The sequence below is a fragment of the Melopsittacus undulatus genome, chromosome 1, assembly GCF_012275295.1.
Source record: "Melopsittacus undulatus isolate bMelUnd1 chromosome 1, bMelUnd1.mat.Z, whole genome shotgun sequence".
NCBI classification, from domain to species: Eukaryota; Metazoa; Chordata; class Aves; order Psittaciformes; family Psittaculidae; genus Melopsittacus; species Melopsittacus undulatus.
This window is the reverse complement of record NC_047527.1, coordinates 141,428,790-141,500,878: the sequence shown is the minus strand read 5'-3', so window position 1 is coordinate 141,500,878 and position 72,089 is coordinate 141,428,790. Positions and strand designations below refer to the sequence as shown.

The window sequence follows — 72,089 nt, the reverse complement described above, 5'->3', positions numbered from 1 at the left end:
GCAAAGGTTGACCAGGCCGGGGGCCTTTGGCCAATCTTGGAAGCCTCTCAGGTAGCTCCAGGTTGAGGGAGAACAGGAGTCGGGGATCTCTTGGTAGGTGTGCGCAGCCTGTGGCCCGGGAGCAGGTCTTGCTCACATGCTCAGGGAACAGCCGATCGCCACCTTGGGGTCAGGAAGGAATTTTCCCCCCGGACACATTGGCACTGGTCCTGGGGGGTTTTTTGCCTTCCTCTGAGCATCGAGCAGGACCAATTGTCAGGGCTCCTCTGGTCCATTCTGGCTGCTCCTGCTCCATGCAGGAATGAGAAGAGAGGCAGAGGAATAGGAAGAAGGCAAAGGGAATGTGTAAAGGGGAATATGGATGTGAAAAGTGTCAGCAGAATGAAGATAGGGGCATGGAAATATGAAAAGTTGCAGACAAATGAGAAGATTGGCAAAGAAATGTGAAGAGGGGCACAGGAAAGTGAAGGGGCAGAGGAAAAAGACAAGGGGCAGACAACTGGGAAGAGAGGCAGAGAAATAAGAAGAGGGTCAGAAGACTGAGAAGAGGAACAGAAGAATGAGACTAGGGTCAGAAGACTGAGAAGAGTGCAGAACACTGAGAAGAGGGGCAGAGGAATGTGAGGAGGGGCAGAGAAGTGAGAAGTGGAGCAGAAGAATGAGAAGAGGGGCAGAAGAACGTGAAGAGGGTCCCAGGAATAAGCAAAGAGACAGATTAATGGAGAAGAAGGGATGGAATAATGTGAGGAGGGGCAGAGGAATTTGAAGATGGGCAGAGCATTACAGAGAGAAGCAAAAGATTGTGAAGGTGGTAGAGGAATGAGAAGTGAGGCAGAGGAATGAGAAAACTGGCAAAGAAATGTGAAGAGTGGCACAGGAATGTGAAGGGTGCAGAGGAAGGAGAAGAGGGACAGAGGAAGGAGAAGAGGGGCAGAGGATTAAGATGGGCAAAGGAATGTGAAGTGTGGCAGAGAATAGTGCAGAGCGTAAGAGGTATGTGAAGAGGGTCAGAGAATTGTGAAGAGGGGCAGAGGATTGTGAAAAGGGAAAGAGGATTATGAGGATGGGCAAAGGATGGTGGAGTGGGAGAAAACTGTGAAGAGTGGCAGAGGAATGAGAAGAGGGGCAGAAGAATAAGAAGGGCAGAAGACTGAGAAGAGGGGCAGAAGACTGAGAAGAGGGGCAGAAGAATAAGAAGGGCAGAAGAATGTGAAGAGGGGCAGAAGAATGAGAAGAGGGGCATAAGAATGTGAAGAGGGGCAGAAGACTGAGAAGAGGGGCAGAAGAATTTGAGGAGGGGTAGAAGAATGAAAAGGGGCAGAAGGATGAGAAGAGGGGCAGAAGGATGAAAAGCAGCACCAGGCTGTGGAGATGCTGAGACAGGCTTTTTCAGGTGGATAGCAGTGACCGGAGCAAAGGAATGCCTTCTTGAGGAGCACTGGATAGCTCACCATCTTCATCCCCTTTGGAGCCAGGACCAGCAGCTGTAAGAAACAGGATGCAGAAATGTTGGCAGGGGTCCTGATTCTGGGAGCACCACTGGTGCCCTCCCAGCTGTAGGAAGGGTTTTTCCGCAAAGGTTGACCAGGCCGGGGGCCTTTGGCCAATCTTGGAAGCCTCTCAGGTAGCTCCAGGTTGAGGAAGAACAGGACTCAGGGATCTCCTGGTAGGTGTGCGCAGCCTGTGGCCCGGGAGCAGGTCTTGCTCACATGCTCAGGGAACAGCCGATCGCCACCTTGGGGTCAGGAAGGAATTTTCCCCCCGGACACATTGGCACTGGTCCTGGGGGGTTTTTTGCCTTCCTCTGAGCATCGAGCAGGACCAATTGTCAGGGCTCCTCTGGTCCGTTCTGGCTGCTCCTGCTCCATGCAGGAATGAGAAGAGAGGCAGAGGAATAGGAAGAAGGCAAAAGGAATGTGTAAAGGGGAATACGGATGTGAAAAGTGTCAGCGGAATGAGGATAGGGGCATGGAAATATGAAAAGTTGCAGACAAATGAGAAGATTGGCAAAGAAATGTGAAGAGGGGCACAGGAAAGTGAAGGGGCAGAGGAAAGGGACAAGGGACAGACAACTGGGAAGAGAGGCAGAGAAATAAGAACAGGGTCAGAAGACTGAGAAGAGTGGAGAAGACTGAGAAGAGGGGCAGAGGAATGTGAAGAGGGGCAGAAGAACTTGAAGAGGGTCCCAGGAATAGGCAAAGAGACAGATGAATGGAGAAGAAGGGATGGAATAATGTGAGGAGGGGCAGAGGAATTTGAAGATGGGCAGAGCATTACAGAGAGAAGCAAAAGATTGTGAAGGTGGTAGAGGAATGATTAGTGAGGCAGAGGAATGAGAAAACTGGCAAAGAAATGTGAAGAGTGGCACAGGAATGTGAAGGGTGCAGAGGATAGGAAAGAGGTGCAGAGGAAGAAGAGGGGCAGAGGATTAAGATGGGCAAAGGAATGTGAAGTGTGGCAGAGAAGAGTGCAGAGTGTAAGAGGTATGTGAAGAGGGCCAGAGAATTGTGAAGAGGGGCAGAGGATTGTGAAAAGGGTAAGAGGATTATGAGGATGGGCAAAGGATGGTGGAGTGGGAGAAAACTGTGAAGAGTGGCAGAGGAATGAGAAGAGGGGCAGAAGACTGAGAAGAGGGGCAGAAGAATAAGAAGGGCAGAATAATGTGAAGAGGGGCAGAAGTATGAGAAGAGGGGCATAAGAATGTGAAGAGGGGCAGAAGACTGAGAACAGGGGCTGAAGAATTTGAAGAGGGGCAGAAGAATTTGAAGAGGGGCAGAAGATTTTGAAGAGGGGCAGAAGAATGAGACAAGGGTCAGAAGAATGAGAAGAGTGCAGAACACTGAGAAGAGGGGCAGAGGAATGTGAAGAGGGGAAGAAAAATGAGAAGTGGAGCAGAAGAATGAGAAGAGGGGCAGAAGAACGTGAAGAGGGTCCCAGGAATAAGCAGAGAGACAGATGAATGCAGAAGAAGAGATGGAATAATGTGAGGAGGGGCAGAGGAATTTGAAGATGGGCAGAGCATTACAGAGAGAAGCAAAAGATTGTGAAGGTGGTAGAGGAATGATTAGTGAGGCAGAGGAATGAGAAAACTGGCAAAGAAATGTGAAGAGTGGCACAGGAATGTGAAGGGTGCAGAGGATAGGAAAGAGGTGAAGAGGAAGGAGAAGAGGGGCAGAGGATTAAGATGGGCAAAGGAATGTGAAGTGTGGCAGAGAATAGTGCAGAGCGTAAGAGGTATGTGAAGAGGGTCAGAGAATTGTGAAGAGGGGCAGAGGATTGTGAAAAGGGAAAGAGGATTATGAGGATGGGCAAAGGATGGTGGAGTGGGAGAAAATTGTGAAGAGTGGCAGAGGAATGAGGAGAGGGGCAGAAGAATGAGAAGAGGGGCAGCATCCTAAGAAGAGGGGCATAAGAATGTGAAGAGGGGCAGAAGACTGAGAACAGTGGCAGAATTTGAAGAGGGGCAGAAGACTCAGGAGAGGGGCAGAAGACTGAGAAGAGGGGCTGAAGAATGTAAAGAGGGGCGGAAGAATGAGAAGAGGGGCAGCATCCTGAGAATAGGGGCATAAGAGTGTGAAGAGGGGCAGAAGAATGAGAAGAGGGGCAGAAGAATTTGAAGAGGGGCAGAAGACTGAGAAGAGGGGCTGAAGAATGTGAAGAGGGGCAGAAGAATGAAAAGCAGCACCAAACTGTGGAGATGCTGAGACAGGCTTTTTCAGGTGGATAGCAGTGGCCGGAGCAAAGGAATGCCTTCTTGAGGAGCACTGGAGAGCTCACCATCTTCATCCCCTTTGGAGCCAGGACCAGCAGCTGTAAGAAACAGGATGCAGAAATGTTGGCAGGGGTCCTGATTCTGGGAGCACCACTGGTGCCCTCCCAGCTGTAGGAAGGGTTTTTCCGCAAAGGTTGACCAGGCCTGGGGCCTTTGGCCAATCTTGGAAGCCTCTCAGGTAGCTCCAGGTTGAGGGAGAACAGGACTCGGGGATCTCCTGGTAGGTGTGCGCAGCCTGTGGCCCGGGAGCAGGTCTTGCTCACATGCTCAGGGAACAGCCGATCGCCACCTTGGGGTCAGGAAGGAATTTTCCCCCCGGACACATTGGCACTGGTCCTGGGGGGTTTTTTGCCTTCCTCTGAGCATCGAGCAGGACCAATTGTCAGGGCTCCTCTGGTCCATTCTGGCTGCTCCTGCTCCATGCAGAGAGGCAGAAGAATAGGAAGAGGGCAAAAGGAATGTGTAAAGGGGAATATGGATGTGAAAAGTTGCAGAGGAATGAGGGTAGGGGCATGGAAATATGAAAAGTTGCAGACAAATGAGAAGATTGGCAAAGAAATGTGAAGAGGGGCACAGGAAAGTGAAGGGGACAGAGGAAAAAGACAAGGGGCAGACAACTGGGAAGAGAAGCAGAGAAATAAGAAGAGGGTCAGAAGACTGAGGAGAGGGGCAGAAGAATGTGAAGAGGGGCAGAGAAATGAGAAGTGGAGCAGAAGAATGAGAAGTGGAGCAGAAGAATGAGAAGAGGAGCAGAAGAATGAGAAGAGGGGCAGAAGAACGTGAAGAGGGTCCCAGGAATAGGCAAAGAGACAGATGAATGGAGAAGAAGGGATGGAATAATGTGAGGAGGGGCAGAGGAATTTGAAGATGGGCAGAGCATTACAGAGAGAAGCAAAAGATTGTGAAGGTGGTAGAGGAATGAGAAGTGAGGCAGAGGAATGAGAAAACTGGCAAAGAAATGTGAAGAGTGGCATGGGTATGTGAAGGGTGCAGAGGATAGGAAAGAGGTGCAGAGGAAGGAGAAGAGGGGCAGAGGATTAAGATGGGCAAAGGAATGTGAAGTGTGGCAGAGAATTGTGCAGAGCGTAAGAGGTATGTGAAGAGGGTCAGAGAATTGTGAAGAGGGGCAGAGGATTGTGAAAAGGGTAAGAGGATTATGAGGATGGGCAAAGGATGGTGGAGTGGGAGAATATTGTGAAGAGTGGCAGAGGAATGAGGAGAGGGGCAGAGGAATGAGGAGAGGGGCAGAAGACTGAGGAGAGGGGCAGAAGAATGAGAAGAGGGGCAGAAGAATGAAAAGCAGCACCAAACTGTGGAGATGCTGAGACAGGCTTTTTCAGGTGGATAGCAGTGGCCGGAGCAAAGGAATGCCTTCTTGAGGAGCACTGGAGAGCTCACCATCTTCATCCCCTTTGGAGCCAGGACCAGCAGCTGTAAGAAACAGGATGCAGAAATGTTGGCAGGGGTCCTGATTCTGGGAGCACCACTGGTGCCCTCCCAGCTGTAGGAAGGGTTTTTCCGCAAAGGTTGACCAGGCCGGGGGCCTTTGGCCAATCTTGGAAGCCTCTCAGGTAGCTCCAGGTTGAGGGAGAACAGGACTCGGGGATCTCCTGGTAGGTGTGCGCAGCCTGTGGCCCGGGAGCAGGTCTTGCTCACATGCTCAGGGAACAGCCGATCGCCACCTTGGGGTCAGGAAGGAATTTTCTCCCCGGACACATTGGCACTGGTCCTGGGGGGTTTTTTGCCTTCCTCTGAGCATCGAGCAGGACCAATTGTCAGGGCTCCTCTGGTCCATTCTGGCTGCTCCTGCTCCATGCAGGAATGAGAAGAGAGGCAGAGGAATAGGAAGAGGGCAAAAGGAATGTGTAAAGGGGAATACGGATGTGAAAAGTGTCAGCGGAATGAGGATAGGGGCATGGAAATATGAAAAGTTGCAGACAAATGAGAAGATTGGCAAAGAAATGTGAAGAGGGGCACAGGAAAGTGAAGGGGGCAGAGGAAAGTGAAGATGATCAGAAGAATGTGAAGAGGGGAAGACATATAAGAAGAGGAGCAGAAGAATGAGAAGAGGAGAAGAACTTGAAGAGGGGAAGAGGAGTAAGAGGAGGAGCAGAAGAATGAGAAGAGGGGCAGAAGATTGAGAAGAGGGTCAGAAGAATGTGAAGAGTGTTGGAGGAAGAAGCAGGGGCCAGACAAACGGAGAAGGGATGGAATAATGTGAGGAGGGGCAGAGGGATTTGAAGAGTGGCAGAGCATTGGGAATAGTAGCAAAAGATTGTGAAGGGGGTAGAGGAATGAGAAGAGTGGTAGAGGAAAGAGAGTAATGACAGAGGAATCTAATTCCTTACATTTGAATTGTCAGGCAAAGCGTGACAGCTGCAGGAAGTTCTCTTTTGCAGTAACTTCGACTGTTGTCTTCTCTCAAGTTGTGTTCCTGAAGACACAGGTTGTTCAGTACTACACTAGTGTCTTCCTGTTGCTCTACAGAGAATATTTAGTCAATTAAATGCATCAAAACCAAGTCTTGTTGTTTGTTGTTTATTTGTTGGTTTGGTTTTTTATTTTTGGTATGAGAACTCTTGCATGTTTCAGTTTTGGGGCATTATCGCAGTTTACATCAAGCTGTTACAGACACGTAGAAATTCCCTGTTCTTTGAAATCCACCTGGCTATGACTTAGCTGCTGGGATAAAATACCTGTGTGTATGTATATACGTTTTTAACAGCTTTCTGATAATTAGCTCTTGCACACCTATAGCTGGGTACTACAGAGCTCCATGTTTCTTTTTGGAGCTGGAGGCATTATGGATCCCTATTGGCATGTATCACACACAGTTACGGTCTGCGAGGCTACAATGAGACCTTGTAAGTACTAGGTGTATATACCTGGTATACTTACTTACTTGCAGCATCTGTAGCTATGGTGTTTGTTATGTGAATCAGTGTTTCTATTCTAGGAGAAATGCCCAGCTTCTCTGGGCACCCTGTGCCAGCGCCTCAGCACCCTCACAGGGAAGAACTTCTGCCTGAGATCTGATCTGAACTGATCTCATCTCAATCTCATCTCTCCTCTCTGTCTGTTTAAAGCTGTTCCCCCTTGTCTGATCACTACATGCCCTTGTAAAGAATCTCTCTCCAGCTTTCTTGTAAACATCCCATCAGGTACTGGAAGGCAAACTCATTGTCTAAATCATTGATTTATCATTTACATCATCTTCAAATCACTGGGAATTCACAGTTGAATTAAAATTCAATTATTGCTTAATCACCACTGGATTCTGATTTGATTTTCATTCAGTCCCTGATTAATTACCATTGGTAATTAAGAAAGCCCTTTCAGTTATCCCCACAAGGATGACTTCTCTGAACCGTTCCCCTGTGAAGCTCAACGAATCACAGCTCTAAGTCCATTCCCCTTCAGGTGTGCAGCAGCAGATCCAGCAAGTGCCCCCGTTCCCCGCGGAGGGCCATGGCAGACGGAGGGAGCACGGCACATCCAGGCTGGGTACAAAGAGAGCTAAGAGAAGGTTCCCGAGAGCAGGACAGCTCCTGGCACAGGGACTATCCCAGCTCCAGGTCCAGCCTGCACCGCACGCCCTGCACCTCTCTCTCTCGGCGGTGGGGTCACAGGAGGGCACAGAGACCCCGCAGCCGGCCCAGGCTGGCCTGGCAGGAGGTGGGGGCTCCCCAGGAGAGCAGCTCTGCGCTGGAGCCAGCCCAGGTGTGCCTGGGGCAGCCACTGCAAAGCAGGGATTGGGGTCCCCCAGGCCTAGGCAGGGTCGGGGCCAGGGACTGACACCAGCTGGATGCTGGCACTGCTGGATCCCGCTTCCTCCTCACGCTGCCAGCAGCTGCAGGGTTACCAGAACCAGGTAACCAGTTGTCTCCTGCCCTCACTCTTTGGTCATTCAGAGTCCTCTCCCCTAACCTGCTGCTTTGAGCTTCGGGCAGTAAAGGCTTACAAGTCTTTCCACGGTCTAATTGTCTCCTGGGACGAGTCCTTAGTCACGTTCACAGCTACCTCTTTGTATCTAACTGTGTCTCTAAAACATTTCTCATGAGATTATCCCTGTGTAGGAACGTGACCCGTGAAGTACCGTGCTTGTACCAGGCACGTGGTGCCCGAGTGTGTTTTACTGTGTACGACACTTTGCCATGCATTCCTTTGCTCTGCTTGCCCAGAGGAACAATCCCGCTGTGCCCGTGTGCAGGCAGCTGGCTAAGGCAGCAAGGCTGGGAGGCGGTGCACAGGAGAGGTGCGTCAGTGGAGAAGTCTGATTTGAGGAGAGGTGATGCAAGTCCCAGGTGGACGAGGAGAGCAGTGTTGGGTGGGGGGTGAGGAGCGAGGTGCTCAGTGCAGCGCTGGACCTTAAGGGCTGATTTTCCTGCCTGCCCAGTGACTCGTAAAACCCATTGAAAACTCCCCGAGGAAGCTGAAGCTGACGCGCAGGTCTCCTTCACCGCCGCGCTGGGAACACCGCGGGGAATAGCTCCACCTAGCGTGCTTCTGCCGAACCTCAAGCAGACCCTGGTCCTATTGCTGCTTAACACGCGTTGGTGTTGAGCATTGTACGTATTCATAAACCACCCGGGAACCGCTTTACATAATTCCACTCCCGCTTTCACATGCGCACAACAACGTGGTAGTGGGCTCTTGGGGGTCGTTTACTTCTTCCAACAGTCTTCATCACTCCTGGCACTCCTTGAAGCACACGCAGTAGATAGTGCTTATACCAGATTAATTGGTTTGGGAACACCTTAGACACAAGCATCCTGTCCTACTTATCAGTTAGCAGCTGCAGCCCATCCTGGACGTCTGCTAGTTTCAGGTACTCTTTATCTGCACCTACACAGACCAGTCCTGTGACCTAAAAATCCATCAGGAGAGGTGAGGTAGAGGAATGCCTTCTATGGCACATTAATTCAAAACCCATGTTTTAATTTCTAGGTAGTATCAATCAGGCACAAGTATAGTATGAAATAGAAACCAACCATTAGAGAAAAGAAGTCCTTTGGACAACTCTGCATTTTTCAGTGGGCAACCAAAGCTGCTATAGATAACCAGCCAATTTCCAGATATGTGGAGACATTAAATCAGTTTGGGATTTGGGACAGTTCCACTTGGCTTCAGAAAGTCTACAGAAAATTGCACTTGGCAACAGCTCTTTTCTATGCCTGCTCCTAGGGAGTATTTCTGCAACTTCATCAATTTTCTTTTGTATTTAAGTCTATTTACAATAAAGAGCAATACTAAAAAAAGCTAAAATTCACACATTAGCACACAATGATAGCTAGATTCTGGTCGAATATTTGGCCTAATTTTCATTTCTACACTTTGAATGAAGATCAGTTTTATACATCACTGAAACCAACCAGCCTTCCATAAGGCGTTTAGGACCTTGCAGCTCCACCAGCGCAGTGATCGATAACGTGACACACTGCTGTTATGCCACAGCAAGTGACATATGGCCGTGTAGCTGCACACTGTAATTAACCACTGATTTACAATAGAAAGAGAAGAGACTGTTACATTCAATTAACTTCCCTTCCTCTCAGCTGACAGGCAGCCGAGTGCTCAACACTTCATATACTTCTTGCAAATTTCCTTTTCCACAAGCATTATAATTGCTGTAATTAGCACAGATCAGCTATGACAGCAGCACTCTCAGTTACCCAATGCAGTAGCTTATAAGAAGTTAAGATTGATCAGTTTTATTGAGTAGCTCAACCAGCATTTCTCTTTTATCATCATTCTCACATAGATCCATGTAGGGTTATTTTGGGGTTTTGTTTTTCTTTTTTTTCAGATAATTCAGACACATTCTATACCACTCTACAAAAAAGAATGTTTTCCTAAGAAATATGGCTTGGGATGAGTGCAGTTGGTGACAGTCACAAGCACACCTACAAAGAAGTACAGAAGTATGCGAAAAGTGGTAGAGGTGCTCCATGTTTGCTGTTGAATGAAAATTGGTATCAGAACCAATATAACATTGGTTATAGAATATAATAGAATGTAACAGAAGATATTCTGTCATGCTCTTTCTTTTCTTGCAGACTTATGTTTGTCCATAGGAAAGGGGCTGCCAAGCACCCGTTCAGGGATCCTTTTTGACTTTCTTCTGTTTCCCATGTGACAACCTGCTGTCAGAGGTGCTCAGTGTTTTGGCTGGCTTGACATTTTGATGTGCTTGTCAGCACAGTGTTAGCAGAGGTTAGAAGAGGTGACTGGCAAGGCTATGGAAGTTTACAGTAGCTGGTAACTTGTCCCCTAAGCACATCTTGAGAGATCTGAGCAAATGTGGTCAGTCCTGATCACTATGGGACACCTTCCTTCTGCAGAAGGATCCACAGAGTGACTTCAGGATTGTAATCCTGTTGTGTTTCATGTCAATCATGATTCTAAAGGGGCCTACAGGAAATCTGGAGAGGAACTTTTTACAAGGGCATTTAGCTATAGGACAAATGAGAATGGCTTTTAACTGACAGGGGAGACTGAGGTTAGATACTAGGAAAAAAATCTTCCCTGTGAGGGTGCTGAGGCGCTGGCACAGGGTGCCCAGAGAAGCTGTGGCTGCCCCATCCCTGGCAGTGTTCAAGGCCGGGTGGGACACAGGGACTTGGAACAACCTGGTCTAGTGGAAGGTGTCCCTGCCCATGGCAGGGGCTGGAACTGGATGAGCTTTAAGGTCCCTTCCAACCCAAACCATTCTGTGATTCTATCTGCCCAGGGAACGAAAGCTGCAAAGAATAAGAGCAATGCACGTGCTTTGTATGGCACAGTACAACAAACCACATGGTGACTTCTATTATATTTGCTTGAAGTCTCAAGAAAATGCAATCTGCTGTGATAAATAAATGCTTAAACGAGATCAGCCACTGACCTGGTGGGGCACTGGATCATGCTTCATGTAAGGAGTCCATTCTGTTCAGACTCTGCACTGTGGCACATAAATGAACCTATGGGGGTTACCCTGATGCCTGTGGTGGGATTGATGAACAGCTCATGCTGTGCACTACCCACATTGTCCGACCTTTCACTGTCAATTGAGAGAAGCAGTCGTGACTGACTACAGGAACATAACCTCACTGTACAATTTGCTTTAGCCTTTGGACATGCATCACTGTGTCCTTGTACTGACTGGCCATGGGGTGGCAATGTCAATCTTCTTAAAGCATTTTCTTGCATTGCTAGTCTCAGCCCTTGCTCCTGCTCCTCCTTCTTTGTGCTTTTCCCATTGTTCTTATTTGTTCTGTTTCTATAGTTAAAAGAACCTGTACGTGTATTTTAATTTTCATTGCAGAAGTCAAATCAGTCCACAACAAAGACTTTCTGATCCCACCAGGCTGTATGCTTTCTTCTGCTTCCCCTTCATTCTATTCCTTACAGTTGCTCAAGTACACTCTTTAAGAGAATTACACATCCAATGCCAGCTTCCCATAAAAAGATTCCTCCCCTTCTTGAGGTGTAAATGTGAGAGACTTTGTCCTTCCACTGAAGTTCCTTTGAGCATGTTTTTTTTGCTGCCTCTCATCCCAACAGTCTCCACCATCCAGACATCTCCATTTCACAATACTTACCCTTTTGAAATAAAAAGTCATTTCATTCAAAGTCCATTTTTTATTCTTCATATAAACCAAAAAAGGTTATTTTCTATGAATCTCTGTTACTTCACTGTAACAGAGTTTTACAATGGTACCTCTTCACAGTGGCACAATGAAGTCTGGTGTAGAAGCACCAGAGCCCCAGTTGAGAAAGATGATTCAAAAAGAGCCATAGTTGAAAAAGATGGTTTAAGTACCAGAATGGCACACTCAAGAAGTTCTCACCTAGGGCTGTTTTCAGCTTCAGGAATCCACTGCTCACCACTATCAGCATAAAGGTGCTCAAAGCCTGAAGCAGGACATTCTTGGTTCAGGAACATTTTGTTGAACAAGGGTGTCAGTTAAAACTTCTGGAAGCAATAAGGACCTGCAGTTACTGATACAGAATTGATCCGCCAAGTCCCTCCTAATGGCAGTTCTGTTAACATTCCTCTGTGGAAATTATAGACATCTCCCAAAGGATTATCACAGACCTGTAACACTTCCCACTAGAATGCTTTTAATATTCGTGCCCCAAGAGACAAATTAGGGGCCACATCCTTTAAGAAAGCAACCAACTTCTTCACATGCACTCGTTGTCTCTCCTTTTCTTCAGCCCTCTGCCAGAAACAGCCCAGAAGTTCCTGACGTGTTGGCTTCAGGTACCAGTCATACATTTTCTGACACTGGAACCTGACAAGCAAATCATCAGTGCTTAAACCTATGTAGCAGAGCGCAGCCACCTGCCCACAGATGCTCTGGTAGCCCCACATTGGGTTGTTTCAGCACTGATTTCCTGTAGTTGTTGCTGTGACAGCAGCAGCACTCAGGATCCTCTCCACAAAGACCACAGAGGCACAAGTTTCAGGCAGAGGGAGGGAAGGGGCAGAAGACCACAGCACAAGCCCTGTCTGACAGGAAGGTGCCTCCTGCCCTTGCAGGCAGGTGGGAGCCATGGGAGAAGGTTTCCTTCAAAAGCTCTCCCCGCTTCAGTAAGCTCTCAGCTTTATGCCTCTCATTTTGTGCAGCTTCTTCATCCATCCACAACTGCCTACAGAGACAGGGAGAGGAAGCATAGTGGGCATTTTGAACTGCTTTTAAAGCTTCGGGTTTAGCCTCTCATTCACCTCTTTTCCCACAGCTCAGTACAAAGTCTGCTTTATACAACGTGTTCCTTCTTTCAAGCATGAAACAAAACTATCCCTCAGTACTTGTGCTGTACAGTGCCTGCTCTTATTAGAGTAGGAAGGAATAATTGCAGGGATTATGAATGTGGTACTGAATGTCAAGGCGTATTAAAGCTGTTCAATATCTCAAGATTGAATAAAGATTCTTCCAAGGCACTGTTTTTCTGCCTGAAATTAAATTGTGGCATCAAATACCTTGTAAGTGGATCTACCCAGTAACTAATTTTGTTGGCACATTTAAGAAGTTATTCATCTTACCATTACCCGAATGCGTCAAAACTCTTTGTGCTCATAAGCATCCCAGAGTTTTTTTATCCAATCCTGCTGCTAAGGAACAAAAACACTGTCATTCATCGAGCATGGAGCACACGTATCATGCTGCAGTATGTATCACTCCTGCCAGGCTTTCTGAAAAAGATGGATCATACAGTGTGGGCTCTTGGAGAAATTCAGTGCTGAGTAATTTCAAGGTATTTGTCCATAAGCACATTTTATTTTGGGTAATGATGCCAAAGCAGTGACCTAATCTGTTCAGAAGCTGAATCGCAGTGTTTCAGGAGATGGGCAGCTGCAGTGCTGCTAGGGCTCAATGCAGCATCCTGTTGAAGACATTGGAAATTGCCTCTCCAGCCAGCCAGTTGGGAGGTGCATCCATCCTCCTGCTGCTCTGTTCCACACAGGTCTGCCCATGCAAGGGCTCAGTATTGAAAAAGCTCTCAGGTTTGCAATTGCACTGGCCTCTGCCCTCACTCCTATCACCACACATAGAACTGACTGCTGCACAAGTGCCTTGGTACAAGGCTGGCAGCATTCTAACACATCCCATGGAGTGGTCTGCGTTGGAAGGGACCTTAAAATCATCCAGTTCCAACTCCTCTGCCATGGGCACGGACACCTTCCACTAGGCCCTTTAGATACTGGAGGCTGCTCTAAGGTCTTGCCAGCACCTTCTCTTCTCCAGACCGAACAACTCTCAGCCTGGCTCCATAGGAGAGCTGCTCCAGCACTTGGATCATCTCTGTGGCCTCCTCTGGACTCACTCCAACAGGTTAATGTTCCCCTTGTGCTGGGGGCCTCACAGCTGGGATGCAGTTCTGTGAGAGGGGGTGGGGGTATCTCACAAGGATGTAGAGAGGAAGAATCACCTCCCTTGACCTGCTGGACACAGAAGCCTGTCTTGGGCAAAGACTGAAGTGATGAAAACATCTAATTGGCTCTTCCCTGAGCTCAGGGAGATTAAAGCACCTGAAACACGTTTGGGTTCATGCTAAATTCAAGGGCAATACTTTTGCAGCATGGCTCCCTAATTTGGTAGCAGGAAAAAGTTCTCATGGATAACCAAAGAAGCTTAGTTATGAATTTGATGCCATATGTGAGACAGGCAAGAAGCTCCTTCCCAGGCTGAATAGTTAAGAACCAAGCCGCATCTTTGTCAGAGGATTCATCTAGAACTGAACAGGTATCACTCAGTTGCAAGGAAGCTTTAACAGCCTTGCTGATATTCTACATTTAAATACAAAAATCTGATAAATCTATTACATACTTCTAAGTGGGATCCTGAAGCAAGAATAGCAGAAACAGTAATGCTAGAGAGATGTTTGTGTTCCAGTTCTTTCTTTCCTCCCTGCTTCAAGTATTTAGAAATGCAACTACTTCATGACTACTCAGATAATCCAAAGAGATGCAGCTTGAATCTCAACTCCCAGCACCTGTCCACATTATTTCAAGCCAGCTTTACATGCCGCACAAATCTATTCTTCCTTGACATCTGCTTGCTTGCAAGGCCTTTGGTAAAAGGCAGACAGCTGCTGGCATAGGGAGCTGCGATGAAGCGACTGATGATACACTAAAGCTTATTTTGGCTTTGTGCAGCAAAAGAGGGGGTGCATGGACTCAGCAGGAAGCAGTAACAAGGCAGCAGTGCTTAGCTAGTTGTTCAGGATGAGACGGAAGCAAGGGATGGGATAAACACTTTTTGTGTGTCAGAAAGGATCTCCCTGGCTCAGGATGTTCTGAATCAGTTTCACAGTGCCTGTATCTTCCTCCAATCAATACAGGGAAAGCCAGAACCAGTAGTCTAGCTAAATACAGTTGGATTGCTTTTCTTTAAATGCTGAAACCTGGGATATAAATCCCAGTGAACTAACAAGTGAAGCTGGGGAATATCAGTGCTGCTACTTTGGGGAAATCTTTCTGTTTTGTGATTTGTTAGAGCAGATTTCTCACACACTGACAGTCTAAGGGGCATGAGAGCCTGATGAAAGCTGACATGTGGTATGACAGTTGGCTTGCACTTGATTCCAAAATGTTATCAGATATGACCTTATCCCAATTCAATTATTCAACCCAAGTTATTAGCAAAGTCTGAACTGTGGATTATTAACAATAATGAAACCATAATGCATTTTAGGAACAAAAATTAGAAGAAAAATATTAATATGGTGACTGTTAAAAACATATCCAGTTCATTTCAGACTGTATCACAGGTCACTGTTATCAGTGCTGGTCCAAGCCTTTGCCAGCTTCAACAGTCTCCTCCCCAGCAGTTCTACAACCTCCATACTGTGACTAGCTGAAAAAGAAACCATGTATGTGTGGGTATATGTATAAATGTCCATACATATATATATATTACGTGGTTTTATACGTATATTTTAAATGAGTCACTGTTCGGTTCCTACTTTGGTAGGAATCCATGATGCTATTCAAGTTTCATGCACAAGCAAAGTATCTTTTCAGAGAAAGCACAGGATGTGTGTTCATTATTTTGGTTCACTATTTGAACTGAAGAAATATTGGGAAAACCACTACATCCACACCAAGGGACTTCTTGTGCCAATATCTGATGCTCCTTCATTTACTGTTATGTGCTGCAGAGGTAAAAGGTGTAATTTCCTCTCCCACTAGAAAAAGCTACCACCACAGTCCTGACCAAGAAACTCTACTGCCAGTATCAGTCAGCATTAATGATGAGAACAACAACGAGGTAGCTTGTCAGGAGCACAGTGTGACTCAGCCTGGCTTCCCCAAGTCTTTCTGCACCATTACACTTCAGTATTGTCCCAGCACATTTAGAGTAACAGATGATTAAACACAGCCTCATTTCAGGAATCAAGTTAATGAAGCAAGCACCATGCAATGTAAAGGCTTGCTTTGTAAAGGTTTCTGCAGTCACGGTGACATTCTTCCCACTATCCTGAATTAGCAGATGTATTTATTACCTGGCAGCTGTGGGTGGGGAGAAAACCCCCACACTGAAGTCAGCTTCCTTACAGAGGTGGATTAACATAACACATGAAAAATAACTATTACAAGCTCAGTGCAGGCAGCTAGCTATAAAGTCTGTAGAAACAAAGGTAACTTTTGTACCTGGTCGCTAACCACTTGTACGGCCTTCAAACACCCTTCTCTCTCTGTGAACTGTGCAGCAGGCTCTCAGGTGCTCTCATCCTCCGCTAAGGGCTGCTGGGGTACCATTACCGTCTTCCATACTCATTACCATATTTTGAGAAGAGGTATTCAAATTCACATTGTCTTTTACCAGCCAGTAACAAATCCGACCTGAAGCAATGTAAGAGCAGGTTCTGAGCACAGCCTTTCACCCATTGTACTTGAAACAGCAAATCTTACACACTGACAGGACAATCACAGCATCAAGTCTAATTTATACCTTTTGGAAAAGAAAGCAGCCTCTGAGTACAGACAACTGCCTAAATGGCCAGGCTCAAAGGGGCACCAAGGCCAGCTGCAGATCTGGCCTTACTGGTGCACACCACAGGTGCCAGGACAGTTTAACGTTTTCATTCACAATGGTGGGTGATGGGGCAGAGCTCACCCTTGGCATGTTTGCAGGTAACACAAAACCAGAAGAAGACAATACTGTGCTGCCATTCACAGGGACATCAACGAGCAGAAGACATGAGCCAATACATGAATCTCAGGCACCAGCACACACAGGGACCAGAGAGCTGGAAAGCAGCTTCACAGAAAAAGCCCTGGGGAAATAACAGGAATGTGAGCCAGCCACATGCATTCATGCAGTAATACATGCACCCTTGCGGCAAAGACATCCAACAGCTCCCAGATCACCAGCAGGTCACAGTAACACAGTGAAGACTGCTGGATGGAAGATCTAGTAACAGAGACACATTGCAGATTATACCTGTGTTTCAAACCACTATTATGTAAATATATATATATTCCTCTAATGTACGTAATTATTCCAATATACATTGATATACTATCTTAAAATAACAGACATGTTAGAATAACATATATATTGGAATAATGTTATCTATAATTAATATATATTAAGACCACCAAAACTTCCAAGTTGCCCAAGCAGTGCTACATTGCTGACAGGACAGTCATCTACTCCTGCCATCAACCAGTTTAAAATTCATCTACTTGAACCCACCTTTCATGTGTCAGCTACTGTTTCTCAGCAAGGTGACTCACCTGACAAGGCTCTATAAATTGGGTATTCAGCATATTTTAAGTAATGTGGTCTGTGACTTCTTGATGCGTATAATGAAAATGGAACAAATACATCGCTATCTATTGTGTATTTCATCAACAAAGCCTGCAAAGGGGCAGCAATATTTTCTGCTGAACAAAGTATTTACACAGGCATACAACTGCAAAAAAAGGTTTATTTTATTGCCCACATTATTAAACACTAAACAAGACAACCTTGTAGTTTATACATTAGGAATGTAAGTTTTCCAGGTATAATGAAGAAAACACTTCACTGTAAAAAGGTGAAATACTGCATTAGGAAAATACAGAACAGTGTCACACATGAAAGGAAGAATTGGAAAGAGTGTGGTACACTAAATTCAAGCTCTCAGGTGAAGACAGACACCTGCAGACTGATGCAGCTATTCCACAGACTTTGGTGAATATTAGAAATGTACACATCTAATCTTAGAATTGTACAAATACAAAAGGCAATATATTACACACCTATATACAGCACTGTAACCCTCAAACACTGACAAAAGGTATCAGACATTAAGTAAGTTAGAAATCTCTAGAATCCTCATAGAAATCAGAAGAGACTTCCTTAGAGAGAAGTGTAGCTAAAATAGCGCTGTATTTCTGTACCTGTCAAATCTGTCAGGTATTCAAGGCAATTCAAGGACATTTCACTCCCTTTGGAAAAGTCACTGAAGCTCTACAGCAAGTGGTTAGAAACCATCCGCTTTTTGCACAAATGGTACAGATTCTCACAACAAAAATAATTATTCTCAGCTTCAACAGTTTTGAAAGCTCGAAGCCGTAACTGGAAACAGTGCCCTTTGATTTAAAACAGTAAGGTCAGTTGTAAGTAAGTGTCAGCATTAAAACAACTTCTCTTATTATAATTTGAGAGGATTCAATCCTGCATACATATTCTACAGGGAAAGCGTTGTTTGGAGTGTTCTCCACTGCCGGCTAGACAGATTACAATATGGGATGTCATTATAGGTCTTCCTTACACTCTTAGGAGACCTCTACTACATTAATACACATTTTTCATTCATCAGTCTGAAGTAATCCAATAATGCTCAAAACCCAAGAGCCTGACAGTTTTAGAAACACCACAAAAGAATTAATATACCTGGCTCCTGCCCTGCTTCCCCCTACCTGCAATAGACAGATATTTTGAAAACAAATAATCCTGCCCTTCCTCTTCCCTATACTGCTTTCCTGCTTTTTTTTCTGTCTATTTTTAAGGAAGGAAAGAAAGAAACACAACTGAAAGTTTACTGCTCACACCAGGAAAGAAATTATTCAGACTTGATCAGTATCAAACATGTAACGTCAGTTCACAAAAACATGCTCATTCTATAAGTTGCTCCAAAGACCAATACATAAATACTTATATGAAGCCACATACGTATAGAAACAGCAGCCTTTAGTACCGAGAACTTTTCATCATTTTGTCCAAAAAAGAGTGTGAAACTTTATGTAATTTGAGTTGCACCAGTATGAGCCAATTGGCCCCTGGGTTCAAGCCAGAGCAGTTAGAATAATTAGCTGGAGAAAATAAAAGGATAAACTATAGACTAACTTTACTTTAACACTATTTGACTGGTAGACAATGGTACTGTAAACATGATGACATTTTAGATCCTTCAAAATTCTATTTATAGCTAAAGTGACTAAATCTTCCCAGTATAATAAAGATCTTTTAAACCAACACCCAGCTTGAAAGAGTGTGTACTGTGGAGATACCAACCAACCACAAACTAAATGAAACAAAAGAAAAGCAGTAGAATTACTTCAAAATTCTAGTCCCTTGACACTCAGAACTAATACCATTACAGCAAACATCTATCAATTGCAATTTTGTGTATCTAGTCTAGTTTATGTTTCAATTTAAATTACTGCAAAGTATTTCCTAAGTATTCTCCAATGCTACACTGCAAGAGCAGATCAGGAGGCAGCTGTAAGTTCTGCAGGTTATTTCCTCACACCATCTAGAACAACTCCAAGGAAAGAGCTCCACATTCAGTATGTGTAGTACTAGGCAGGGTTTGCTATCAGCTGCCTAAACCCTCCTACTGCTTGTGGTTACACATGCTCCAAGCGGCCACAGGCATTAGTCAATCTGAAATAATTGTGCTGTTGCAGAAAAACCTGTTAAAAAGGCAAAATTTTCTGCCACACAAAGTATTTACAAAAACATACAACTTCAAACAACCAGTTTATTTCACTGGCTAAAGTATTAAACACTAAACAGGACAAACCTGCAATTTATACTTTAGGAATGTAAGTTTTCATGTACAATTAAGAAAACACTCCTCTGTAAAAAGCTGAACTACTGCATTACTAGAATAGAACAGTCACACAACAAACTGAAGAATGAGAAAATGTGGCATATGCATTTAAAGTCAGGCTCTCAGGTGAAGATGAACACCTACAGACCACTCCAGCTATTCCACAGGCTGCAGTGAACATTAAGAAAGGTCCACACCTATTCTGCAGCCTTAAAAGCAGAATTACACAACTTACTTGTCCCTATCAACTATCTCTCCTCATCTCTTTTCTTTAACCAACCAACTTATTAATTGCTATAAACCTGAATAACGTTAGCTGCTTAGAAGTTCCTTGTGCTTCAATTTAAGTCAAAAAAGGGACACCTAAACCTATCTTCAGGCAAATGGGAAAGTCTACCAGAATTTTAGTTTGCTTTGTTACAAGATTCCAGACCATAAGGGATCACTAGCTGCAGAAATCTGGATGGTTGGGAATGACTGTGACTTATATCTTACTACTTCATTCATAATAAATTGTCTGTCAGCTAATCACTGCTATTGGAATAGCTTTGTCAGCTACTGCTTCTCCAAATTTCTGCATAAGAAGTTTTAATACCCATTGTTAATTAAAAGCTTAACATTATAAAAGTTGGCATCAAACAATGTCATCAAACTAGCTGAGGGTTAAAGGTTTGGTAGCCTAGAACAGGCTGCTGTTTTAGAATTTCGAACTAGAAAAATAATAGATATAAAAGACTAGGAATTACAGTGCTAGTTATATTTACATTATAATTTCCCTTTGTGCTTGCAAGTTACTGAAAGTACACATCCTTTGGTAGTATTCTCTTAGTCTCAAGTAAGAAGTCCATGTTAAACACATTCACACTCCTGATTTGCTTGAGTCAGTGCAAAGAGCTCACACCTTCCTGCATAACATTGTTACATAAGCACATCTCCTCCCCATAAATAATAACAATACTGATGACAGTGACTTTTCAGTGAGTAGCTTTGTGCCTTATACTAAGAATCTGAAACAAAAACAGTCTGTCACAGGATTCCTAAGTCTAAAGAGTGACTACTATAGCAACTGGTAAGAACTCCCATCTGCAAGTATTGCTGCTGTATGACTTCTGGCCCAGTTTCAAAGACATACAGAAAAACCAAAATGCTTTCATAATTCAGACTTGTAAATAAGCATGAACATTGTGTAAATAAGCATGAGCATTGCAACGTGTACTAACTATCATTACAAAAAACACTAGAACATCAAACACTGAACTGATGCTTCTAGTTTTACATGTAAGCACAACTTTCTCATGGCTAACACACAAGAATGTTTGTTCTTACAATGCTGGTCCAAAATGCCATGTCCATACTGCAAGACTCAGCTTAAACAGAACAGGTCCTTGCAGTTTTGCCTATGCCAAGTAGTACTGAAACAGCAGAATCTGAGAAAGAGGATTTATTTGTTCCCATACTGTGCATCTGTAAAAAGCCAAACATCTTGGTCAGTGGCTAAACAACCAGTTAATGCTTCTTAGACTGATGAAAATGTCACTTCATATGAAGCCATAAACAATTGGGTATACCAATACAGTAAGTCAAAGAGGAACATTGTAAGCTATTAGAATTTGATGCAAAATAATTACAACTGCTACTGTCAAATATGAGCCAAGTAAGAATTTACAGGCTTGTGGTTTAAGAAAGTAATGTGTAACATATTAAGGAGCTTCATGTATCAATGCACTGATACCAACATAAACCCTCAATGTTTTAGTTTTCATACTTGCCAACTGAGTATCAATCTGTTGACAAAGTTATGCTAATACTAGGAGGTCGCTGCTGGTTAGGTTGTTTGCTTAAGATCGGAAAATCTGATCTTTCTGTTCCATATATCAGTTTTTCCTCCTGGAGACTGCAAGCTGAAAACCTGTTTGCCTCTGTACCAGATACACCACCACGATTATTTGGAACTGTGACACCACTGACTTGTTCAAAGGATTTACTAAACACTGTAGTGGTTGTTCTGGCCAGACTGTGGCTGCCAGGCTTAGGCAGGGACTGGCTAGTTGTCAGTGTCAGTCTCTTCAGAGAGACAAGCTCTAGATTCTCACTCATGGCTCTCTGAGTTTGTTTTCGTGACAAGTGTTCTCTGCAGGTTTCTCCTTCTTTTTCTTTTCCTCCAGCTTTGCTTCCTCCAGACCTTCGTTGGCTCTTCCCTAATAGGTTCTTACTGCTCGTGTTGCTGCTGTTAGATAGGGCAGACTGACTTGTGCTAGAAGTAGCCCTAGAGTAAAACCCTTCATCACTTTCAGATACTTCGATCAGCTCTTCTTGTATCTCTAAATCAGTATTACCTGTATGTTAGGAAAAAAAATAAAAGAATTAGCATTTGACTTTCTCACATTAACTGGTTTTATGTATTGCTAGATTTTGGTATTTACAAGCACCAAGCCATACAGCAACAGAAGAGAGAATAGAAGACAAACCACTTACCTATTCCATTTTATTTTGGAATTAAGTTTCATTAGAATAGAAAGTTGCAGCAAATAATGCTGCATTAACTAGATCAAAAGCATGCCCAGAATCTCATTTTGTAGTGATTTGGAAAAGAAAACAAACAAGCAGTCTTGTTAATTCATGCAGATTAGAAACTTAAGAAACCTACAGATTAGAAGATACCACACAGAACAAAACGTGTAAATCTTATTCTGAGCAAGTGCTTCCAATACATGATTTTGCAAAGCTCGTTAATTATAAAAGTGTGTGATCAATGCTCCAGGGCACCCAGTATGGCACTGGCATGTTTAGCAACCTAAGAATGCTTTAGGACTGAAAGGTCACCTTCTGCATCACAGGTCTAGTGGTATGAGTTGGAAACTCAAGCGCAACATGAGATCTCCAGTATACCATAAAAGGTGAATTTCGCAAATCTGAGGTACACAGCAGAAGACTGTCGACATCCATTGTGATGGATTCTTCAAACCATTGATCACTGGATTTTGTAAACCCAATAAATAGAGCTTAATGAACTCAAAGGTATATTGAGTCTCAAAACGTATTTTGTTGAGATTAAATAAATCTACTTGTAAGTATGTTGCCATAGTCTGTGGCACAGACGAAGCTGTATGCAATACATGCATTTGTGTTATTACACATGCAAATATATTAACTGCATACTTTAAATCTCCAAACATGCAGCAGTGACCCTTTCAATCAACAGTGGTACCTTAGAGTGCAGCTACAAGTGCTCTGCTAAAACTGCACTCTGCCAGATGAGTTTATTCCATCCTCCATCATTTTTCTTACAGATTTCTGTCTCCTGATTTCTGGCATGCCTTTGCTGTCAGTTCTAGGATCTGTAGCTGTTTCCTGTACTCCCTGTAAATGCTGAACATCATTCTCTGCTAGTGCTCTGCTCTTTTCCCCATTCCCGGTCCTCTCTCCAGCCACACTTGTGACACTAATCTCAGGTATGATAAAGTTGCCCAATTCAGTAGCATCATTACCATTCTCTGGTTGTTCTAGAATTAAAGATGGATAAGAAAAAAAAACAACAAACAAAAGATGGCTGAAACAAAACATGAAACAAAAGCCAATAGATACAGGTGACTAAAGCATTATAAATTAAAGCAGATGTTCATATATTAACCTCTTGTTAATTAGCAGTATTAGCATGTAAGGAATTTTGCTTTATTTCTAAATTGCAGGCTTAATTCTTCCAAATATTGGCCTGCACCCCCATACTGGAAAGCCCCATGCTTGCTCTTTCAAAGCTGAAATTTCTAAGGATCATCAAAACAAACATTTACCTGACTATCAGAAATCAAAGAATTCCCCATAATACACTTCTATGACTATATTCTCTGTATCACCATGCTAAAGTGAAACTTATTTTTACAATGAAATAGCATATCAGCTTCACATGTTACCATGCAAGACTAGAAATTCAACACATACAATGTCATGATGCTGCACAGTGGTCAGCCTGAAAACTAAGAGTGAAACAACTAAGCCAACCTAAGCACACTGATTCCCATTTTCTTTCATCATATCAAAAACTGTTTTCAACCTGGAAGATTTACAAATAGAAAAATTCTCCAGTTACTAAAATCAACCTATTCAGATAAAACCTATGGAGTTTTACTGCATTTTTTGCCACTCACTAACAACATAAATGTAGATCTCCTCAGCCTTTTTAAGCATTTTATATGAGCTTACAACTAAATCAGTTTGCAATAAACTTATTTGTCACACAAGTCAGCTTCTAAGTACAGTTGAAAAAACAGGGATTAAGCTGGGAGGAGGAAAGCACCACAACTTTCTGCTGCACTGGGGGGGGGGTGAAGGGGACAAGGGGAAATTAAAGTGAATACCACTGCAGCTTGTTTCTAAGATTACTTCTTTTCATCTGGGTAAGACATCACTAGCACATAAGCAAATGCTCAATCTGACCAAAAAATTATTTCAAGACAGTCAAAGATTCCTGCAGACAGACAAAAAATCCTCAAGCACAAAGCAAGCTCCACTGCTACTTAACGTCTGGGAACGATGGTCGTGTGTCAGCACAAGAGATTTAATAGTGATATTTAGTAATAAGAATGCAATAGTTCCTACAGGGTCTTGGTAAAACAAGTCCCAGCTCAGAGGATGCCTGTCTCTACTACATGGAGACAGGTTTCAGGCGAATGAACTCTCGAAAGGAAAAAAGTGAAAATAAAAATGGGAGTTGAAACTTTATGGAAATTCCAAGTATATGCAAGTAACAAGTTACAATCCTAGCAACCTGTCAGCTCCACAGTGTTTGAAGTAGTCTCAGTATCTGAAGGTCTTTCTAAATGTATTCAGAATTGCTTTGTCAGCAACTAGCTCTATAAACAGAAAACTGCATTTAGATGACCTGGAGAAGAAGAAAGAAAAGAGAAGCCATCAGTTACAGACAGTCAGGGCACATCCTCCATGAAGATGTATACCACAGAAATACAAATGAGCAAGAACTACACTACTGCTACATATTCATATACTTTATATATCTATATATATACACACTTATGCAAGCAATGTGGCCACAAACTTGAGAAGACTAAAAATGCACTGAAAGCACAGCTCAGAATAAAGCTCAGTTGAGCTCCTGTGTTTTATTCATAACAAAGCTCTTTCAGACTGGAGGATTCAGTAAGGACGATCCAGACTATACTGTCAGTTTGTTACTGCATATGACAGAAGCTCGCAGTACAGACATTTAACTGACAGTATGAAGTACAAATTCAGGGGAATTTATGATGAGATGATTTTTCACAGAGGCAGCTCTAATGCTTTTTAGCTGAAGGAGATACCCCTATGCACACAGTGAGGACTCTTGTGCAGGCACAGTGCACTTCTAGGTCAAGCAGGCTGCGGCACTGGGCTTTTTGCTAGCATTTGCACTGCCTGCATTTATCAGGACAATAACTCTCAGAGCTAGAAGGTTATTCGAGCAGGGATGGACACAACTGTCCCTTGGTGTGAGAGCTATCCCTGATTTTACCTGCAAATGCTAAGCATCAAGATTTTAACTAGTCAATTAAGTTGTACTATCCAAAGGAAATGGCATTAATAATTGTTGCTATTAGCCACTAGCTTCCTGATATTTAGTAGAAAAATAAAGTTAGACCTGTTTCTGTGTTACTCCTTCTAATAGAAGACTTTTGCAGAAAGTGCTATTGTCAGTCACAAAGGTACAACCAAGCACCATGAACTGCAATAGTAATAATAATAAATAATATCCACAATAGTGGTAATAATAATACCACCATCATATACAGCCTTTTTTCTAAAAACGTAAGAGCAAAAAGGTTAGCAAGGAGAGAAGATCAACACTCTGATTGGCCTCATTACTCTAATGTAACTATGTGAGGTACCTGCACTTTCTCTATGGCAATCTTCAAACTCCTTCCTGCTACCCCATCACTGCAGCTACAGGCAGCTTACTCCAGCAGAACATCTCCCCAGGATCCACTGATCTCCATACACTCATGTCAATTCTGGTAGAAACTTCATTTAGAGCCAGGATACCAGAGGGAGGAGAGGGCAGAACAGAGCTTATTGTCCTTTCCCCTTCAAGGGCAGAAAGGCACTAATTAATCATCCAGCTCCAAAGGAGACTCAAACTGCACAGCAGAAATTAAAGGAGCAGAGGAAAAATATTTTGTCGCAGATTCTGCATAACAGCAATACTTATAGTCTGGTGGTGTACATTTCTAAATGTAATACACTGCTGTGATATAGCACTTTACCCATCATTGCTGCATTCCCACAACTGTGTAACAGTTACCATAATAAACTGTGAACTGGGGAGGGTTTAGGGTGAAAATGGATGGAGGATACACCAAGCCAAAAAACTGAAGAGTTTTACTCAGTATAATTATGTCCAGTCTTTTAGTTAAATGCTATTAACTACTTCTAATGAACTACCTTTCTCTGGCTTTAACACTGAGCTAGAGGAGAAAATTAATGAAACAAATGGGATACTGGGTATCTTAACTACCATAGTACCTACAGTCTCATGGCATGGATAAGACTACACAATCCATGCTTTCCATAATAGTATTGCCTCTTTATTTTAAAACTTTTAAGAACACCTAGAACAAACCTTCAGCTTCGTAGTACTTGGTTTTAAACAGAATATTGCTTCAAGCTGGACAACTCTGGGGGCATATCTTTTGTGAAAGAGCTATTAAAACCCAGTGCACAAGGCAATGTAGCAAAAGAGAAAATAAAGGACACTGCTAGACAGTGTAGAGATGAAAATAAATTACACCAGTTTGAAAGTTAATACAAATGTCTACAGCAACTGAAGGAAAACTGCATTTGGAGTCACATTCTGAATGTTATGAGTAGAACAACCAACCTTGATAAATGCATTTCATGATTACCAGCTGCTAAGAATTCATGGAAAAGATATTTCAGTTATAGCCTACCTTATTATTATGGTTGCCTAGATCATTTACCTCAGATTGCACAGGCAAACTGCCCATTTGGACTGTAATTCAATTTTAAGCACCACAAGCTCAAGCTGCATTTCCTGCACAACAACATTAGCATTTTGAATTATTCACAAGAGCATCAAGTTTATATTCCAAAATTAACATTCATTCCAGGTTCCTCAAAGTTCTAACTAATTCAGGAATTCATAATGTTTCCAAAAAAAGTGATTCAAAGACTAATGTTTCTAAACCTTGTGTACTACATGAAAATCGATTTCTGCATTGGGGAAAAAAGATAACAACTTGTCTCTATTCTCTAGTTGATGCCTTGGGTTTTATGTTATGTATCATACCAATATCTGTTTAGCTCTTCTTATTCAGTCTGTTACATCAGATTATTTCTCTTGCATGCATTACACCTCTACACAGGAGTTCTTCCCAAACAACACTGTACAGGGCAGTATGGCAGATTTTATGTCAGTAGGGAAAGCGCTGCTAGGGCTTGCTTTGGTTTTTTCCTAGCTTCCATAAATAATCATTCATTTAGGTGTTTGTGTCCCTCACCCACCATATGATTTTTCTGGTTTTCCTCTATTTGCAAACAGAAATGGAGATACCACTCAAGGCTTCTTTATAAAACATTTTAAGCTTTACGATTTCTAGTTATCCAACTCAACAGCACTCCAGAATTCGTTGATAAATGGTGGCTAGTATTCCTTGACTCTATAAATACTACCCATTTGTGATTAGATGGATTGATTTTGCAAATGACCTCTTAGTATCTCTAACGTACCTACCTTAGAAGGCCAAATGCGTAATACTAACTTGATCGGTAAGGAAGTTTTAAGTAAGGCCTCTAACTAATGAGTTACAGGGTTGAGTATTGCAACAAAATTAAATGTTAAACTGATCTTTTTCTCAAAATTGACTTCAGCCTTGAGTTCTAGCATAGGCTTGCAAGATCTGATGTCTGAAAACTTACAGTAAACTGAGGGGGTTTTAAATATAAAAGAATAAAGTCTCTGCTTCTCAGCTTCAAATGTATAGAAGCTATATATACTAATATAGAGAAGCTATATATTACATTACAGCTTCTCAGAAATGTAATTAGCTACAATTCTGTTATTTTACACAAATAGCTAGTGACTAAAAATTGTTACCCTTGCTTCCCCAAGGGATGCTTTGCTTCATCAGTTCTTCTGGTCTACATAATGTATAAGATCAACCTGCCTCTCACTTGTCTCCTCTAGCTTCCTCATTCATGTATATAATTCACTGTTATTATTATCATGTTATAACTCATTATACTTAAGCACAAAAATAAACTCCACAATTAGTTTTTCCCTTACACCATGGGAGAATAGTAGTTAGGAGGTACAAGGTTTGTCACCTGATTTCTACCAATTCCAGTGTTTATTTTAATTCAAACAAGCACCTGTAAGCACAAGCCTCATTATTTTTTCTGCATGCTGACCTTGAAGATCTATTCTGTGTCTTGCTTTTATCAGGAATTGTGGGGCACTGAATTATATTAATAGGAATTTTGAAATCAGGAGACCATCCATTCTGACTTTAAAAGGCTTTTCAAGTTAAACTAAACAATTTTGTTAGTATTTTATAATGAAAATGTTTAGAAGATTAGATGAAGTAGTATATGCATGGAGCATTTACTGTTTAAAAACAAAACAATTGGAAAGGCAGTTAGTAAAACATACCATAGACTCAGTTTCAGACTAATATTTACACAGCCTTCAAATTTACAACTTCTCCCACAATCTACCATAGCAGCTCCCCTCTACACCCACCCTACAATGAGTGATTTTCTTCCTCTTCATTAAATCCTGTATCACTGAGGCAAATCCAAAGTTTTCACAATAATCCAAACAAAATGTTGAAAAGAGTTTTTTTGTTAAAGTCCTTGATCTTTCAATCCTCATCCCTAAACACTGACTGCTCCTTACTTGGGTCATACTGACTAGATATCACCGTTTATCTCATCTTGTCCTGCTTTATGAGATTCCATAAAACACAGCATTCTGCTCCATTTCTATGAGTTGTTATCCTCATTTCCCTTTCACCTTTCTGTTATCTGCTGCAGGGCACACTTGTCCCACCCATTTTCCCTTGAACATCACCCCTGCAAGAAAGCAGTAATTGTAAAAACTTCATGATTTCTGTATCTGCTGAAAAAGATGCATTCTTATAAGGATGGTTCCAATGCTGATTCTGTAACATTTACTTTTTTTTTGTAAATGCAAAGACAAAGGGAATGTTTATTTTCATACACTTTCAACTCCTCCAAACAAACTGTCACTCAGCATCCCTAATCTGTGTTCCCTGCCACCATCTCATCTGATCAAGCATCGGAACCACTAAAAACTAATAGCTGACAGAACTGCCAAGCTTCAGAAGGATTTGTCCATTTAAAAGCTGAGCTATCATACAGTTTTCTTGCACTCACTCAGTAATCCCTGCTTAACAGCTGTAATCATGAAGAAAGGAGAATAAATGATAAAGACTAAAACATCTTGAGATTTCAGTAATGACTTGTTCCTGGACCTCACTCAAGTTAGACACCAGTGATTTGCTTCTCAGGTCTGTCTGACAGTTTAAAGCAGTTTTTAATCAACCAAAAAAGTTTGGTCGGTTTAACCTTTGTTTGCCCCTCACTCCCTCTGGCAGCTTACTATTGGTACTATTATCACCAATGTGTACCATTACTGCTCAGAAAGCTCCATCATAAAGTCATCTTCGATCAGCATATTGATGAAGTTTTCTCAACATTTACCTGAATTAACTCTCAGTCTCTCATGTTATGTGACTTGCCAATATTTTCCTAACCAAACTGTCCATACACTACAAAAGCTCCTACAGTACACATCATACAGAAATTTTTATGATACTACTTCACAATCTTTATTGAACCTTTTAAAGAGCATTCTTATCTACACTCACTCACGTAGCCTGGCACCAGAATTACAAGGCCAGCAGAACAAGACACTGTCAGTTGTGATCGCTGGTCCAGTGGCGCTTTCCTCATCTGAAGTTGGTAGAAGAAATAAATATAACAGTGCTCCTTTGGCAGTTCATTTAGCACTATGTTTCTACCTCTGAGCCCAGTTCCACTTTGTGGAAACCCTTACACTAGTTTGCTCGAATTGCTGGTTTTGGCTGGGACAGAGTTAATTTTCCTCACAGTAGCTGGTATGGGGCTATATTTTGGATTGTGCAGAACACAGCATTGATAATATAGGGAGGTTTTTCCTTTCAGAGTCCAGGCCTTTTCTGCTCCTCACACCTCTACACCAGCAAGTAGGCTGGGGGTGCATGAGAAGCTGGGAGGGGACACAGCCAGGACAGCTGACCCAAGGGATACCCCAGACCATATGATGTCATGTTCAGCATATAAAGCTAGGGAAAGAAGTACAAAGCGGGGGGAACATTCACAGTTATGGCATTTGTCTTCACAAATAACCATTACACATGATATAGCCCTGGCAGGGGTTAAACCACAGCACCAAAATGTAACTGTTCATGTTCTCTACCCTTAAATTATTTCAATAAAAATTGGATTCAAGAGAGATGAGTTTCTGCAAAGAGCTGTTAAAATATCTGCTTTGCTTCAGGTACTATAAACTACTTTTCAGAAGACAGGAATATCAGTCTCTGTAAAGAATCTATAACTTTGTACAGCTCCCCTCCCCTTTCAGAAAAAGGGGATTTGTGGATTTTGTTTGTATGTTCATTTATTGTTTGGTTTGTTTTATTGGGATTTTTTTAATCAACTTCCCCCCCCCCATGATTAAGAAAATTTAAGGCTCCCATTCACCAGTCAAGAAAATAAAAACCTCCAAACTGCTGCCTGCTTACTAGCAAGGAAGATGCACAATAACAACATTCTCCGTATTATATTAAACACATGAAAAAGTTGAGAATTCATGGCAAAATATGTTACTTACCATGTCTTTTCCATCTGTGCCCTCGGATAGACATGCTAGTCACAGCATTTCTTGATATTCTGGATGAAGTAGGTGTAATTTCAACCTGAATGCATCTTGTACCGTCTTTACTAGATTTCATGGCACCTTGAGGCAGTGAAGCTTTTATTGCGTTAGCAACCTAGAATGGAAAAAATGCAGTTAAGTTCTTAACACAAAGATGCAAATTTTAGAAGAATTCCGTCAGGGGATTGCAGCTTAAAGTCAAAAAGCACACCAGCTTTTTACACAGCTCGTAAAGAATGCTGGTTGCAATTAACTCTCAGAACTAACATATGCACTTTGTTTTAAAAGTGTTTCCAGTTCAGAGATGTGACTATTAATTCAGAATGCTTCTGTACTATCATCTAAGCTCTCAAAACTTAGAAGCATTCTACTGAAAATAGCTTGTTCACTACGGAAGGTGACAAAATAACTAAATGCATTGAAAATACCTGTGCCTCTGTGTGCATACTTACAGATCTAGCTGTCCACACAAGTACAGCCACATACACCCTGTGGGATTTAGGTTCCTTGTGTAATGTTGCTTCATGTGTGTTCACAGAAAGGATTTCCTAGACTAAAATTTTTACTCACAAAAATGCTGAAATACAATACCTACCAGTAAAGGTTCTGGATACAGTTCCAGCTGTGCTCTATACAAAATGTCATCCATAGCTTTACGAGCCAGATCCCATTCTCCATTATAACTACAAAGTAAATACATACATAATAATAAGCATCTATATCAACAGAAGAACCTTCCTGGTCACATAACCTTCACAGACTTAGCATCCCTTCAGAGCTCAGTTTAGAGGGGTTGAACTACTTGTGTTCACTAGCAATAAGCTTGCTATTTAGTGAACTTGTTCTGAAGTACCATCTATGAAGACATAGTTTTATTTACAATTGGCCATCCTGAGCAGTTCAGAAATTACGTCATTCGTTACTGATCAGCTAGTCATGAAATACTCTGAAATTCAAGCAGAACTGCATTAATATTACTCCACCTTTTGAGTATTCCTGCATTTCTAATCTTTATTTCAGTTAATAGGAGAGCTTCAAACATTAACTTGACTATCAAAGGGCAGAAGACATCAGCATTTCAGAGAAAAAATAAGACCTTTTGTCCTTAACTAGACTGATGTCAAAACTAAGCACACAAAAATGCAGACAGCACACAGCGGATGGAAAAGGGTTGGGGTTTCTTTAAAGCTGTTTTTTTCACATCAGCAATTATACCCATTAAGTGCTGTTCTAGCCCTCTTTTCCCAGTATGATGTAACTAGCTGGAGAACTACATTCTCTTCCTAAGGAGGTCATAGCTAGACACAGCATCATCCACTAGAAAATAAAACATTTCAATGGTAACATGCCTAAACAAGTGTAGAAACTAAGCTGACATTTCTTTATTTTGTATGCATACAGAAAAACCCAAACAACTTACAAGGCATAATAAATTCCTGTTAGCATCTGCACCATGAATTCAGATGAAACTGGAATCCTGCAGTTGACTCCCTTGTACTTTCTTACTTGCTGGCGAGGATACCCACAGACACAAATTCTAGAAAAATCATGCATTTTTCATTAGCAACTAATGTGGAACCAACCACCTTTGTATAGAATACTACAAAACTACGTGCTTAGTATGCATTTTAACTACAGTAGACCCACACGAAGGTATCCATCAACAACCTTGCGCTGAAGCAGCCTATTACTTATAATGGAAGAAGGGTATGCCCTCTGCTGGCAGAGTTCAAATCCTTCAAGAGACATCCTAGATAGGCCTGTTACATTTGTACTACAGGGGACCATGAAAGAAAACTGCCAGTAAAAGCCATTCTGGAACCACACATTTGCTGCAGAACAGACAAAAAATAAGTTAATGATACTTAAGGAAATAAAGCAGTATAACAACTATAAATATTACAGATAGAAACGTAGGCGACATTGCATATAAAATGGAAGTTGCAAGCAAGTTGTCAAGCAAAGAAACCAGTGCTCTGGTCAAATAATTACTAAAATTATCCTAAATTCCAGTAAAAGTCAGCTTTAGAGTTTAGTTCTGAACTAAATTCCATGTCAGGTCCTGTAGACAACATATTTTGTAAAACAAAGATATTGGGTAGTTCGATATTCAATTCGTCAGCTATTACATGATTCGTAGAATGACCTTTAATGACATTAAGCAAACTACGTCTCCAAAGCATAGCCTAGAAGGTTTAGTCTCAGACAGCTTCAATTCTTCAGCTTCAGTATCAGAGAGCTTTTAAATTCTTCTTAGATCTATATTTTTTCAGGAAAATAAAATAAATAAAAATATATATTGTTATCATAGTACCTTTCAAATTACTTTCAGGAGTCTTTTTATTAACACTAAGTTCACCACTAACCTACTGCACTTTTTTCCTCTCCTGTCTATCCCACAGTACATCATCACACAGTCTTTGACTACATAAAACAACAACAAAAATCCAACAAAAAGAAGACTGTACCCCCAGGATCTTTATAGCTCAGCAGCAATCCTAGTCTGCATGTTGTATTGAGCGTGATCAAAATCCGATTCCTCATGATGATATCTCCAAGTTAAAGAGAGTTTAAACACTTCATCAGGAAAGACAGGAAGCCACACTAGTGACAATATGCAAGGAAATGAAAACAGTCCAAGACGTGGATGTTTATAAAGGAAGAATCATAGAATAGTTTGGGACAGAAGGGAGACTTTCAAAGTTCATCGATTTCCAACCCCACTACCATTGGTAGGGACATCTTCCACTAGCTCAGGTTGTTCAAAGCCCCATCCACCCTGGTCTTAAACATTTCCAATGATGGATTGAGCATTCACAGTGTCTCTGGGGAACCTCTTCCAGTGCCTCACCACTCTCATTGTAAAATTTTCTTCCTTATGGTCATCTAAATCAACCCTCTGCCAGTTTAAAACTTTAATCATTTGGAAAAAAAAAAAGTCAACTTTACAAGCAGCTTTTGGGAACCTGAAGCTTTAAAAAAGAAAAAAAAATCAAATTCATTGCATTTCACTTTGCAAATGCTGTTTTAAGTGTAATCAACCTACAAAAATTACCTTGAACAAATCTGACACAGTGACTGAAGAGAAACTGCAGGCATGTAGCTCAAGGCAGCATTGTAACAGAGCAGAAGGAATGTCAGCACTTCAAACCTGGAATTTACAGAAATATTAAAATTACATTACCAATTTTATTTTTTTAAAAGCAAGCAAGTTTACACAGACATTTGCAAGAGCTATTTGAACAGATTTGGTATCTCATTTCAATAAAATTGACAATGGAGCAGTTTGGTTCTGTCAGCTCTTCTTCACGTAGTAATATGCACTGCTAATCTTTCTGCATCTACATTTACATGTCTTTAAAAACAAAAAACCCACACAAGACACCACATTCACCTACCCACCTTTAATCTTTAACTATATTAAAAATTACAAGATTCGTAAGTAATTCTCGAGCAAAATCCTATTATACAGTTTCACCTGTTCTGTGCTGTTAACATCTCCCTCTGAGGATGAGGTCCACTGTATACAACCCTGGACAAACCATGCTGTGATAAAGCTCCTTCGGTGAGAGCCATGGAGCCAATGCTGGAAGGCTAAAGGAAAAAAGGGTCATTAAAAACATGTCTGCCTGATGTCTATTTTCATTTACATTGTAGCAAGACAACAATCAGTAGCATCATATTTATACATGAATTTTCAACAGGCTTAAAGTTATCTGCCTAGCTGTCTTAGATCTGAGAAGTTATTCTACACCAGATAAAGTATATGGCTTCAGAATCCAAAAAGAAAGACATAGCTGGTGCAAGGATGTTATGGAATTCTCACTATTAAGTTTTGAAGAGGCCTCAGAGCCCAGTTAGTAGTCCTCAGAAGACTGAGAAATATGTTCCTATGTCATCATGCAACACATTAAAACTAGTTTTAACTTTTACTCTTAACAAAGAGGCCCCCAAAGCATACTGCCTTTTTCAATCAGTAACAACTTCATGTTGTAAATATCACTTACTTCATGATAGACTGAAGGTTTGGACAAAGACGGAATTGTGAAACACAGCACTTTGCTATGTCCCTCTTTGTCAACTATCTCCTGAAAGAGACAGAAGATACCAATGGTTACACCGTACTACAGAAACCAGGCATTCAAAATGTTAAATGCTGGGTGGGTGTAAATGGATGAAGAAAGCCAACAAATTATTATAGGGACAGACAGAGATACTATAACAATCTGAACTACAACCTGAAAATTATCTCTGGATTTGCTTTCCATCACAATATATTTGCTTTGCTTCTGAAAACTATATAAATGATTTAGCAAAGGGCACACACACTTTCATACACAGTTCACCCTAAAAGCTCTAACTGGGAATGTCAATACGTTTAAAAGTGTTAACTTTTTTTTTATGCACTGTTTGCTAATTGTGAAGATTAACACTTAATAATTCTGTTCTGAAAACTATTTACTCATGAAGTAATAACTCTACAAGTAATTTCTTCTGGAAATACAGTTCTGGAATGATTGTGGCTGCATATGGTTTGATAGCAGCAGACATCATAGTATTTGTAAAAGGCCAAGTTTGATAATTCCTTATTTAGAGAGTTAAAACAAGCATGGATGCAAAGCTTAAGAGAAGCTACTGTCCTGCAAGTTACCACCACAGCAGTATGTTGGCAGACTTCTACTCCTGTTAAATTAGCAAAAGATTAATGGGTAAGGGAAAAGAATAAAAAATATGTATCACAGAAGAGCACTGAAGTACTTCAAATAAACTTCAGAAGTTGCAAAGCAGACCTGAACAATATCCAATACCACACACATAAAAATTCCTCCCCCCCCCAGCTTAATTTCAGCACCAGATTTCATGTATCCAAAGGTAGAGATCAGAGAGAGAAGCTTTAGTGTCTCCTAACATCCCTGCCTTTGGAAGACTGAAGACAAACATCACTTAGTAATTATTAAAACTCAGGTCTTCAAGTAGGATATTGAGTGGTAAAGGAAGACTGAGAAGTATCAAAAAGGCATACAAAGCTGTTCTATCTGAAGATTTATATAGGTCCTCCACTCCACAAAAACCACCAATAGTTTTAACTTCATTATTGCTTCTGCATCAACAATGAAAACTGTTTCCTCAATTTATGGGAGGAGAAGGCACGAGAAACTGGCTACATCCAAACTTTTAAAATCTAAAAATATCAGTATTTTGACTTTTCATTCTAATCAGATTTATAATTAAGTTTTGGGAGTGCATTTCAAGAACTGAAGTGTACTAGGAAAAAAATTGATACCTACAGCCAGAAACATCAACTGCACGCATTACCACTGTGTCTCCAATCTGAAGGCAGAACAAACCAGTTCATGATCTCAAAGTTCAACCACAGTAATTCCATACCCCTGACAATGTAGCAAATTTAGAATTATTCTCAGCAATATCTGGTTTTTCAATTTCCTTCAGCAAGAAACTCCAGGACTCTGTTGAGCATGGTTAATTCCTTCACATTCCAAGAGGCTATACATTTACAGAAGGATTACTATTTGTATCAGGCTAGGTCTTTCCTCTTTCCTTTAAAAACAAAGTAGCTGCTTAAAGAGCAAAGTATCTAAACAGGTATCTAAACTCACTACCTTTTCAACCTTGTATACTGAAGAACAGTTCCATTATGATTGTTAAAGTTACAAATGTCATACAACAGCAGCAGAGAGGAAGAAGTCAGCATCAGTAACAAAGCATTCCTTCAGCATAAGCATTCATTATTTTTTAGAGCAGAAGGCGGGGGGAGTGTTTCCAAAGATCAAGTCTATCTGCAGCTTTCTACAGAAACTTGCTGTAAAAGTCTTAAAATCACAAGCAGCTGTAGGTGGATGGCTATGTTACTAATGGAGGAAGAAACTGTTCATAGATAAGAGAAGACGTTACTGGACCGATTTCAAGCTAAACTGTAAATGTTATCTCTCCTAGCAGAAAGACAAGTGATTGTAGCCACATCCATCAACCATTTTAGATTACTTCGTCGTGGAAATAAAGGAGTGAATTGACTTAAGGCATAAGATAAACCAAATGCTTTCCAGGGATATTTTTCTTCTCAAATACAACTAGGCACACAGAAAACACATGAAGTCTGCACTGTGAGTTGAATATAAGGGCTCAGTTCTTTTTAAGTAGACACTTGGGTAAAAAAAAGTGTTTTCACTTGCTTGGTAGACACTTGAGATTATTTTTAGAAGGATGGAAGGTGCCTTCTCCAGACTTTTGGAATGAGAAGACCTGAAGTTCATCACTCTTTCACTTCCCAAAAAGCCTTCCTACAACATCCAGAACAAACAAACTATACAGAAGAGAATCCCAGTGGACATAACACTAAGCTTTTTATAACAGCCATAAAAAGACAAAATGCGTAATTAAAATATGGTGCTCTTCAAGGTCCCTTCAAAGCAGTACTTTAGTAACAAACAGTATCTTTTAATATAAAACATGAAAAAAAAGGTGTCGAGGTTATTCCAAAATTAAAGACGACATTTAATTTCTCAAAGCTAAGCAATCTGTTCAGCAGTCACATGCTCAGAATTTGTGATTTTTGTGTGTTTTCTAGTCAAGAGAGTCAAAATACCCCAGAAAATATGGGCAACCACTTCAAAAGTAGGACCTCTAAAGGCTTTCAAGCAGAATGTAAGTTTAATCACCATATCACAAATTAAGTAATAAGGAAATTAAGAAGACTCATTTGCCTCTTTCAGCCATTAGTACATTAACACTTTCCAGGAACTACAAAAAGAGCAGAGAATATATTTACTGAAGTAAAAGAACTAAAGTTCATGTTGCAGATTTGTGACATGGATACCAATCTGAAAAGTCAGAACTAAGATACTCAACACTTTAATTCTGACATGAAATTGTTAATTATTCACCAGTAAAATGCTCTACAGTACCCCCACAAGCACACTAATATTTTTAGGCCTTAATAATTACATGCAAATACAAACCAAGTTATAAACTCCTAGGAGAAGAGCCTCTATGCATCCACTGCTCTGCAAATCCCTGCTGGCTGAGACAGCAAGATAACACCACATCAATTCTGGTAGAAACTGCAGTGTGAATCGCAGCAATTGTTCTTCACCACTGCGATAGAACTCGAAGAGCTGATGGCAAACTGGCTCCAGAAGCTGAAATACAAATGACAGTTGTGAATGAATAAAATATTACAAGAAACAGCAACTTTGTCTGGATCAATTCTTTGGACAAAACTATAAACTCATAAATATTACATTTTAGCTATTAGGGAGTGACTGATGCAATAATTCCTCAAGTCACCTTACACACTTGCATCTTTCATAACATACTTTCAGAAGGCAAAAGTAGAGCCTTCCATCCTGTACGAAGAATTAACTCCAACTACTCCTTCTTTCATTTTTGGCTCACTTCCTCCAGCCTCAAAGGCATAAATAGAGGATACTGCTTATCACAGAAGGGCTGCTCTGAATCTCTTCTCTGCCCAACCTGTAGCTGTGCCTGGGATTGCTCTGACCCAGGTGCAGGACCTTGCACTTGTCATGGTTAAACCTCATGAGATTGGCATCAGCCCACCTCACAAGTGTGTCAAGGTCCCTCTGAATGGCATTCCTTCCCTCCAGCGTATCAACCGAACCACACGGCTTGGTGTCATAGGCAAACTTGCTGAGGGCACACTCAATCCCATTGTCCATGTCAGTGACAAAGACATTGAACAAGACCGGTCCCAACACCGACCCCTGAGGGACACCACTCATTACTGGTCTCCAATTCGACACTGAGCAATTGACCGCAACTCTTTGTGTGGGGCCATCCAGGCAGTTACCACCACACCTCATACGATGCCCTCACAATCTCTGATATACAGGAAAAGTACTTAAACATTTCTTGCTATTCTAGAGCTCCAAAAGCATGCACAAATTGCCAGAAGCTTTTACCCACCAAACAAGAAGAGCTGCGTAACTCTCAAAGTATTACAGTAACTTAGTACAGAGTATAATTAGTTCATCTTTCCACTTACATTAAAATAATCCAGAAACTTAAATGTATTTATAAGTTTGAGACAGAAATGGGAAGCCCCAGGAGTAATTTTACAACCAAATTTGTTAAGCTGTTATAAATGGAAATACTATATCGAACTGGAAATAATACACAGAGCTAGAACAAGTTAAAAATAAAAAAGACTAAAAAACAATTAAGCAATCAGTTTACACTATGCTTCTTGACTTAATGCACATCCTTGTGCTAACACCTATCTCTACTAAATGACAGAACATAGTTTTAACCATTTTGTGCCAATGTACAGGAGCTATATATCTATGTTGACACATAGATAAAAGATTTCCTAACCCAAGTGGAAAATAACATCAAAACCAGTAGGCCCTAACAAAGCCATCTGAACTAGACACTGAACTCTAAAGCAAAAACTCAAAAGAGTGCACTCAAAAATACTTTTTGGCAGCAAACCCAGCAAACCATTCATAAGCATGGAACCACTAAATGATTTCTTAAAAAAAAAAACAACAACACAAACAAAAAAAACCCAAAAAAACCCAAAAATACCCAAACTAACCAACAACAAACAACATTTGGGTAGAAAAGACAAAAAGGGGAATTTAATTAAATCTTCTAAAATAACTTACTGGGAAGAAATAACAAAGAGGAGGATCCTATCATGTAAGAAACTACTCCCTGAAAAACGATCTAGGCAGCTGATGCATTTACATTAGCAAACTTCACAAAACGAACTCTGAGATCCCAGGTGTTTAAAATTATTTTTATCAGCTCCAGTTAATGCACTTAAAAAACCACAGAATTATCTAAAATACGATATTCTCCAATTGCTGATCTCTGAAAGACAAGATTCAAATGTAACATACCTAAAGAACTAGTTATGCTACCTTGCTTCTAATCTCCAAGACTTAAGATCTTAACAGTTCATCACCATGACTCACAGAAACAGACTGTAAATTAATTTCAAAATCAGGAGTGTTCAGGCTAGTAACAGATCTTCATTGAAATGTATTCCTGCACAAAATCCCCAAAAGTTTTAACTTGAAAAGAATGAAATCCAAACCAGACATGCATTTTAGTTTAGAGATTGCATTAAGATACCATAATCATTAGAACTGCCACTGCATGTCAGTTCAGAAAGCAAAGTACTACTCAACACCTTTCTGAAAATCCTTAAAAACTGCATATATGCATGTACTTTAGTGCTTGTAACATGCAGACCACATTTTCCATTTTATTATGCCTAGGTCACAACTTCAGTTGTTCAATGGAACAAGCTTTCGAAAAGCTAAGAAGCCCATTCTTCTACACTCCCCCCCCTTTATTGCAGCAAAGGGGACACCACCACCAGAAGAGCAAGCTGGGAAAAAGTCTGCTTGGTTTCCTAAGTGTTTCCTGCTCAATACAAAGAAAGCTGAGACAACATTTCTTACCTCCCTAAGTTACTTTTCAACCCAAACTATCTTAGCAGGTTTTGGTTCTTTTAAAAGTAATCTGGGCCAATTTGACCCCTTCAAAAAATGAGGAACTTTTAGCTTCTGATAGATACAGCTCTTTGGAAAAAATAATCTGAGAAAAATTTACAGCAAAGGTACAATATCATGCCAAGCTAAACTAGTCATCAGCTTTAACAGCAGAACATCAAAGATCCTTCTAGAAAACTTCACCAGCACAAGCGCTTTCCACCTTCAGCTTGCATATTTCACACAATTTGCATGCTTCCTTTAAGGAAGTATCAGTTCAGAATGATGTGCTTGAACTTTAAATGGCATATCAATAACTATGACAGGTACCCGTGTCCACATTGTTATCTCAGTTGAGACAGCTTTATATCAGCACATTTAAATGCATAACCAGTGAGAAGACAGATTTTCTTCCTCAAAATGCCACCACATGCTGTAAGCTAATATCAAAAGGAGCTAATGATTGTTGTTGTTTCCGGATAATGTTTTACATTAAAACAGTTCTAAAAGATATCTAGGCTGAAACAATTTTTAATGCTGGAACAGAAGAATGTCCAAGCAATTTCATCCCTCCTGCATTTAAGCTGCGTACAAATGTGTTAGACACTCCAAACACTTTATCTTCTAACGCAAATGCCTACACATGTAAAAGAACAGCAATGGTGTTTTAGGTAGAAAGCCAGAAAATCTTGAATTTCTGAAGAAAAAAACCCCTCAGAATTGTTATTTTTTTCCCATTGGATTCTTGAGTCAACAGTCCTTTAAATCTTCACATTTACTCAATATTCTTCTTGTATTGAACTACATTTTTCACTTACCAATGGCCCAGGAATCTCAAAAGTAATTAGTAAAATCTTTACAATCAAAACTACTATGAATTGGGTATTTTTTTTTTGCTATAGCAAACAAGTAGCTCATTTCTGTCACAAACTGATTTTTAATTATTTTTGAAACGCAAACAAAAAATCCCTTATGAAAAGCAAACATGAACCAGCAGGAAAATACAGTCACAGATGCAAATACATATGATTATTTTTTTAAGCATTTGAGAAGTAAAGAATGCATCCACCCCCAAGTGAGATTAATCACAATTTTAAGGTACCATTAGCTGTTATATTACAAGTACATTTATCCAAAGGTACATAGAAGATTGTTCATCTGGTTTTAATCTCACCAGTATTTCTAGCATTCACGCATTACACACACAAGGTAAGAAAGGCCAACACATATCCTACACCGTAAAGCAAGTTACCGTTACACAGTGCAGCTAAGAGATGTCAAATAACAGTTGAAAGAAATTACTTGTCTTTTTACTTGCTAGCTTGTAACTATTCTCACAACATAGAAAGCTCCAAGTAGCCCTTTCCACAAAGGGACAGGTACTCAGAGAACAGCCCAAGTACGGATTTTTAGGACTTCTCCCAAGGCAGCACAACACTCAGTCAGCACTGGCTTTTCATTTCAATTCAAAGTCTCACAAACAGGGAAATCTTTGATACCTTGCCCCCAGAATTATCCCAACAACCTTTTTAAGCAGAACTTGCATCCTTGACCATCCTGTTACTAAGGTCTTGGAGAAACCAAGTGGTAGTCAGAAGTAGTAAAAAAATCAAAGAACATATGAAAGGATTAATTTGGCTACCAACAAGGAGACTCAGATTAATTTACATGTTACACACATTCTGAAGACCAGACAGGCTTGAGTCAGTAGCTGGAATGACTCAGAATGCCTTTCTGAGCAGCAAAGTAAAATCACATTTCTTCTTTGCTAGACAATCTGGGAGTTTATCTACCAGCATTCTCTCTAAAAACGTACATACTGAAAGCATTTTACCCTCTGACCACTACCGGCATAATCTCAAACTTCAGAAAGGTTCCTTATGCTGGGTCTTTTCAGAAAAGGAATTAAGAGCTTGGTGCAATTTTAAAATAGGCTTGCTGAACAGTAGAAAGTGAGACAACACAGTTAACAAGACAACTAAAACCAGCTCAGTATGCTCTGAACACTTTAAACCAAGTGCATTCGTAGCTTTGGAACCATTCCTGGCACAGGTATATAAACTGTTCCCTTCTCTCCAATTTTTAGGGTTTTTTTGCCATCATCTCAGAAAGGGTATATCCACTGTATAAATGTGTATATTTATATTTTATGTTTTTAAAACAACAACAAAAGCCCTACAACCAAAGCAACAGCTTAAAAGGATTGCAAATCTATCTAAGTGTTCTCACAGGTTGTAATAGACGAGCTTCTGATAGCTACAGATTCACATTCAACTGACACTGAATTACAAAAAGAATTCTGTCAGTCTCCAACATCTTTTCAATTCCTTAACGTATTTATCAATTCTATAGCCAAGTTCTGAAGCCCATGAGTATGCTCTACAGGCTTAGCTATACTCAGTGGGTTACAAAACCTACGAATAATTTCCATGGTAATATGTCACTGCTAAGAACAAACATTTTGATAGAGATGCTTCATGTAGTTCTGTACTTTGCATAGTTAGAACACAATTAACTAGTATGCAATGTCTTCTTTTATTCCGCTGATGTTATGTCAGACATGTTGTGTGAGAGATCAGATATACTCACTTCACTCTGTGGCTCCTGAATTACTTTGTAAAGAGATGAAATCAAGGCAGTCTTATCTTTCAAGTTCGTAGCATAGCTGGATATGGATGCTTCTGGCAGTGTCTGAAATAAAAATATTATAACTAGTAGAAAAAGCAATTTTTATCATAAAAAGATAACAGCTATTTCAACAACTATTTCCCATTAAAGATTACTGTTTACCAGTTCACTGTAAACTAAAACTTGTTTCACAAGAAATCCTTATTATGGAAATCACCATGTTTTCAGGACAACAAAATTTCCAGAAGACACAGTGCATTTTATCACTTTACAGACAGTTTCATACAGAATGTAATGACAGCGGGTGGGTAACATAAAAATACAAGAGTTTCCAGGTGCAGCCCTGTACTTGAAGCTTAGCACTTTGTAGAGCCATACTTCAAGGAATTTTCTCTGTACACAGCTAGTGAAAATTATAGGCTATAGTAAAAATATATAGACAGGATATAGCCTCTGAAAGAACACAAATTCCAGTTGATGTGAACAGCTCTTCTCTAACACTAAACAAATTTTCTGCCTGTACTTAAGAGGGTAAAAATCTAATCTTTTTAGCAACCCTCTGAAAGCTGTACATTTTAACTTACTATTCATAGCTCTTACAGTGCTTCTTATCTGCAGTCCTTCAAAGGAGATAACACTCCACTATACAGATAGGAAAACACATTCCCAGTTTATCTAAGCAGACAAGAAGCATGGTCTAGTCCATACTCAAATCAACAAGACCATTTATCTGTGACATACCTTTTTACTGTATAAGGATGTAATCTCAAAGAGGGCAAGTTAAAACCCAGTCATCTGTATATACCACATTACCTCAGCAAAATACATGGTTACTCTTCTTTTTCATTTTCTACAGCAATCAAGCAGTTTTCCATACCACTCCAGCAGAGATTCACACTACCGGCTAAATATCTGAGAGTGTATTACCTTGAACTCTGATAACCACTCCTCCACAGCCCCAGTATCCACAGCTAACATCTTCCAACATCCGTTCCAAAACCTTCAGCCTGAAAGAATAAGCAGAGTTTGTGAAAACTACACAGTCACTGCATTAAGTAGATGATGAACATTAAGTCCCTGTGAATATTTAAAGAATCTTATCATGCTTTTACTTGTAAACATTTCACATGCTGACATTACTTTGAACTTTCATTCTTATTCATTCACTGATGGAAGCATTAAGCATGGGAGACTTCACATACAGAGTTTAATAAATTCCAAGTATGTATTGCGTGGGAAGCTCAATAAGTCAAAGATTTGCAGAAATGGCATTTTGAAAACAGAAAATACTACTTTCTCGATTTCAATTTATTTTTCAGCTTACAGAACTCAAGAGAAAACTGTATGGCCTCACTTAAGGGAAATGACTGTTTAGCTTTTTCCTAGTCAACTGCTATTCCCAACTTGGAAAAGGTCACTGAAATAAAGGCTGATGGAAAACCTTTCAATCCTCCCCCACCATGGCAACTGCAAGACAATAAGCCTGCTGCCTCAGCAGGTAGCCTGAGCCCCTGCCCAATACCCTTTCAGAACAAGATCACCAGGACTAAGACTTGAACATACGAGATGCTTTCTGAGGATGAAAGGGGAATAAGGAAGGGCCAAGGAATTATAAACCAGAGGGACAAATTTAATTTGATTTTAACTGATTATAACTTTCTGAAAGTGGTTACTAAGGAGCCAGTAAGGGCAGACTCTCTGTTGAACATCATACTTATAAACATGGAGAAACTGGGCAGTGATGTGAAGGTCAGAGCAGCCATAGCTGCAGTGACCATGATGTGGTAGAGCATAGGATCCCAAGAAGAAAGATCAGAGCAAGAAGGAGGATCAAGAATGCCCAGAATGGTTCACAGGCTTTTGCAAAAGTATCACAAGCAACAGGAAGACTAGGGCTCCATGACGGAATGGGGCAGAGGATCTGCTGACAGGAGACATGGAAACTGGTACTCCCTGCCACCTTTGCTTCTGTTATTAGCACCACGAGCAGTCCTCAGGAATCCCAGGCCTCTGACCACAGATGACTGCCTCAACTGCCGGGCTCAAAGGGCTGACCATAAGGGTGTGCTGCCATCCACAGGGACACCAAGAGGCCAGAGACATGAGCCAACACATGAATCTAAGGAAGTTTAAATATATTATTTGAAAAACTGTGTGCAACACAAACTAATGATGGTCCTACTACAATTATTGAAGCAACAACCTCATCAGGCCCTACAGGATCACATGTTCTACTAGTCCTACCTTCGTTCTGTGAAGGTGGACAAAGGCTTCTGCAACCTCACATTCTTCAGCAGGGTTGACAATAGCAACTACTACCTAAGAGCCATCAATAGCACAAATCCCTGTGGCAATATTTACTGTTCAAAGAAATGCATGATTTAAAGGTGTCCAGAGGAGTCTTGGATACTCCAAGTCCATTGCTGACACCACATTTATCCAAAAGATACATGGTCGTTTTTTTCACCTATTCTTACTGATCCATCAAGCAGATGGATCAGTATTTTCAGATTAAAGGCTCCCAGAGAACACAGGATTCGTTTGACTAGTAAGAACAGTAACAGCACCCTTGGCTGGCTTTATCCATAGGACTAAGGACAGTATTTCAAGGCTTTATGACTATGTATTTGAAGGCAAATTGTTTTTTTTTGTTTGGGGTTTTTCAAAAAAACATGAACTTTTGAGATGAAAGCTATAAAAAGCTGAACTAAAAGAAACAGGACAAAGTTTTTGCTGATCAGGTCTTTGATTTTTTTAGGTAGCAGAGGTATTCCATTGAGAGCTATGGCAGTTGAGATGCACATAAGACAAACTGTCCTTATTTTACTTTCATACATTAAAAAAACACATATACCTTTCTGAAAACTCTGTTTAACTCTGAGCACAGAAGCCTCCAGTAACATACATTTGAGTGTCACAAATAAGCAGTCTAATTTTGTAATTATTTCCCTTGAAGACAAAGATTATTATCTGCCAGATTGATCTATCCCCAGAAGGAAAAAATCCCCTCTATTCCACATATCAGGTGTGTGGGATCTATTAAAAGTGGCAGACAACCTACGGCTTTGCTGCGGATTGTCACATTCTGTGCTAGTTAAATACTACAGGAAATTGTATTGCAACAATGTACGGACAGAGTCAGCAAACCTAAGACTGCTCTAAAGGAAGGATTAACAAATTTCAGTTAACAACACAATTTTAATGAAGCCCATATAAAGTTTACAAAAATAACTCAAAAATGGATTTTTTTAAACACAAAGTGGGCCAAAATAGGGCCTAATTTATAGCATCTGTTAACCTTTTCTTGGAAAAAAAGCCCGAAAGGATTAAAAAAGCATGTCTTAATTACAGCTCCATTGCAGTGGATTCAACTGCAAGATAAAGGCCACTGTGAGCACTACATGTCCAGTCACTATGGAATTAAAACAAGAAGCAGATAAAGTAAACACATGCTACTTTAAAAAAAGCTGTGAAGTTATATTGAGAATATACTCTATAAATACCAAAACTATAATGAAAATTCAAACAATGCAGCAAATGCTACCCAGTGATTCTCCAAGAAAAGTCTTGTTTTAAAGTACATGAGCATGTAAACACCCTCTGAATATTTTTTTCCATGGTGTCTTCCTCTTAAGTCCCTGCAAGGAGTTCAGAGGAGTGGAGCTTGAGAATTTCTTTAAAAACAAACTGTGTTTGTCCCCACAAATCAAACAATACTGCTGATGAGCAGCTTTGAGTCATAGCATGTCCCCCTGCACCCCATTCCAAGAGAACAAGAAGCAGAATCATTTGGATGCTCTGATGGAAGACAGTTGCAGGAAAGAGGAAGGAGTCTCAAAGATTCAAATGATATCACAACGTTATTTGTGATGGATCTCTGTAACAGTGAGGTTATCCATCTTTCCTGAACTTTTATCAGAAATATACATTTTCTTATATTACACAAAGTAAAGCAGCTTCAGGTGACACTCTCATTGCGGGTCTTATCACATTACTTCACATTTTCCACCTCATGAAAACATGTGTAGCTATTGCAGCCAGCTAACACATGACAAATTTATCTGTTTGTTTATGCCCTGTGAGTTAAAAGTACTTTGGAGTATTTTCCACAAGACTCTCAACTTGGATTAGCACCAACAAACAGAGTTTATACTAAACAATAATTAAACTAGCTTTCCTAGTAGAACATCTATTTAAGGTAAGCATATTTTAAGCCAGAGAGCCCTTAATCTCTAGCATTGGAACTGTCAGACATATGGAACTCGAGCTCTAATATCAACAAGAGGAGAATAAGTCTAACTTACATTCCACTTGAAGTCTGCAATCCATTCTGATATAGCTTAAGTTACGGCCTGGCTGGATATTTTTCCAAGTAATAAGCAGTCTCTAAGAGCTGTAAATTGATCGTGTTCTATTCTAATACTACAATAAAGCTCTCCTTACATAGGTGATACCAATTCTTGCTTTAAGATGAGTAGTACAAACAGAGCAAGATATTAGGCAAATTCATCTGACCAAAATGAATCGTTTAGAAGAGACTTCTACAAAATCTCTACAAAACCCATTATTTTTTCTATTAAAGCACAGATACAAGATACAACAGGAACTTACTGAATTTACTATTTTTAGGGGAAGGGGGACAGAGAGAAACTTACTATGCACTGAGCTAGTGGACAGCGAGCCAAAAGGAATAAAGATGCATTATCTGGCAAACTTAGTAATGGATTCACCTACTTAAAACAGCTTCAGTTTTTCATAACAGTCACTCAAGATTGTTTTTTTTAATACAGTAATATCAAACTGTGGCCTTGAAGGAAGTCACAGACAATACATTCACAGGTTGCTCTTTAAAAAGAAATTCTCACAATCAGTGGCTTTCCCATTATTTAAAGCTACCCAGCCTTTGTAGAATTCATCCGCAGAACGCATGCATGTAAATGAAATCTGGATTAAGTACAAGGAGGCTGGACTTGGATGAAGAATGAATTCAAGTTCTGCAGAACTGACCTTCTGGAAGCACAGTAGTGGGTGTTTGCTAGTGGAAGTCAGAGCTGGAAAAAATAAAACCAGAAGCCAAAGACTGCTCAAGTCCTGTCCTCTGGGAATTGCTAGAAAAGGAGGGAAAGCATATACCGCATCCTTACCTCATCTGAAAAGTATCTGCTTGGAAGGTTGTACTATTTGCTAAGAAATTTTTTTTTAGCCTATGGGAAAAATGGGACAGAAAGTTAAGATTTTTTTATGAATCATCAGCCAAATTTGTCAACTCATCCCAGAACAACAACAAAATAAACTTGGGAGCATTCAGATATACCAGACCCATAAAGGGATCAAGTCCCTGGTACATGTTGATCTTGTATTTGACAGTAGTTTGCACACAGAAGTAGAGAAGGACCAATTAGGACTCAACTTTTCCTACCCTTTCAAGCAGTACAAGTACTATTAAAAACTTTTTAATCAGCTCTACACCATGTCAAGTTCACTTAAGAACTACCGTCCATACCTAAAATTCACACTGCCAAACCACTTTCTCTCCCAGCTTGTTTCAGAGACAAAGACACAACCCTTGGTAAGCCTCAGAACAGGAAAGAGCACTTGGGCAAGTGTGTTCTTGAATAAATTGACAAAGAAGAGAATGTATTTTCCTGATTTCAATGCATAACTCATTCTAGTAACACAGGCCAGGTCTGGCTTCTTGACATTTTTCAGACTTGCACAAAGAAACAAAACACCCATTATGCTCAGCCTGAAACAATCACACACTCTATTCTAACACACAATGCAAGCAGTCCTTGAAGACTCAGTATCAAATATTCGCTGATAATTCTTATCATCAGTGTAAAATCAGGAGTGTCAACAAGATACTTACAGTGCACCAAGCATCACCGACACAGGCTCAAGCCGATCCCTAAAATAACAAGTGATTGCTATAACAAGAGATTGCGAGTTAGCATCTTCTTACACGAGAACTAACACGCATTGGGTGAAACTGTAGGAGATGGGCTCAAAGCACACAGAAGAAATTAACAAAAATAATGTGAAAGAAGTGTGCATTGAGTCACAAGTACATGAACTTTATATAAATGTGCATAAAAAAGAAGCTTGGAGACAATCACGGAAGAATCCATCCACAGCCAATACATATATAAGCACTTCTTCCTGTTCAGATGAAGTCAGAAGTTGCTCCCCCAAAACACTCTTCTGGCTTCCCCTGTAAGTTCCTCTCTAGGCCTCTGTTAACAGTCACTGTTTGACAATATGGTTTCAGAAATTCTGGTCTAGTTCAGTATGGTTATTAGTGGTCTTCTTTCACAACAGGGCAGTGAACCTAAACAAAGACAACTGTTTTGAACATGTTTGTCCCCCGTGATTTGTAAAGGTTACTGAGCTTTAGGAACTGAAACTGCAGTCAATTTGAATTTCACATTGCCAACGGCATTTTTCAGTTTTGCTGCTCTCCCCTCCTACTGTCCCCTCCCCTCCATCAGTGCTAAAAGCAGCCACCTTAATTGCAGCTTACATTTTAGATCACAATGTGGAGCATCAGCCTTGAAGAGTCAGGGTCAATGGACATTTCCACAATATAGATTTGAATAAGATTTCCTGATCTGCACATATGCTTCTTAAACACTTTACACTTGGGATACAACAAAATGATAGATATTTGCCCATCAAATGGAAAAGTCCTCTCAAAAGATACACATTACAGATTTTTAAAATCACAGGTCTAATAATATTCAGCCACAGATGACAGACATCAATTCAGTTTTAATAACAGCAAATAAGGGGAAAAAAGGTTACTGTAAAGAAAGAAAGTGAACACTCACTAGACTGTATAGCAACTATAAATAACTCTCTTAAATGCAGTTGTTTCTTGGGCAAACAATCCAGCACCACAGATATTGACACTTTGCAGTCTAGAAACCTACACACAACTACCTGACACATCCAACTATAACTTGGCCTTTTACAAGCTTTCAATTCTGCTAACAGGAAAAATAAACCCCCTCAAAAGACCACCTACAGTTAAAGGTCATAACTCCATTTACAATGCGAACAGTGGTGAAGGAACACATGACCCAAACCATTCACGACCAAAGCTTCCTAAGAAGTCTTGAACAGAAGGTAGTATCCCTATAACAATGGCTTTTAAAGATTTTAATCCTGATCTTTGACTCCTGACAATTCTATTTGCTCAACTTCAGATTAGCAATCACCAATTACAAATCACCTTTGTACACAACTAACCTTGTATTTGCCCTCATCCAGTAAAGCAATAACTCTTTCAAGACAACCAAATGACTCACGACAGCTAAACAACTCACTGAGATAAGAGATTATACGTTGAAATATTTGCTTGAATTTATACAAGTCATTGTAAGCCAGATTTATATTGCCGAAGCAGTACAAAAGCAGCCCTAGCAGCACTGTATCAAACTGAAGAGAAAGATGAAATCACATCCACAACTTGATTTTGTTTTTTTAACGCTACTTTACTATTTCTTCCTTGCTGTCTCCTGCACTAAAGCACACCTAAGGACAACTGCTGTACTGATAACCACAGTCAGCCAAAACTGACCACCTATAAGCCAGTTTACTCTGGCTACATCCTCTTTTCTAGCCTGCAAAAACTCTATTCTCAAGCTACTCCATTTGCCATACGTCCTCAAGTGTCAGCTTTTCTATCCTCTGCAATATATAGCAACAGTTACACTGTTTTTGTCTTATTCAGTCTTTAGGAAAGAACAGATATAAACAGCCTAGTCCAGATAAAACAGAATACATTTAGCTGAAAAATCTTGTCTTACAGTTCATAGTTATTCTGGATTAATATAGTTAACAGTTTAATATACACAAAGAAAAATCGAGGTAATAACTGTATGCATTATAAGGAAAAAGAAATTAAAAATAACACTAGAATATAACCACAACTTAACCAAACATAACTGAAATGACAAAAAGAAATGTGTTAAATAGAATGGTGTGCTAATACTACAAAAGTGACCTAATCCACACAGATTTTCAAGTTTTTGCTTTAGCCACATAATTTCATAGTACTGAAAGAAATGTATCTTCTTCATGCTCTAATAAGAATGAACTATGAAACTTCAGAATTTTTCTCTGTTTCCTGGGTATCAGCACTCCTGTATCTTCTGCCAAGAGCATCTATGAGCAGGCAATATCACAGCTGATGACACAGTGCTCTTAGCACGTCTGTGAGGGAAAGTATTGCTACAGAAGTTATCCACTTACAAGAAACGTTCTCTACGGAAACCCAAGCAAAGAAAACTTACTGTGCTCACATGCCCTAGTTTCCCTAAGCCCAAAATCCATTACATCCCTATGAAATGAGGAAGTTTCCCTGAAACCTAAATCCAAATTTAAGTAGTGAAATAGAATAAACTATGCAGAGAGAAAGAATAACTATGCTACAGCTCATGAGTCAGTGCTGCATACAAGTCTTGAAGGAACCAGTGGTCTTTTCAATAGCAGATGGCATTATTTCAGTAGCAATGCCGTGACATCTAGTTCCCCTTCTCAAACTTCAGTGCTACTACAGTATACCTGTACAAGTAGTCATTTAATCTAGCTGGTGATGAAGTCTGCTTGCTCAAGCTAATTTTAAAAATAAGTTTTCCAAGTGAAAATTCCAAGTAATCTCAGTGAGATTTTGCTCAGAACTTTCAGACACACTTCAAAAAGAAAGGTGTCAGGTAATTCAGCTGTTGGAAAGACTCTCAGTGTAAAGTATGCATAAGCAGATACTGCACAATAGCTTGAGCATGACCTAAACAGCACACAAAGAAATGAGCAGGCACTGTACTTCATCTCTGAGCATCAACTGTTCAAGGCACAATTCCAATACCTTCTACCATTACAGCATGTAGCTGCACCTAGAGCAAATGGAAAAGCATTCATCTGACAAGTAGTTTTGCAGTGACGTATCAGAAGCGAAAAGACTCAGCTCACAAAGTAGGGACAGGAGTTTAAGCAGATTTTGTGTCTTCCATTTGTCATACTCTACTTTTCCAGCAGCAACATTATCCAAAAAATTCCCAACTCCACTAGCCAAGAATGAGATTTCATGTGATTCTGCCAGTTTTCAAGATCATTCCAGGTATCTGCACCTCATTTAATGTGAAAGGCAGAGATGCACACCTGCAAGCCAGAAGCTGATGTTAGATGTTGTTACACAAGCCCCATGAGGAATAAGTTTTGTAGCAGCTACTGGGACTTTTTTCAACTGACTCTTCCTTCTGCCTCAGCAAAATGTGATGAACTCCACAAACTGAGGATTAAGTTGCAAAAGTTGCAGATGCTTCAGAAGTGACTTATTTTTATTTGCCAAAAAATTGGCTGCTTTAAGTTCTAGAAGCTTTTAACAATAGCATGTTAAAAGCATGAAAGTTATTTTATTGCGTGTGTCCAGTTAAAACGTCTCTCTACAACCTGGACTCTTACTTCGCAAGCATTCGTAAGTTTTCATGTAAACCAAATACAAACTATCCTTCCAAAGAACTTCCACTTGTAACTTCGAAAGTCCAACACATTGCATGTGAAACAAGCATGAAACTGCACTTTTGGCATAAATGCTGGCACAGGTCAGGATTTGGATGTCCCAGAAACAGGCTTTAAAGAACTTGGTACACTGCAAAAATGACCATTATGGTTCATTTACCCAGGGTAGATCTACAGTATAGTGTAATAACATCAGACATTATCAAATATAACTGCAATGGAAAGGTTTGATCCTACTTTTACTCCAGGGAATCTGTTTTAAGTGAGTACTATGGTACATCCCACCACCCTAATGGTACTCTGCAAAATACCTTCTCCAGTATACCATTCTACTATTTCCCCAAAGATCATGAGAGAAAAGCAGGAACCTTGCTATTAGGAATACACCACAGATTTTATAGCAAGAAGAGGTTTACAGTGGTCTATTTATACATGTTTTAGTGGGTCATTTTGATAGCAAAAAATAAAACACATGAAGGTGTATTTTCCAGAAGAGGGGTATATCAGTACTGAAAAAAACTTCGGATTTCATTTGCTTTGAGTGGTTGATGATTGCTCCCTGTTAAGTTGCAGAATTAAACTGATCCATCAATACATGCACATAATGCTGTGTTAAACAGCTTCAGGGCAAAAAATGCTTTATCTCTCCTCAGCAGTCTTCTCGCTCTTCCTCATCCCCTCCTCCCCCACTGCCCACAAACACCCTCCTGCACAAGCCTGTTATACTCACAAGGACCTTCAGAGCACCCCAGAACTCTGTGTTTTTTACACACTCTTTTAGCAACAGAAAAACATGACTTTTAACTGAAATGTTTAAAAAGTAACAGCAGGACCCACAATTCTCTTTCATTTAGAAAAGCTATATTAACGAAATGCTCTACTGCCACATATCATTTCAGTGCTGCAATAATTAAGTGTGTGTGAAACTTGAAGTCTCAGATAATTTACTTCCCTATTCGTCTTGTCCTATACTGCATAAAAAAAACCCCAAAAACTCAAAACCCAAAAGCATAATAGTGATAAAGAAGGAAAAAATAGGTGTTAATTGCCTCACTTTGTATAGCATTTTAATTTAGATTGAATTAATCTTAGATGAAAAAGATCTTCAAGCTAAGAGCTGAAAGCATGAAAGCAACTAAACTCAGAACATCAGTTATTCCAAGAAAGAAATATATATCTAATGAAACTCAAGTTACATAGGTTCTGGAGGGACATTTATTTGAGCAACTGATAAATGACACCGTTTACTCTGCAAATCATTATATGTGCCATTGTTCCAAAGCCGTAACGATAGAAAGTTTCTAATGAATTTATATTGATATTACTTAGGTAGCAGAGAACAGTTTAATATTATAACTAACAGAGCATGCATTTGTTTTCTTTTCCCGTTTCTTTTATTTGCATTCTCATCAAATCTCAAGATGCCTTCTGCTCAAGACAGGCCTGATTTGTGTGAACTGTAAGACCTACGTATCTAGTATTTCTCGAATGAAAGAGTGGTACTTTAATATTCAAGCTACAAATTCAAACCCCTGGTTTAGAGCACAGAGTTCACAATTTAGAGCCTGACAAATATTTCTGTGCCTAACACCAAAGTAGTCAAAATTTGTTTCTATAATAATCTGAAGCGTATAAGCTTGGAACTTGATTTAGCATATTCCACTTGCATGCAGCAACTGAGAAGTCGCTTGAATGGCAGATGCCATTATGATGATATATTGAAATTGGTCATTGACTACACATGTATGTGGGACACAGTGGACTCAAATGAACTTGAGCTGAATGACATCAACACAGTTTAACAACCCTAGGAAGCAACATGTTATGTTTGTACAAACTGTCCTATCCGCTAGAAAGAGGCGTTGCAATGAACCAAGAGGAAAACAAGCTTTGCCACATGAGAGGAAAAACCAAATATAATCTCAGTGACTGGACACTTTTCAAATGGTATGACATTTGGAGGGTGGAGGTTAATTGCACAACACAAAAAGATCATACACCTATCATTTAAAATCAGTAGACGCATTTAAGGAACTTCTGGAATGGTAAATGTGGCATTATTTAGTTCCTGTTTCATCACTTAACTTCCTATTCACGCTTTTGTCAGTTTCTCTGTTTACTGTAAAAGCACGGACCCTCTTTTAGCTGCTCCTTCTCCCTTGACATGTAGTATGCATCCTAGTGCTGCTACTTAATTTATACACGACTTGTATTTTACCGCACACACACACACACAAAAAACCCAAAACCAGTTGTAGACGATTAAGTAAGTCAGTACTGTCACTGTTCCACCAGATTGCTGCAACTTGGTGAACACAGAAAAAGAGAATGGTTTGTGCTGCAAGTGACATTAAAGCTCATTCAGTTCCAACTCCCTCCCACAGGCAGGGACACCTTCCACTAGACCAGGTTGCTCCAAGCCCTGTCCAGCCTGGCCTTGAACACTGCCAGAGATGGGGCAGCCACAGCTTCTCTGGGCACCCTGTGCCAGCGCCTCAGCACCCTCACAGGGAATCACAGAATCCCAGCGGTTGGAAAGGATCTCAAAAGATCATCTAGGTCAACCCCTTAATGTCTAATCTAAATCTACCCTCTGTCAGTTTAAAGCCATTTCCCTTGTGCCATTCCTACATGCTCCTGTAAAAAGCCCCTCTCCAGATCTCGTCACAGCCTTTAAGCACTGGAAGTTGCTCTAAGGTCTCCCCAGAGCTTTCTCTTCTCAAGGCTGAACAAGCCCAACTCTCTCAGCCTGTCGTCACTGGAGAGGTGCTCCAGCTCCCTGATCACCTTCACAGCCTCCTCTGGACTCACTCCAACAGGTGAACTATTCAACATAGGTGAGCTTTCATCCAGTTCTTTGCCAGAATAGGACAAAACATATAAGACACTTTTGAATACCCATAAAATGGGAATGAATCAAAGCTTTTCATTACTCCCTTGAGGAATTAAAATTATGCATTACGGATGCAAAGGAACTGGATAGTGTAGAGAAATTTCATTATGTTGAGTTTCAGGTGGAAAATCCTATCAGTTTCCCCTTTACAGCTGCACCTTGTCAGTAACAACAGCTTGGGATAAACTATCACTGCACAAATGAATATTACATTCTAGTAAGAATTCTTGGTAACCAGTGAAAATGCATATACTTCAGACACACTTAAATTTTAGCATAAGACAAAAAAGAATACTATTGAAAATACGTGTATCAAACAAAAATTACAAAGGCAGCAAAAAATTACAAGAGATAGCAAGTCTACATCTCTAACATAAGGCAAAAAGGGCAGGAAGAGTAGCTCTGCTATACTTCCACACACGACTGAAAATTTAACAAAATTTCAACCAATTCTAGCCAAAACAACAGAATTCTGATACTTCAAGCAGTATCATTAAATACTCTACAAAACAGATGTTCCCTTTGTTGAGTTTCACTAAGTAATGTGACAAGCCTTACTGTCTGCAGCATCTCATTACAACACCGCTGTGGTAAGAACACTTGTTACTTACAATACTGACACAAAATGCTGCTAAGAAAACAGTGAATGGGAAAAGGAACTTGATTTTTTTCCCCTCAGCTTTACAATTAAATATAAATCACATTCTCTCAAGACAGGCAGGAATTGGTAAATGCTACACCAATGCTGGCAAAGCTACAGAATGCATGCGTTAAGTGGGTGTGCAGAATCATCATCAAAAGGCTTTCACCTGCTCCTCCGGCTGCTGCACTGGGAGTTTAGTTCAAAGCAGGAAAAAAAAATGCAGGAACCTATTAGTCTTTCTAGACTTGACATATGGAGTCAATATAATTAAAGGCATGAGAGATGTGAATGGAAAGACTATGCTTATTGAGCCTAAAAGCTGTAACTGAGTAAAAGCAGTAGCATGTCCGCAGCACATGACATGAAGCAGGCAGTTATTTTGGCACAACCTAAAGAAAGTCAATAACAAAAGGTATTATATTAACTTAAGAGGCAGTAATTGGTTCAGCCAGATGTGCTACTAAATGACAGACTGTGGAATACTCAGAATTTCACTGCCAAAAATCCAGTGTGAAGTTACTGTAAGGAAGATGAAATGTTTGCTTTAGCTGGAAGTATCAAGAGCTAAGGAATTCTCTAATACAAAAGAATTCCCCTTCATCAGCCTAACTCAGAATATATGACGTTGCAGCCTGATTTTGCAACCTACTTCAACTCTGGCAGAGTAACACACCTTCCCGCAGCCAGCAAACACTGAGGAACGCTACTGGGGGAAAAAAAGTGTTAAACTTTGCACTCACAGATCCTATAGTGTGCTTCCTGAGACAGGGATGTTTCTACAGTATACCCAGCATGTCTTACATGATAGGATACTGTGAATATTTTCAAGAGTCTAACTTTCAGAAATGGTGTCTGGTTTAAAAACTTTTAAAGGCAGTTTTTGAAGATTTGGTCAACTTAATGCTTTTACAAATATTCCAGTCATTTGTTTTAATATAGCAAATACTGAAGTATTAAAAATAATTCAAATTCAATTGTCTTTATGTATGTGAACAGGATTCAAGTACTTGAAAACAAATCACAATGATATAGTACAGCCTTGTCCATTAACCAGACACTCATGAAGACCCTATATTATCCAGCACTAGCTTCTGTACGATACTCAGACTGCTAGACAGTTTAATTATTGAGTATTAGATTTAATTCTCTATTGCATATTTAAAGCATAACAGGCTTCTTCCTCCCTTTCTAAAAAGAAATAATAAGTAATATAGCAATAAAGTATAGTAACAGTACTGAATAATGGTGTTTAGCATTAACAAAAATATTAAAGCTGTATGCACTATTCATCAGGTTGAAGTTAATGCCTTGCTGAAGCATAAATATTTAGCCCATGCAAACAGTAGGAAACTGTAGGAGACAGCATGGCTTTAACATTGAAGTGAGTTAATTAGTATCCAGTGAGGCTTCAGAAGGTGCCATGCCATTTCTAATTAAAGGTTAGCTTCCAAAAACAGAAAAAAGAGGCAACAAAATGTAAAGGTTATCTTCTCTCTTAACAAAGAGAGATGTCTTTAATAGCTACCAAAGTGCCCAAGATATACAGTTTTTGTCACTAAGTTTAGAATGAGAGCTTTTAATCCAGTCAGGATAGAGTACAACTTCTGCATCAGCAATAGTCATGTTTTACTACTCAGCTAGCATTGCTTTTACCTAAGTGTCTTGTTCCACTTTCATTGCTACACAGCATTTCAGGTCATTGGAGGCTGGAGAGAGAAGATGACAAAGAACCTGTTGCCAGTCTTGTTCTCAATGATCAGATCATTCTTCAGCAATGCTGGTCTTCTAAAATAAACTAAAAAATGTTTCCACGCACATCACCACTTTTAATGGCATTCTCCACACAGAAGAGTGATAATGATTAAATATTTGTCCAAATTCTACATGCTTTATTGATTCCATTTCTAATAAATAATACTCTCAGTAACAACTCTTTATTGAACCCACTTGTATTAAATTTGTATACCATTTGGAAGTTACACTGATGCTTTATAAACAGAGCCCTTAACTTATCACACAAACAAATACACCAACATCTACCCGTTTCTGCCACTGCAGTGACAAGAGAGTGTCACATTCAGATAATTTCAATATGCTTGGGCTGTGAGTTAGGCTGCTTTCATTCACCACTTTTCCAGCTGTTACTAAAGCAGTAAGTTCATGTGGGGCTGCGTCTAAAGAAATCGCTGTAAATAACAGTCACACTCCCTGTCTAAGCTGACATACTATTTTTATTCTGCTGCTCTTCAACGTGGTCCTAATTAGGACAAAGGCTTCACAACAGGTTCACCAGAAGTACACCTCATATCCTGCATTATTGTAGATGTGCTAAATTAAAACCAGAGTTGTTGGATCTTTCAGATGTTGTTGTTTTGGTGGAGTTGTTTTTTGTTTGGTGGGTTTTGGTTTTGGGGGAGTTTTTTTATCTAGTCCAGGAGTGTTTGAACTTTCAAGCAAAGTTCCAGCACAAATTCTGATAGAAATCTTATGATTTACAATAACAACAAATGTAGAAGCATTTCACCCTGCAGACTCACTGAAAATCTTTTAAATTTCAACAGTGTTTTCAAATAACTTCAAGTAATGTAAATGTCATAAAGACATTCATAAAGACAATCTTGAGAGCATCAGAAGTACTTCATCTTAGAAAAATGTGCATACACTTATAATAGACGTTTAGGGAAGACTCTGATGAGGCACTGGAACAGGTTGCCCAAGGAAGTGGTAAACGCTCCATCCCTGGCAGTGTTAAAGATCAGGTTGGACAGAGCCTTGGACAGCATGGTCCAATGTGGGGCATCCCGGCTCATAGCAGGGGAGTTGGAACTAGGTGATCTTAAGGTCCTTTCCAACTCTGTTCTATGATACTATGATATTAATGGCATGCAGAGCTTGGGCAGCCTAGAAGCTTTAAACGCAGCCTTGCAACAATATGCACGTTCAAAACACTTTCATCCTTTTAGTAATCCCTGTCTTCAACATCACCAGTCTGACACAGATTTCAGTCCTTATCCTGACACCACTTGTTATTGTCTTCCAACATTATCTCAAGAAGCATTTCAAATTAATTAATCCAATTTAAGTTCCTAATTAACTGAGGCTAATAAAAATATGTTTTAATGCCAGCACATTCTCCATTCCCACATGTGCGTTTAATATGCCACCATGTCAATTCTGGCAACTGAGGACAGCAAACTGACAAAAGGACCATTTTTTTCTTGAGAAGAAAGAAAATACAGATTTAAAAGGTATCATGCCTACAATTCTAATGAAGGTGGAAAGATTTTATACTTGCACAATTAAACAAGAGCATTAATAGATCAAAAGCTGTAATTTTGTTAAGCAGGAAAACGATCAGATTCCAGTAAAGCAATAAATACTTCCAAGTACATTCAACCCACTACAAACCAACACACTGAAAAATGCTGCATATAAAATGCAGGTTTTAAGCACATCGAACTTTCATAACAACGTACAAAAAGCCTTGGAGATTACACAGCATCTTCCAGTCATCAGGGTATTACACCTTGGTAAATAAATACAAATCTGCTGCTTTTAGTTTTTCTAAAGTGCAATAGTTTCAGATTTGAGTTCTTCCAAATTCAAAGAAGACAGAGCATGCACACAGTGATGGTCATATCATCATTCACACCCTATACAGGATGACAGGATCTCCTGCTTAAACTTCATCCATATTGCTCCTGGAAGACTGGTCACTGGTAACACTTTAAATAACATACAAATGCAGCAGTTCATATCTGTAATCTCCATTTATGCTAACAAAACTACCCCCACAAATCCTATGGCAGACTTGAGTACAAGCTTTGTACTCAGTCTTGCATTTGCAAGAGAAAGCATGCCAGGCTATGCAGAGAAAGTATTTATCACAGAATTATTTGGGTTGGAAGGGACCTTAAACATCATCCAGTTCCAACCCCCCTGTCATGGGCAGGGGTGCCCCACACTAGACCATGCTGTCCAAGGCTCTGTCCAACCCGGCCTTGAACACTGCCAGGGATGGGGCAGCCGCAGCTTCTCAAGGCAACCTGTGTCAGTTTATTCCACCATCCTCACAGTAAATAATTTCTTCCTAAGATCTAACCTAAATCTACGATCTTATAGTTTAAAGCCACCCCCCTCCTTATCCTATCACTATATGCCATACACCAAGCGAGGGCTTGATAATTAAACCCAAAAGGGTGATCCACCCAAAGGATTTATCTCTAAACTGTTCCTGATATAAGCTTTGTACATTTGCAGAGTGCCCAGGTGAACTTTGTTAAGAGCCCAAGTGCTACTGTATTTTAATATTCTTATAACATAAACATTTAAGCCTCATGAAAGTTTCATTTGAAAGCCTCAAATGTAAAGAGTACTCCACAGGCTCTTAGTCCCAAAGGAAAGTCTGGGAACTGTGAATTTTTGATCATAAAGCACGTGGATTTCTCAAGCTCGGCATCTTCCACACAACCTGAAACAAAACACTGTCACATCAGACCATAAAACATGATTTACTTTCTAATTAATACAGCCAGGCATTAGTCAGCATTTGATAACCAGTAAGTCTCTTGAATGAACATGACAGATTTCATATTGCATGTATTAAAGTCAGCGATGGGTTAAGAGTTCCTACCTTAAGGCAGGAACTAATGAAAATTAATTTCCTGACATGAGCATACAAAGAAGGTTCAAGATGTTGGAGTTTTACACTAAAATGCACTAAGAATTAGACTTTAATTCAATGACTTACTATTAGGTTTGATACAGTCATAACATATGCATCAGTAAATGGGCTCTTCTCCCAGCTTAATGCCACTCCATTGTGCTAGGTGAAATACAGATGACACATGCCATTTGCAGTGCCTAGCCTTGCAGTATCTCAAGCACACGCTTGTTTGCAATACAAGTCCTTGCAAAATTAGAATCCAAGTGACTTAACTACCCAGCTATGCCTGTGAACACAACTACCATGGACTCTCTCAAGTGAAAGAAAACCCTTCCATTCACAAGACCATGGCAGGAGTTCAACATGATTCTGCCCATGAAAGCCTTTTTCCTTGTAAAAAGCATTCTGAACAAATTCAACTCGTACCTTAAAGAGAGCTCAACACTGAAAGGAAGTGAATTGCTACAGTTAATAAATCATCAGAAGTCATACTGAACTTCCTGCATATTGTCACCCCCCTGATAAAAGGCTGGCTTAAAGTACCTTGTCTCACAGAGACATGCTGCCGAGTTTTACACTGCAAAAGTAGTATTTTCATATTGTCTTCTTGGGAGGAAAAAAAGATGTCCAAGAATAGTGCCAGATGGATCTAGAACTCAGCTTCAAAGACATTACTGGTACCAAAAGTATTTCACTGATGAAAGTAGAACAGATTATAAATGAAACTGACCAAGCTTTACAACTCTGGTTACTTTTCACAACATAAGAGAACTTGTTGAAAGAAGGAGAGGACAACAGAAGCAAGGCACTGTCATACACGAGGGCATTCTGTGAAAAGCATAAGCTTCTGAATAGGCTCCATAGCATCTAACTGCATTATTAGATGGAGAAACTGCCGAAAAGCTTTTTAGAGGCAATGAAAACAACCACCAATGTAACTCCAAACTTTGCTGCACAAAACTGCCTTTTTGCCCCTTTGCCGTGTCATTTGTTCAAGTTGCCTTTAAAAAAGAAAACCCTCATCACCCAATCGGAATTTGCAGCTAACAGTAATCACTTCATAGAAACTTTCATCTTTTGTTCTTCTACAGTCATCACACTAGCAGCGCACACTAAAGATTACGAAAGAACAATGCTAATAAGACTTGAAAATCCTCAAGTACACAGATCTTTCCTTTAAGAACTTAAGACTCGGGAGCTTTTTCGGGATAGAGTCAGAATCCAGATGGATGGAAAACAAACGTGAGGTCTTTGGGGATTGCAGGGAACAAGACATGTCCACCACCATTATCTCTGTTTTTACCATTACCTTTAAAACACAAAGCAGATGGAAAGTTACTTCAGTGTAACGTGCGGGAAGTCAAATATCGAAGCCTGAACAGCTACTACCCCCGCAGTCTGCGGCGCTTCCCACTGATGAACCTCAACCACAAACTCTCAGCAATTACAACTGTTGCAGCCGCCTCTCGAGCCCCTGTCTGCGGACACCGAAATCAACGCGGCAGGAACAACAAAAAGCACGCGGAAAAGATGGGCTGGAATGGATGTATTCCACAGCACGCCACTGAACTATGTCCCAGATCTTCCCACGAGCGAGCAGGCACACGCTCCCAGCGCGGGGAGCTGGAAGTCAGCTCCAGGCACCACGCTGCTCGGGGAGACCAGCGGGAGCAGCTCCTTTGTCTGCCCGCAGCCGGCTGCCCGCACCCCCCACTGCCTCCTCCAGCCGACACAACTGCCCCCGCTGGCCCGAGCCGCCCCGCCGAGGCCGCCGCCCCCCGATCACCGCCCGGGACCCGAGGGAGACCAGGCGCGGGAGGACTCAGAGGCAGCCGAAACACCAGCGGCACCCGGGCAGGACCGCGGAAAGGGGAAAGCTGCACCCGGTGCCCGGAGCGCGACCCGGCCCCGCCCCGCGGACAGAGCCCAGCTTCCCTCAGCCAGGCGGGAGGGGCGACCGCCGACCCCCCCAGGGCACCTGCCCTGCCCCTCCACCGCCCCCCGCCGTGCACCGAGTACCGGCCCTTCACCCGACCCCTACGCGGGACCTCCGCCGCCCCGTCCATGCCAGCGCCCTTCGCACCCCAGGCGAGCCCCGCGGGTAACCGCGTACCGACGGCTGCCCCGGGGCGGCGCGCGGGTCTCCGCAGCCGGCCGCTAGCTGCCCAACCGCGCACCCGTCCCGCGGGCGCTGAGCGGCTGCGCCAGCCCCGCCACACAAAAGTTGTCCCCGCGGGAGCGGCCGCTGTAACCGGACTCACCCGTCCCGCCCGCCGGACCCGCCTCCTCCGCCGCTCGCTGACTTACTCGCCCGCCGGGAGCGACAGCGGCGCGCGCGGGCGGCGGCGGGCTGGCACCGCCCGACCCCGCTGCTGCCTGGCGGGGGCCGCAGCCAATCAGAAGGCACAGCGCGGTCACGCCAGCCAATAGAGCGGCAGAACGGACCGTGCGGGCGCCCTCTCCCTCCTCTCCCCCAATGGGTGGTGCTGCCCCGCTCCGAGGGCGGGCGGCGGCGGGGCCAGAGCCGGGGGGGTCGCCGGTCTGTGGAGGCACCGAGGGAGGGAGGGGGGGATCGTCGTGTCCCGCAGCCGCAAGCCCGGAGAGGGGAGAGGCGGTGGCAGGTCCGTGGGGTGAGACAAGTCATTGTTTCCCCGCCGGGGCTGAATCGGCAACGTGCCTCCGGCGCCGGGCAGAGCCCAGCCCCGCGGCCGAGGAAGCCGAGGCTGACCCGGGGCGCTGGGGAGGGCCGTGCCCGGAGGGACATGCTCCGTCCGTGGCGGCGGGAAGCGCACGCTGCCGGAGCGCTGGCGGGAGCTGTCACACCGAGCGAAACGCGGCCGGCGGAGGGTGGGGGGAGCCGGCTCGGGGCGCGTGTGTTGCTGCTGTCAGCACAGGGACACCCACCTCCTGCCACCGCTGGAAATGAAACCGGAGCTGGTGACGGGCTGAGTAACACACCGTTGAGCCAAGTACAGCCTTTAACGTCCGAGCCTTCACAGAGCTGCCGCCTGACAGCTCCGCCAGGAAGATGGGAATGCCTCATCACTGGATGCCTCTTCGTTTTTATCAGTCGCGTCTTCAGCGTTAGTTAGGCTCTGGATTCTTATCAGCCTTCCCAGAGTGCAGTGACTGTGGGCAAGTTTCATTCCACAGCACTCTAAGGCCCTTTTCAATTACAAGTACTTATTTTTTTCTTATTCTCTGCAGACTTCATCCTTGGATTACTCTGAAGAATGATCTTGGAATAAAACTAAATACCGCATAACCAGCTCCTTTTTGTTTTAACTGAAGCGCAGTCTACATTTTTTGTTAGGACCAGAGTTTCTTTGCAAGCGTGCTTTGAGGATTAAGCTTTAATCCTCAGAAGCACACGCTTATAGAAATCTTCAGGATTAATAAAGATTAAGTTAATCAGCAATATAATCACTGTGTGCTGAAACTGAGGCAAGCAGGTTGTGATTTGGTCAGTGTCAAATACCATGTAATGACAGAGCCCGAATTAGCTCCACCAGCGCTGACAATCACGAAGCCTTGTCGCATACAACTACTCATTTAAAAGACATGCTCTTCTATGCCTTACCAGTCTTAACTTCCTAAATGAGTCTGCACAGGTAGACAATGTGTTTACACAAAGGTTTATTGACTTCCCTGGAGTCTTGAACCTGAGAAAATGGCAAGTTCAATGCACTTCTGCAGGCTTTCCTGGCCACCCTGCATACATACGTCAGTATCCTTCTGTCTAAGCTGCGTCTAGACTTGTACTATTGTACCATTCATTCCCATGGGTATCTAGTACATAATTTTAATTTATTGGCAATAAAATGTATGCATTATTATTTTCAAGGATCTTTTATAATACAAATTATTATACATAAAAACTACTTTTAGAATATAAATGTCTTTCTTACTGAGCCATTTGTCTTTATAATACACCCACTGTGTTGCGGCCTATATTCATTCTGGCAACAGTTTCTATGACACTGGATAAAATAGGTCTGCTTTCCTGAAAAGAAAGATGATGTTAGTTCCAATAAAGGTATAATAAAAGCTTTATTATTTTACTCAGGTGAAGAGAGACAATCAAATGCCATGATCTTAGGAACAACCAAATGGAACCTCGTGAGTGAGATAATAGATTTCTACCTTAGAAAGAATATATATCTGAATCACAGCCAGAATACTTAATGGTTTGGGAGGCGTGAGAGGGGAGGTTAAGATCTTTATCCGAATATCTCTGCATTTCCACCACTATTTCTGTCAACAACAATGCAGGCATACAAGATTCCCATCACAATGTCCTTTCCACTCGCTGCCTGTATCTATTCCCAAGACCCTTCTGGGTTTTGTGACTCAACAGTTGCACAAAACACCAGATCAATTCATCCTGAAGAGAACCAAGTAGCAAAACCAAGGGATTTTTAACACAGTTCTGTTTCCTGTGCTCGTTTACTGGTCAATCCTACACCTGTACGAGCGGCATGGACCAGAGAACAAGTAATGGGAGCAAGGATACAGCAGTACAGGAGGTGTTTGTTAACCTGCATCCCTAGACCCAGTGTCAGGAGGCTGATGGTACTAGGACTAGGTACTGATGTGGCTTGTGACACAGATGACAATACTAAGTGACCCTGATAATGGCAGAGAAATGTACTAAGATCATACCATCAGTAGTTGTTAATTTTACTGTTACTGATGTGTTATGACTGTAATGATTAGTAAAAGTAGTGAATCATCTACAAACTCTTCACATGCAGCATATGACATACATTAACAGCTCCACTGGGTCACATTATCAAAAGAAAAGAATTGAGGGGCCCATGGTCTTGCTTAGAAATTCAGTTAACATTTTCAAAGATGCCCAGAATACCCTATATTACTTCCACAGATTTTAATAATGCCCAAATTATTTTAGTGCTTCAGGCATTATTACCATATTAGTCTTAAATATTTTAAGCGTAGTAAATTGTATGCAATATATTTTCTTTTTACTACATTTATATCTCTGTGCATAGACGTACACATGACTTACTGTCTTTTAGTACTGTGTTTATGGCAGGTTTTTGTCCATTAGCAACCCATTTCAAATTGCCCTCAAACAAAGAGGAGGGCTACAGAGAATCAGAGCTTTTATTCCATTTTCCCAGCAGTCAGGACTGCCCACTGTCATTTCAGAAAAAAATATTTAAGGGAAGAAGTTTCCTTCGGATTTCATAAAAAAATGTCATTGTCCAGGAGCATAACTTGGAACCTACAGCTTCTGCCTGCTTCATTATTTTTGGTCCATGCCTTTTCATCTTATATTTAGATTATGAACTATGATAGAGTTGTAAGCTTCTTTAAAAATAGAAATCCTTGATTAAATAAATACTTAACAACCATAATCTCTGTCATATGACCTTTCTTAAAGCTCAGTTCAACACATAGTCCATTTTTAAATGATAGTACATCTGGACCTTGGGAAAAAAATAGCAGTTATTTCCAGTCATCTGATCTCATACCATATCTGTAGCCTGTAAGACACCAACAATGACACTGTTTACGGTGAGACAGAACTCCAGAAGCGACATTTCTTGGTCCTCTGTCCCACTGCCAACCTAGACCAGGCTGGTTGCAACCATAACAACTGTGCATGCAGCTAGACAGATGGTAGAACCATTGTGGAGCAGCCCTTCTGTTTCAGTTAGGATGGAGTAACACTGCAGAATTAAGAGCAGTCTGTAGTTTCACTTAGAAATTCAGCGGACGTTTCCCAAGACGACCAGAACTTGCATTGCTCTTCTACAGAGACTTTGACAGCCCCACTAATTGGGACTATGAGAAAGCATGGGGTCAGCAGAGTTCCAAGAGCTCTGTATGAAATGCAGAGGGCTCTGAGTACTCCTGGTCTGACATGCTCCCTGAAAACTGTTTCAGTAACCAAAGCATGTAAAAAGCCAGGGGAAAAAAAGTAAGGAAATCATGCTGACCCTAAGAGCAAAAATCAGATATTCTGAATTTCCCTTCCAAATAGAAACAAGAAGTCAACACTCTTTGCAAAAACACAAATTCTGCAATTTTTATTTTGGGAGCTCTGAAGCAACTGACAAATAAAATATTTTGACAGTGTCAGATGTTTGGTTTTGATTTATGTTTTTTCTCTTCATATTCTAGTTTCAACCATTAATATTTTGATAGCTTTCTCTTGAAAACAAATGAAACTGATATACTCCTACAAAAAGTTACATTTTCTCTAACCCACGTTTTGACAGAAAATTGTTGTAGCAGAAAGCTCTTTACAAGATCTTCAGGAAAGTGAAAAATCATTAACATCTGACTCTGAAGCACTAAAGATCTTACAGTCTCAGATATCTCATATTATCACAAAACACTTTAAAGAAAGTGTTCAAGAAAGAAGGCCTCTATAAATATTCTGTTGGTCAACTGATTGAATAATGTCTTTTGAATAGAACTTCAGATTTTAAATATATATATATTTTGGCATATATATATTGGCATAGAATTCTAAGAACCCCATTTTTCTTCATAATTTATGTTAAATATTATTTATCACAAATAAAGATAGCTTTGTCTTATGTTGACCTGGAGTTCTCCTTAGGTCTCCTTGCTTAGTTTTTCTTGGCAAAACTTATACGTAACACTACTATGCCTTGATTTGCTAACAATGCAAAGAAATATGTATCACAAAACCACTACAGTAGAACTAAAACCAAAATATTTCATTTATTCTAACATTCAAAGGCTCTCCAAAAACTTATATTCAAATAACTCAAATTTAAAACCAAGTTTGACTTGCTGCCGAAGGCAAGTTCTTTAAACAACACGTTCTATAACAGAATATTTCACTAAAGGATGATGTTTGCAACCCTATAAAATAAAATGTAATAGCTGTTGCTTTTGATTAAATTTTAAGGAGAAGCTACTATAAGTATTTAGTAACAGAAAAAGCTTTTTCTTACTGTACCCCTAAAATAAGGCAAAATTAAAAAAAAACAAACATGGCAACCAAATCATAATAAACATAAATAATGCATAAACTATCTTTACTACGTGAGAGCTAGGAAATTCATTACTGCTTCTTCCTCACACTTCAAAAGCAGAGGTTAAAAGCCCATATGTAGGTTTGTATGTGTAGCAGTTCACAAGATTAATTGCTTGAGTGGAAAGACACAAGCATTGCATCAAAGCTTGTGTAGCCCAGAATCCTAGAAACAAGCCCTCAAAGTAAGTGAGAGGGAGGACGAGACCTGAGTGGAGATTGCTCTCCTAAGTAGTACAACCAAACACACAGCACCATGACAGGAATAGCAGGAAAGGCTGTATTTGGGAGGGCAAAAATGGAAGAAGATGATGAGGATACAGCTCAGCGCTCCCCAAGAAGCCAGCCTATAGCACATTCTCCCTGCTCAGTAAAGTACCAATGAAAATCTGCCACCCACCAGGCCTTTTACGCAACATCCCAACATTGGTATTAGCAGCTCAATTAAAGTATCACAGCTATCTTAATTACCACAGCTGAGCTGGATTTCCTCTCCCTAACCACAACGGTTTGTAGTGCCTGACTGGGGGCTCCTCCTCAGTACAAACAAGGGGGAGCAGGGAGAGCTTGTGGGGATGCTGTGAAAGCAAAAGGGAGAAAAATGGGAAAATGTTGCAATGCAATCCAAGAATTTTTACATTTTCATGGTTCTTCAGATGCTTGTTAATTGTTATTCCTACATAAAATTCCTCTCCCAGCCCATGTGTGCCTGGCATGTTGACAGGATTTTGAGTGTGTCTGTTTATCGTCTTGCTGCTGGACCATGGAAAATGAGCAGCTCAGTTTACAGGGGCTGCCAGACACCCTGACCAACCCAAGAGATGTGCATCCTTTCCAGGAGATGCTTGCAGCCACAAGTTGTCTCCCAGCGAACAAACCAGTCCATGTTCCAGCCTGAATCCCAAGGACCTGGGGCTCCCCAGTGGGAAGCTCTGTCCCTGCTGAAGCAGCAGCCTGGGGCAAGGGCAGAGCTACTCAGCATCCGGGTGGTGCTTGGTATATATGAGGCTGGCCTGGTTGTGCTCACCACTTCCTCCCTCCTCATGTGGTTAGCTGATGAAGAGGGTGCAGTTGGGCTCAGAGCTACCAGCTGATGTTTCGTTACTGCTTACTCTGGGGTCATGCTTGTCAGCTTTTCCTTTGAATCACAAGAAGCATGCACTTTTATAGTGGAAGCCCTCCCTTCTGATGTAATCCCACTAGCCCCAATAAACAGGGTGCTAGATCCAAACTTACAAAGTCCATGTGTCTTCTACTAGCCCAGAAAAGGTTGATGTCATGCTTGGACACCCTGACCCCTGGGCCTGTGTTAGTAAGCATGTGTAATAAGCAACATGTGGTTGGCCCCATACAGAACTGGTAGAAGCAGCTATGAGAAGCAGAATCAGCATGTCTGTACAGCAACATCCGTTTGGTCTGACCCAACTCAATTGCTATGGCCCCATTCTACTCCCAGCTGTAGCTCTTCTAGGGTACAATAACCAGTGCTGGTCTGAAGACTCCACATTTCAAGCAATTCCTCCAGGGAAAGTTAAGGCTTCAGCTACATGACTAGGTTTCATAACCCTGAGAGAGGATGTTTATTTTAAAGCAGATAGGGTGACAGATTACGGGGCTAAGCTGCAAGGCAGACAGAAGGTAGGCATTAGGAGGTCCTGCTCTAACTGTACACATATCACTGCAACTGGAGCACACCTCTGGAAGAAAAGGTGGAATTGGCACCAGTTCAGGTTTTTCAGAGCACTTTAGACATATTTGACACTGCTTTAAGACAGATATCAGAGAACTAAGTGGTATCTTTTCATGATTATCTTCTGGTCTTTTGGGCTTTTATCAGCCATGCTTATTTTCTCCTCTTAAAGTAATGGGTTACAGACTGAATATTTTAAGACTTAAGTAAAACTCAGAGTGCTAAATTACAGTGATTACTCCTATGAAATGCTTTTAGAATAAGTATGGGAACACGGTTAAAGTGAACATAAGTATCCTTAACTAGAAATATATGTGCAACAAAAACCACACATATTTGAGGAAAAATCCAAAGCAAACATAAGGTAGATCGTTATCTTTATTACCTTTTCTGATAGATTATAGCTAAGTTTGTCTCCTGCTTTTACAGTTGATAGCTGTGTCTTCCCAGTTCTTAAAATGTCACTGTGGTTTTTTACGGTTTGTTTTCATTATTAACTTTGGCAATAAAACACCCTAAATTTCCTGAGGATAAAGATATGTTTTTTCCCCCAGGTCTATATTACTTTCACAGTGCCCAAATGAGATGATAACTTACAAACAAATGCATTCTTTGCACTTCTCTCATTGCCTCACTTAATTTAACAGAATTTTATGGGGCTTTTCTGCTACTTTATCTGATGTGGTTTTGCTCACTCCAAACAGCCGGACAGATGTCCGTTCATGCTCTGTCAAGAGCATCAGCTGCTTTGTTTTGATTAAATGTTTTGTTTTCCTGCCAGCAGAGAGCCTTTCCACTCGGTCAAGGACAAAATTCCAGCCAAGGCTTTTTTTTAAGGATACGAACAATGAAACAGATCTTGCCAATAAGACTTGCTTTCCTCTTAGTGTGGGACTCACAGATTTGCTCTAATCATTTGGCCATTTCCCCTAGAATTTTTAATGTTGATTGTAGAGGCTTGCTTCAGTCTCAAAGACCAGACTAAGGAGGAGAAGCAGGTTCTTTAAGTTAACCAGACCATTACTGCTCTGCTTTCTTGCAATCTACTTCCCCAAAGGCAGATATTCTAAAGAAGAAAAGCTTATTGTTCATAGAAGTGTTATCTAGACAAAAGAGAAAATTCAAATTATGGACTTATTATTTAATACAGCTGCACCCGGTTGATTTTTAGAGAATCACATTTTAGCTCAGCAGCTTGAATCACTTGGCTCAGCTTGTCCTCTGTCTTAGCTGATGACATCCTACATATTATCATTCTGTCTTGAAGAACATAGGTGTAGCACCGGCTGAAATTAAAAGGAGACAACGCACACTAGGTATGTATCGCATATCTGATCAAAACTATTGGGACTTCCAAGGTGGGAAAAGGTGTCTGATACTTAAAAAAAAGTCATAACTTCATGATCTTGCCTGAGAAACTCAGGTCAGCCATTTAACAACACCTAAACATATGTTCAACATGTTTGTCAGGTTCTTCTGGAGATGTGTATGTTGCATCCTTGCAGCAGCATACATTTTATGTGTACTTAAAATTGCCAGTGAGTGACTTGTCTCTTACCTTCTCTGGGGATTCATTCTCTGTTTGAGAGATTAACATTATACCTAGTAATAATAGAGGGTTGTGTATTTACTTGCTGCTCAATAAGTATTGCTCACTCAGGCAGCTGTAAACCTTAAAACTGACTCCATGTCCAGCAGCTCAGGTGCTGATGGGTGGGGAGAGATTAATTCTTGGCAAAAATTAAATAGGAGGATTTAGGTTTTCCTTTGGAGAAATTACTTCTAAAGAGGATTGGGGAGGAGGGAGATGGAGAAGTGTAATAGAAATGATGCCATGGCTTTGAGCAAGGAGAGTCATATACATGGAACTATATAGTTGGAAAAAACAAAAAAAACCCAAAAACAAAACAAAAAGCAGTTGACAAACTGAGTATTGCAAATGTATGTTTGTCCATATATGTATACATACAGATATAATCACACATACAAATTTATGGCCACTTTCAGAGCACATAGACACCACTGTCATGGACCACAGCCCCACGTGACCTGACTGGTGACAGTGTTTTAATAGTCATCGTGTTTTCAAAGCATTATAGAAACGAAAAGCTCTCTATAAATGCTAAGCATTATGAGAACTATATTGTTTTGACAGAAACAAAGTCTATTACAGCAAAGCTTTTTTCCTGCCTTGGCACAGGAGATCTCATCGCCAGTATCCCCAGCAGCGTTCTCCATTGTCACGATGACATCTACTGGAGGGGATAGGGTTGGGCACAGATTTCCTCTGAGTGTTAACACTTCTAACATCAGCGGGGCTGGTGCAAATTCACACACTGAGAACTACTACTACACTATTGAAATGTGTGGAAAGCAACACCGCAATTTTAGTGTTCTACATATTTTAAATCGCAGCTCCCTCAAGAGACACATGGTAAAAAAGGATTAAATTATTCAGACCTCATCTGTGTAAATAAAAATGGCCCAGCCACATAATTTTTAATTATTATATGAAAAGGGAAGAAACTTGTTAAATATCTCTTGAAAGATACAAATAAGCATTAACTTTAGAAAAACATGTATTATTGTGGCACTCCAAAGATATGCAGATCTGAAACACAGGTTTGTGAAAACAAACACAATATTAGAAATCAGTTTATACTTTATATAAACAGCATAAACTGGAAAGAAAATATATGCAGTGCTTTACATGTGAGGGTTTTAATTTTCTGCACAATAAAAAACCCTTATGTTCGCATGAAAAAATAGTGCGTGTTCTTGTTTCTGAAATTGAAGTGCAAATGAATCTTCACAAAACTGAAAAGAAGAATTGAGAATGAATATCCCATGAAGCACCACATCGAACTGCTTTCGTTGGAAATTCAGTTTGCTCAAGTGAATCTGGAGTCACCAACCGTTCAAGTTTTGCAGGGAGGTTTTCCTTTAAGCCCATTCATCACCCCCAGGCTATGGCTGCACCTTGGCAGCCTCACCAGCCAAGGAGGTCCACTGCCTGCACGAGGGATGGAGTGTGCCAAGTCTGCCTATTGTCCTCTTGTTCACTCTGTTCTGTTCCTTTTCAGTGGAGAGGAGCAGAGAATAACGATGTGTGACAAATGCTCTGTGCCAGCAGGTGATATCTGCAGGCTCAGTCTGTGCCTGGGATTCAGAGGCTGCACGTGGATTCTGGCTGCTGCTTCCAAGTGAGCTTATAGGAAAATTTTCTAGGAAAGAAGTGTATACACTGGGCCAGAATTTGGCATGAAACTAAACAAAACCAG

At 40.8% G+C, this 72,089-nt stretch overlaps 1 protein-coding gene across 1 annotated transcript; it reads right to left on the bottom strand.

Annotated features, from left to right (window-relative positions):
• Positions 1–17,174: 17,174 nt before the first annotated feature.
• Positions 17,175–62,297, bottom strand: HYCC1 (hyccin PI4KA lipid kinase complex subunit 1). Its single transcript, XM_034066049.1, has 11 exons — positions 62,196–62,297; positions 43,289–43,368; positions 42,323–42,424; positions 37,232–37,411; positions 34,262–34,342; positions 33,733–33,848; positions 33,310–33,405; positions 31,675–31,791; positions 30,850–30,937; positions 30,210–30,369; positions 17,175–21,642 (listed from the first exon to the last, which is right to left on the bottom strand). The coding sequence occupies exons 2-11, from the start codon at positions 43,337–43,339 to the stop codon at positions 21,086–21,088; spliced, it is 1,548 nt and encodes a 515-aa protein (XP_033921940.1). The 5' UTR covers positions 43,340–43,368; positions 62,196–62,297; the 3' UTR covers positions 17,175–21,085.
• Positions 62,298–72,089: the final 9,792 nt, after the last annotated feature.

Coding starts and splice junctions, on each gene's coding strand:
- HYCC1 (XM_034066049.1), bottom strand. CDS start 43,339: ATGTTAGCTGTGGATACTGGGGCTGTGGAGGAGTGGTTATCAGAGTTC. Junction 30,370..30,849: donor TGTATCCAGAACCTTTACTG/GTAGGTATTGTA, acceptor TTTCCATTCTAG/GTTGCTAACGCAATAAAAGC. Junction 21,643..30,209: donor GCACAGATGGAAAAGACATG/GTAAGTAACATA, acceptor CCTAACATACAG/GTAATACTGATTTAGAGATA.